Source organism: Aegilops tauschii, chromosome 7 (genome assembly GCF_002575655.3).
Source record: "Aegilops tauschii subsp. strangulata cultivar AL8/78 chromosome 7, Aet v6.0, whole genome shotgun sequence".
In the NCBI taxonomy this organism is placed as follows: Eukaryota; Viridiplantae; Streptophyta; class Magnoliopsida; order Poales; family Poaceae; genus Aegilops; species Aegilops tauschii.
In genome coordinates, this window is record NC_053041.3 from 597,894,616 (window position 1) to 597,966,704 (window position 72,089).

Genomic DNA, 72,089 nt, shown 5'->3' on the forward strand with positions numbered 1-72,089 from the left:
CGTTCTTTTTAAGTAAGTAGAGAAGTAGAGATATATAATCAGTTTTGGTAGAGCACATCTAGATGTGCCATAAGTATTGCACATGTAAGTCAATGTCATTGATTTTACATAAAGATTCGTGCAAACATTTTCATGCCCACAGATTTGCCTGGCGGCAAGTTGAGTGCCAGGCCTGTTTCTTCCTGGTCATGCGACGGCGGCAGGCAGGCGTGATGTGAAATTTGGCACCTTGGGTGGTGCCAATCAGATTATCAACAACAACAATCCACCCACCCACAGTAACAGCAGCACTACTATCAATCAATCAATCATCCCGTGGCTGGCAGAGCCGGTTAATACATGTGGCTGCGAAAAGAGGAGAAGAGTCAGCCAGGCACTAGTAGTAGTGCTAAAAGCGTGTCGGCCTGGGCAAAAACAAGGTTATCTATCATCAGTCTACCACATGGGCGTGCGTGGCGACGGGGACGCCGGGGCGGGCGAGTGGCCACGGGCGCGCGCGGACCGCGGCCGTCCGAGTCAGCTCGCGGCCCCGCCATGGGAGGGAGGGAGGGAAGCAGATCTTTTCCGGGGCGCCCAGCGGTGCCCGGCCGGCGACAGATCGGTTGGTGAGTGGGCCGTGACGCGGCGCCGGTTGACTCGGATTTTGTTATCCGATCGGCGCGTGTGTCGCTCGCGGGGCGCGCGTGGTGACGGGGCGGGCGGGAGGTGTCGCTGCCTCGGCTCGCGGCCGGTGCGTGGAGCTGCGTCGGACGGGACAGCGGCCGGCCGGAAGGCTTGCTTCTCCCAGCTCAGCTAATTAGCAGCAGGCCGTTCAAAAAGACTACGCCTTGGACACGACCACATTGGAGGAGATGCCTTGGACATCGTCGTTTGTCTCTTGTCCCTGAACATTGGCGAGAGGGAAGAACTGACGACTGAGCCAAGGAACTGCACGAGGAACGGGAACTGAGACGTGCAAGTTTGTCTCTCTTCACTGTTCTTTAGGCCTCTCCTCTCATTGCATAGATCTCGTGGAACTCAACATGTGTTGCTCAGATCGACTTCTATGACCGAGATATCCATGCACAATGCTTTTTAAAACAAAACTTATACGTCCTTCGATCAAAATTAATCGACGCAGCTTTACATCATGTTGGTGCATGTATGTGCCCATAGTCCCACTTGTCAGCTCCCTCGCTCGCTCTGTCCCACTGTGGCGTGTGGACGCCACTAGTTTAGGGTGCTATCTCTGAATTTGATGAATATGACTCTACTTATGTTTTCCAAACTTCTTCCAAAAAAAAAACTACTGCGAACTAAGCATATCTTAGATTGTTAGGTTACTTGCGTTGGAATCTGTCCATATTTGACCATGGAACATGATTAAAAAATAACTGTGCCAGTTGTTAATTTGGAAGTTAGGAATTTCTCTATATGTTCACTAGAAACCTCTATCATGATATTTATTAGAATGCATGCTTTAGCAATCTCTATCAAAATGTTCAAGAATATTAAAATATACATGATCGCATATACACACACTATACATATACACTATGTAATCCACAAAATTATCAAAAGGCAATTTACTAAGACGTATCATTTTGTCATTGTCATTCCTTTTCGCATTCAAGGGATTTTTGCAGCAATATTTTGTTAAGATGCAACGTTTAAAATGATAAATAACATAATTGTTCTAATAAAATATAGTTCAAATTTAGCACAAAAATAGTGCATTTTAAAAAATATGCTGGAATTTTATAACAAACAACAATATAATTAATGTTTAGCATTATTTTTGTTTGGTTAAATATGCTGGACCCCCCCGGGAAGCTATTGGGCCTTATGGGCCTTAGTGGAGAAGAGAGAGGGCAGCTAGGAGGTGGCGCGCGGCCCCCCTTGCCCCAGTCCGAATTGGACAAGGAGAAGGGGCGGCGGCCCCTCTCTCCTTCCTTCTCTCCACCTCCTCCTTCCCCCTTCTCCTTCTTGGAATAGGGAAGGGGGGGGGGGGGCAAACCTACTTGGAGTAGGATTGCCCCACCTTGGGCGCGCCTCTCCCCTGGCCGGCCCTCTCCTCCTCCCCCCCTTTATATACGGAGGAGGGGGACACCCCATAGACACACAAGTTGATCAGTTGATCTTTTAGCCGTGTGCGGTGCCCCCCTCCACCATAATCCACCTCGGTCATATCGTAGCAGTGCTTAGGCGAAGCCCTGCGTCGGTAGCATCATCATCACCGTCATCACGCCGTCGTGCTGACGGAACTCTCCCACGAAGCTCTGCTGGATCGGAGTTCGTGGGACGTCACCGAGCTGAACGTGTGCTGAACTCGGAGGTGTCGTACGTTCGGTACTTGGATCGGTCGGATCGTGAAGACGTACGACTACATCAACCACGTTCTCATAACGCTTCCGCTTACGGTCTACGAGGGTACGTGGACGACACTCTGCCCTCTCGTTGCTATGCATCACCATGATCTTGCGTGTGCATAGGAATTTTTTTTAAATTACTACGTTCCCCAACAAAAAGTCTAGTATAAATAAACTTGTGCATGTGCAGCCCAACCTAACGACTTGGCCCAAAAAAACCTGGCATGTTCAGATCGGGCTTGCCTCCTGAGTCGGGCTCGGACCTGGTTTAACTACCAAACTAGGAATATATTGTGTGGTGTGGGTGTTGATGCTGAAAACTAGGAATATATTGTGTGGGTGGATAGTTCATATGTGGATGATGAGGCTGGAAACTAGGATTAGATTGTAGACTAATTTGGTTTTGTGGATTTTGTTGGTTGTTTGGGCTCTGTGCATCTGAAGGTGATAATGAGGAGTCCATCGAGAGTGGCGATTTGGTGTCCGGGCTCAAATGAGCCCGGACATGAAAAATACCGTGATTTAAAATAGAAAAAAGTTCAAAAAAAAAACTCATCTGAGCCCGGGCTCTAAGTTGAATTATCGAAGTTCACCATGCTTGTGAAGTTTTGAGAATATGAAAGCTCCATGTTTTGTGGGAGAACATTATAGGATCTGTTGAGTTCCATGAACTTGGTTTGTACATTATATAGAGATTTTCTTCTCCAAATGGGCAAATTTTGTTGGTGCAATGCAACGGTCATATGATGTGAATTAAATGTTGTTTGCTGTGAATTGAATGCTGTTTTTCAGTAGTAGTTGAGATAGGAAAGCTCCAGTAGAGATGGTAGTTACAGTTTAATATATTTTATTACAATCCTGGAAGTGGCACCGGAGCAGCTATTTGCTCCGGTTCCCTGAATTCTTTTATGACACCGCATGGGCAATGGAGGGCACCACTGCCAAATGATGAAAAAGTGGATTTGGCACCTGTCTTGGCCTACATAGTGGAAGGCCTAATATAGACTCGGACAATCCTGAAATCCTTGCAGTCACTTGAGCATGGTTGTCAACGAAATGTGGCTGCACATTCATAGAGATCACTTCATTATATAAGAGAACTCACAAAAAAGAAAACGGAGAAACTAAATAAGACTAGAATATGTTAGCAAACCTTGGCAACTAGTGAGTCCAATTTAGATGCATCAACCGGTAGTCACTGTAAAATCTAAAAAAAAATGCAAAAAAGAACTGAAAACAGAAAAACAATCAAATAAAAGAACAACACAAGTCAAAAGCTTGTGGATACGCCATTCATAATATGACACAAAGACCAGATGATGACAAATCTAGAAGGAAAACACACACACTGCCAGCAGCATTCAAAATCGCGTACACAAAGACATGAGAAAATATGGGTAATATTTTGTGAATGTCAGCTAGAGAAGTGGAGAAACAGATCTCAAGTCCAACTATAATTTCTCAAAACATGTTTCAGAGTTCCAGATTCCGATTCAGAATGACAGACGTTCAATCAATATGAATCCAATTTGGCATATTTTTTACTAGAATTTCTTTTTTTCTTTCAGCCACTCATTTCCTACTTTAATCAATCCAACCAAATCTTGTCCAATAAACCATTGGACAACGAGATGAGAAGTACTCCTTCCGGAGCAAGTATCTGCCAGGTTTCAGTGCCACACCACCGGCAGGGCCGTTCTTCACGGCCAGCTCCGCCGCCGCTGACCCCTCGTACCGTGGCTGCTGGATCAGGGCCTGCCGCCACTCGGCAACCACAGACTCGACAACGAAGAGGTTGGTGATGTCCCTGAGCGGCACCCGCCACTGCGCCCTCCCGAGCCGCTTCAGCTTGCAGCTCCTGAGAACTACGCCATGTGTATGGGCGATGGCGGCGGTCGAAGGCAGCAGATTCTCCTTGTCGGCGTGGTTAACTACCATCTTGGAGAAGAGAAGAGCCGTTGCTCTCGGAATCCTGGCACAGCGATGAGCTATGCCTAGGCGGCGAGGTGTCTGGTTTGGAGCTTGATGGGACTGGGAAGATCTTCCATGGGTATTTGTACCGGAGGTGGGGGGAAGGAGAGGGAGGGGATGAAAAGATTTGAGTTTTGGCTGGAGAGGAGTGGAGGGAGCGGAGGATCTGTGTTTCCTGCCTTTTTTGGTCGGAAGGCTCGAAGAGCCAGCGAATCTTGAAAAATTTCGCTAAATGTTTGGAGGAAATTCGGATTCAAGGCAGGGAGGGGAACGGGAGGAGCGCGAGCTAACCATTGTGCTCGTGTCGGACATATTGATGAAATCTATGGCGCGTCATACTTGAGGGGACACGGTCCGGTTTTTCACTGTTTTTTTTGTTTTTTGTTTTTTTCATTTTTTTTCACTGTTTTCAAATACAAGTTTTACTGGTTTTTGAAAAATGGGTTTTCTTATACACATTTTTAAATGATTGATTAATATTTTTCAAATAAAAAGATCAATATTTCTTGAATAAATGGTCACCATTTTTTATACACATTTAACATTTTCCATACTCTTGATTAAAAAAATTCAAACACCTGCTCAACATTTTTCCATATGCTTGTTTAACATTTTTATATACATGATCAATTTCTTTTATCATTTTTAATACATGGTCAACATTTTTCTATGCACATTTAACATTTCTGAAATGATTGATTAACATTTTTCATATACTTGTTTAACATTTTTTAATTGTTTGTTAACATTTTATATACTTGATAAAAAATTCATCATTTTTTATACATGATCAACAAATTTTCTATTCATGTTCAACATTGTCCGAATGCTTGTTCAACATTTTTCAAATAAATATTCTATATTTTTCAAATAATCCCTCAACATTTTTCAAATACTCGTTCAACAGTTTTCAAATACTCGCTCAACATTTTTTGAATACTTGTTCAACATTTTTCAAATGTTTTTTGGTGAGTATTTTAAAGTATAAACAAAAGTAAAAAATAAAGCAAAAACAGAAAACAGAAAACGCAAAGCAAAGAAAAAGAGGCTGTGCCCTCCCGCGCGCGTGGGCCAGCCCATCTCACTCGCCCTTCATCGAGCCGGAAGCTGGATTCGCTGAAGGCAAGATAGGGCGCCCGGGCACATAGGCATGGCTTCGCTGAAGCGAGCCTACAGTTGGGCCGGCCCATGTATGTAATTCGCGTGATGTTTGTTAGCCGCTGTTTCTTGCGGTTTTTTTTCTTCTGTGGTTTTTTGCTTCCGGGTTTTCACTGTTTTGTCCGATTTTCAGTGGTTTTGTTTTTCTTTTCTTTTTTTCTTCTGTTTTCCCTTTTTATCTATCTATATCTATATCTATATCTTTACCTATTAATAAAAGGAGGAATATTTACTTCTCCTTTCCTCACCCTTTCGTATTCGTTGATTTTGTGTTAACCATAAAAATTGAAGGCTGAGATTTTTGGTTCTCTTTCGTTGTTGTGTATTTTTTTAATAACTCCGCATGTAGCCGTCTGTTACCTGCACGCACTAATAAAAGTCCCGACCGAACACACCTTACATTATATAATCGTAATGATTGGATTAGGAAGGAGAACCAACCTTATGTTATATAATCGTTCCTTCTACTTGCAGCCCCCCCCCCCCCCCCCCCCCGCGATTTTCTCATGGTATCAATCCAATCTCTTGCGGCCTGTGGCCTCGATCCGCTCAACGGAGCATGTACTTTCGTCTCGCGACCAACGAACGAGAAGACGCAGAGGGATCATACCCGAGAGGACGAGAGGAACAATTCCATCAGGCTAAATAGTGAGCAACAGCCATGCCTCGACACAGATGATAGCATGCCCGCCGAGAGGTTGTCTGGCCTCAACTCATATGCAGAAGTACTCACGTACTCTCCTCTTTCCAATCAAGCACGTGAGCACTCAGATCAGACCTTGCTGATTGATGGCATTAGCGGCTGCTTCCAACAATGGTATAAAGGACCATGGATGATCACATCGTATACATGTATTAGTATCGAGGACTTGGTCATCCGGTTGTTGATTCTAGCACTTGATGTGCTTCATGTAGGCCACACACAAAAGTAATCTTGGCATAGGCACCTCGCCGAAAGTTTGTTGGCACCGACTCCTCATACCAGGATGCCCCCATCTGACGGGCGTTGATGCCAGATCGCTAAATGCCGCTGTCGTAGGCAATAATCCCAATGTCGTTGTATCGTTTGTGGGTATATATAGGCATTGCCATCTCGTGACTGGATATGACTGTGGCTCCTATACAACGCCGGCTTGCGACTGGACGAACGAATCAGGGAGCACCGCGTCCGATCATTTGATCATTCAGGTACATCTTCACAGTCGTCTATTTTTCTGTCAAGTCATGTGATCACGGGATTCTCATCTTTTTTTGTTTGTTCATCCGTTTAGCACAAAACCCATCAGCAAAACTTTACTTAGGTGGCAGTACACTATGGTATGAATGCATGATTGGCAAAGATGCATGTTGCATCTGTTGTTCTTGTGCTAATTCAGGAATGTAATCAAGGCAAGTGCTCCAATAAGGTGAGAGGTATATGATGGATTGCCCAATTGAAAAACTCCAAAATCAATCTTGCAGCTAAGTACTCTTGGCGTAGCTTATTCCTAGTTTTTCATTCAAGTATCAATCTCATATGTTTCTTGTCACATAATACTAAAATGGGAGAAAATTGCCCCGTTGTTAAATTTTGACATGTTTTCTTTCTTCACAACATATTAGTTCATATGGAACTACTATCATATTTAGCCCATATGTAATTAATTAAGATGCAGATTCATGGTGACTGATGAAGAGGTCGTTTCAGGCCTATGACTATGAATAATGAACGCATACTACAAAAAAGAATCAAATGCTCTCACTAGGAACACATTCCTCGCCTTTTCACTTGCAAGCCTTCCTCGCCTTTTTTCTGTAGCAACACACTCATTTTAGGTGCGAAGGTTGAACTGAACTTAATAGTCCCGTGATTCAGTTACTCGACCCGATCATTCGTGATTCATGGCAACTGGCATTTGCTCCATAGTGAAGCACATGCGTTGTATTTGGCACTATTGATCTTATGCTATAATGTATTTATGCCTCGTTGCAACACACGTGCTACCTAAACAGTTGGTCCCCACTACTCAATTATCTTAACATGCAACCATGCCAACTAATCATACGAACATGATGCCTCACTAAATTTAATTCTTTCAACATGCAACTATGCCAACTCACCATGCCACCATGCATGAAAAAAATCCCACCTTAACATGCACCATTTGTGCTACTCATATTCAATAATATTTTAAAACTATATAATAATCAGATATAAGAAATTATATGTACTTTAGTTTCGATTCTCATATTGCTAATCCAAAATGCTAAAGTTTCATACTGCCAGTTCTCATAGAAATAACCGCATCCATTTCCCACAGCGCGCAGGGTGTCATGTCTAGTTTATATGAATCAACTACATTTTGCTTCTGATAATTCTAACGGATATGATTCAAACAAGGAAGAATATCATGCCTGATGTGCTCTCGATTATGTACGTTCCCATGACATGTCACTATCTGAATAGCTGTAAAAGATCAATTCTTCTTTTCCTTTTTTGTATATGCATCCAAGATTAATACTAGGTTTTACATTGTGCAAGATTTGCTTGACGTCGCTCATATGTTTGATTGTCGGATTCTCCATAGTGCAATATCTGCAATATGTTGTTTCTTTTTTTATAGTGTACAATAGGTTATTCGTTAGTGTTATATTTAGCAATTAATAGTTTCACATACTTAATATTCCGTGATGATTGAATTTACTAGAAAAAGGAGTTTCATTTTATCATCTCTCTTCCAACTTAGTAAGACGCGACATCACTGAGAGAAAGTTATCTAGAATCATTGTTTGGCTAAAGCAAAACACCTCGTGTACATGCTCTTACTAGCTTCCCTCTAGTTTGTTTCTTTTATTTGTTTAATGATACGCGGGATTTCTCAAACACCCACTTGCCCGATCCATTTTCATGATAAATTCAGAAAAACAAATTTGTCTAGAAACTACCAGCACTAGCAAACTGTCACCACGTGTGACAAAAATACTTGTGTTAGATTTGGTCAAAGTTTGAAAACTTCTCCACTTAAAAAAAAGAGTAAAAAACTGTGAAGCTAGTTTGGGCCAGGTCGACACCAAACTGCTCGTCAGGCCTGTCATATTCCTACTCTACCCTAAAAAATATATATTCCTACGCAGGGCTCTTTTTTTTTTATAAACGCAATGCTCCCTCGGCAATGGGGCCCCGAAACCCGCATCCCCGCGGGTTTTTACCCTATTAGGGGAGGGGATGACGTCTTTCTATCCACGCGGGCTGTTGGTGGGTAAATTATAAAATCCGACATGTTTCGCGGGTTTAAACCAGTTTCAGTATTACCCAGACCAGAAACCCGACAATACCCGTCAAACTACAGTTTAACGCGAAACCCAACAATAATCTTGACTCAAGCGGCTCGAAGCCACATCGGCTGAGTGATCAAGCCCCCTAGTGTCGAGCCCCTTGAGTACAAACCAACCCCCAGATACTATTTATCTTATATTGCTGCAGCTGAAATATACTAGGTTTTTGCTGCTGTAATATGCTCCTGCTTTTCATTCAAATGCTGTTATTTTCATTGTCTGCTCGTGAGGATGGGTTTCCCGTGGGTTCAGAAAACCAGATGGATTTAGGGGACGGGCAAAAAATTAGCCCCGCGCACGATGACAAGGACGGGGACATGTTTGCGATTTTTCGTGAGGATAAGTTTGGTCGAGCAAAACCGATGGATTTCGGCCCCATTGCCATCTTGACTCACACTCCTTTATTGTGACAACAACGACGTTTGCAATTTCGCATGCCACCCCTGCAACAATTTATCAATATCATACGAAGGAAAATTAACACAAATGAAAACGGCCTTATTCTGACACGAACAGTCCCCCCCTACGACTGACTGACGACGACGAAATCCCACAATCAACCCCTCCATTTTCCTCAACAAACTCTAACGATTCATACACGCACGCACCCAAGCCGTCACAAGTTTACATACCCCTGGCATGGATGCACGCACGGAGCAGCCAGCCATCCACCCAATGCAAGAATTTCATATGTTGCTATAGGTTACGTCGAGAGGGAGTGCGGGTGGTCGCTCGCGGCGCCGGCGCCGGCGCCGTCGCTGAGGTAGGACGAGGCGGTGCTGCTGTCGTCGGCGGGGTCGCGCTCGCGGACCTCCTCGATGCCCGCCAGCGCCTCCTTGATGTCCCAGCGCGCGGCGATGTCGGTGTCGCAGCAGCCGAGGCCGACCTTGAGCAGCTTCACCATCTCGCCCTCGGCGCTGCGGGTGTCGCGCATGTCCTTGTCGAACACCTCGCCCGTCCACTCCTCCCGCACCACCGAGTGCACCCAGCCGGCCAGGCCCGTCGTGCCCTCCCGCCCCTTCTGGAGGTAGTTGGTCGGGAACCGGCCCGTCAGCAGCTCCAGCACCAGGATGCCCAGCGTCCACACGTCGCTCTTCCTGCTCGCCCGCCCCGCCGCCGCGCACTCCGGCGCCTTGTAAGCCACCATCACCTGCGACGCGTGGCTCGGCGTCACCACGGGCACCAGCGCGTAGTCGCTCAGGATGGGCTCCAGCTCGGCGTTCAGGAGCACGTTGGAGGACTTGAGGTGCCCGTGCGGCACGGTGAGCATCGGCAGCTCCTCGTACAGGTACGCCAGCCCGCGCGCCACCCCCTTGATGATCTTCAGCCGCGCCGGCCAGTCCAGCCGCGGCAGGCTCGACGTCGCTCCTGCATTGCATTGCATGCACTCATCAGACGTCCATCACGTCTCACATCGATCGGCACTCCAGGACGCACATGAAATATGTATGATCAGTTATCATTACCGCCATGGAGGATTTGAGCCAGGCCGCCGTTGACCATGTGCTCCGTGACGAACAGCTTCTCGTCCTTCTTGTAGTTCTTGTAGAGGTAGGCGACGACGGGGAGGAGGTTGGGGTGGACGAGACGGCCGAGGCGTCGCATGTGCTCGTTGAAGTCCGCCCGCCCGGCGCCGTTCATCTCCTTGAACCGCTTCACCACCATGGGCTTCCCGTCCACCAGGGTCGCCTTGTACGACGAGCCGAAGTTGCCGCTGCCGAGCACCTCCGCCGACGCCCGGAGCAGGTCCTCCAGCTCGAACCGCTCCCGGCCCTCCTGGAGGAACACCAGCCCGTCGCGCCGCCCGCCGCGCTTGGACGGCACCGGCGCCACCACGCCGTGCTGCTCCGAGTCAGCCTGCACACGCGCGCACGATCATGTCAGTTTCAGTGCTGATTCAGTTCAAGGGTTTTATGTTCTAACCCGGCCACGAAATGCCTGCCGGTCACCTGTACGATCTTGATGGACTTGTCGGCGGTGGACTGCATCTTGGCCGCGGCAATGCCGCCTCCACCGCCGGGTGTCTCGGTGGCGTCCGCCGGCTCGTCCTTGTCCTTGTTGCGGGAGAGGAGCGCGGTGATTATGCCGATGATGGCGAGGAGGCCGCCGAACGCCACCACCGCGATGGCGATGATCATGAGGACCCTCAGGCTGCCTGATGAGTCGGAATCTGGTGAGGCGCCGAGAAGCGCCGATGGAGGGCACGCAACGTCGAGCGGCGCGCCGCAGAGATCGGTGTTGCCTGAGGATTCCACGGGCAAATTAGGATGAGACTTGAGAGGATGCATACATCGTGGCAAGATCAAATCTACACATAAGCAATTTGGTGTGTTTCTTAGGTTTGTCCTAATGCCAATGTTGCACTAATGTCCCACACGTATAGAGTAGTTTGGTCACATGGCCAAACACTGTCCATGGTGCCGAGAGGCCACAACTCTATAATTTGTGACATTGTAACAATTTGTCTTTAACAGCGTGCATTTGCAGTAACAATCCATGTTTTATCCATGCAATTCATCCACATTAAGAAGGCATGCATGTTTGCCCATCATCAACATGTCATCATCTCATCATAGTTAATCCTCACGCTTTATCTATATCATCCGCCTACAAATCTTAGCATGCATTTCCGCTGCAATCGTATGGGCTATCTTCTAGTTTTTGGAGTATTTGAAGAGTATTGTGGGTTTTTATAACTTCGATGTGTTTGGCATCGACAAATATCATAGTTTTATAAACCATATATAGTATCCCAATACCATGTTGCTTTTTGTAGTATTTGAGAAAGATGTCTTGACCTCTTTTTCCTAAACCCAACCGAGAAAATCTGTTGTTACTAGAAACTGAAGTATTCATTGGCGAGTCGTCGGAATACTAAAGTTACTATAACTACGTATTTTGAAGAATCATCGTTGCCAAACTAGTACGTCTCTTGAAAACTCATGGCCAACTAGGATTTTTTTTCATGGCCCGCTGACCACCACGGGCACAAGAACGACAACGTGGAGCACATGGATATATCTAAAATGTTAAAATCTTACCTGGCTCATGATCTAAACCAAGTGGATAGTTGACCACCAGTGATGAGATGCTCAAATTATGTCTTTTGCGGGGTTTGCCCACCTTACTCAGAAACCATAGATCACCTTATGCTCGGATGCCTAACTAGAAAAATGTGGAGGTCTGTCCTGATGTGGCCACCTTAAATTTTACACACCTTGTCGTGCCAATAAGTAAACGGAGCCACAAACTTGGATCACCAGTGGAAGGCGCCCCCCTCTCATGCCAGGTTATGTGGAGTTTTGGCATGGGCGAAATCCTGGACTCTTCCTTAACATCTCACCTACGCCTTCTTTCATTCTGATTATAGTAAAAGGTAAGGTTGAGGGTTGGGAAATTGCAGGGGACGGACACTTGGCAGAATAATTGTGGGAGAGTTGTCTTTATTTTGTGTGGCACCCTGGGAGGTGCTTTTATTCATGTAACTGTTTTACTTTCACTTATTAAAAGAAACGAGAGAAATATTTGGACTCAGAAGAAGGTGATTAAGTGTTGCAAAAGTATGTGGATTTGCTATGGTTTAATTATGCTTATACATAGGATTGTAAAAGAAGAAAATATAAAAACCACTTTCTTTGTTGAATTAAAACATTTTCTATATCGTAGCGAATAGTTGATTATATATTCATACTCATTTCTCGATTATCCGGATAACCTTATCCTCAGTGTTTCTCTACTCTTATCTAGTTCGGCTACCTATATTGTTGTTCTCTTATATTTCCTCAGCAACTTATCATCCACCATCTCTTCTATATATGACACCATTAGCACCACTACACCATCGTCATCCAAAGCAAAAAAAGTTGTTTCTCATATCAAAATCAGCTAACGAAATCATGTTGCTAAATATGTATGTGATGTAGTTAATATATATTGTTAAATCGTGATCTTCAGTTGTGCGGACACCTTAACTCTAACATTAAATACATCTAATATAAGTATGTTTATCACTATTTTTTATAAACTGCATTTTTTTAATAATCTTCTTTTTCAACAAAAGAGAATTATGGTTTAAAATTTTTTTTTTCAAAATTTCATATTGTTTTCAGTTGGATTTTTTGTTTGTTTGGGATCGAGTTCTATCCAAGCAAAGTTTCCATTACATGACGACAAAAATAAGTATAATTTATACTAAACTTTTACACTTTATAAACTTGTTTTACTATATTATAATTTAATGTGTATGTGTTCTACTATTTAATTGGCATACTTAATCACATAACAATGTTGATAGTATTAAATACAATGTTATTTTTATATAGTTGTAACACATATTATAAAATAATTATCAGTTTTGTGCTCAATTTACGCACTATTCTCTAACAGCAATTACGCCATTTTTTCATTTGGACATGCTGCCCCTTAAGAAAACCATGACAAAAAAGTCGCTAAAATGCTAAAAGGATTTTTTTTAAATCACACATCTCATTGAATTGATATTTGTCAATTTTGCGAATTATAGTGTATATGTATAGTTTCATGTGTTCTCATGTATATTTTAATATTCTTACATATCGTTGTAGAGATTGCTAAAGCGTGTGTCTTAATAAAGGGTTACGGTGGTTGATGCCAAGTAAGCAAATTTATAGAAATTTCTAGAGTATAAATTAAACAAGTGTCATGTTTTTTATATCTATTTTTCATGGTCAAATACAACTTACCAGGAATAGTAGATTCAAGAATAAGTTAACATTACCACTGGTATTAAAATATCATTTCTTATCGTAACCACCAAGAAACACAAAAATGATGTTAATGTAAACTATTTGAATATTTGATGTGTTCACCATAATGCGCTTGGTACCATCTTGTGTACCCCAAGTGTTCCTACTTGTTTCTGTCAAATAATAGGTCTTGCAAGAAAACATTAACATCTAGTTAACATATATTTCAGTATAATTTGTATGATGTCCATCGGAGAAGACTACCAGCCTAGCTAAACTCGTCAAAGCTAATTAGATTGATTTGTTCATATGTGATGCACATTGTAGTTTGTGGTGTGGCATCATCCCAATAAAAATAACAAAAAGTTTTATGGTGTTAGCAATGCATGTTCCAAGAAAGAATCTGTCGAGGAGAATAATCAAAACAAGATAAGAAAACATAAGTAGAATACCTAGTACCTATCGTTACTTCAAACATCTTGGATATGATATTGAAGGAGTGGCCAACCAATGTTTCCAAATGGATAGGATATGGTATTTATATGTGTGAGATATATATCCTAGTACGTATGGATTCAAAAGCTTAAGAAAAGCACCACCCTATGATTGTCAAAGAACAATAGTCGATTCTATTCGTAGCTGCCTAATTCCTATTACTTTAGCGGGATTGCTCATGACTATGTAATTGCAATAGGCGTAGGCATGAGTTGGATCATTGATTGAGTATTAACTTTTTGTTTCACCTCCTCCAGATCACAAATGATATCAAATTAGATTCACAATTCATTTTTTATGTTGGCCAATAAATAATGAGCTACAAAAATATTCATTCTTTTTTTGTGTCACGACATATTACTCCCCTTCCCCCTCCCTTTTAAGAGTGCCATTGTATGTCCAATATATTGATCAAAAGATGAAGGCTAGGATGAAAATAATAATATTAACACTAAAAATGGAGAACAACGACTTGTAGGGACATTTATTGCAATTTATCTTTCATAGGGTGTGGGCCTTCTATTCCACACAAAAAAGCACAATTTCATTCTTTCATATACTAGGTAGTATTTACTTGGAAAAGACAATGTTCCATACTAAATAATACGGGTCCATAACCACAATTTCCAATGCCTTAGACCTTGTAGCACTTACCAACGAGGCCCTATCGATTAGTATTCCACAAAAGAAATCCATTTTCTTTTAGTATTATGAAATTCCACTGCTCAGATTAAGGAAAATATAATATAATAGGATAAAACAAAACGGGTGACCAAAACAAAGATAATCAACCAAAAGGGATATACGCTATTAGTTATATACATCGTAGGGACAATTCAATGTTAATCATCTCCTTGCCAAGAAGAAGATACGGGTTCCGTTCCCATCGCTTGCCTGTTTAATTTAGTAAATTATCATGACTTCCCTCTAGACTTAGCTACCATTTAAGTCTCACCTATTAATGATATGTTTTTTCTACTACATATAAGGAACTGTTAAGAAAGAAATGCTAAAAATACCACATATCTTGTTCTAGCAGGATATTGGGTAATTCTTGGTTTTTATTCTGAATCTTTCTATTTTGAACTCGGTTAATGGCGAAATTTACTATATATGATACACTTCATAGAGCATACCTAGTGGAATATATATCTTACATATTTCCTCTCCCTTTATCCACATCCCTTTAGTTTCACTTCACATCCTAAAATATCATTGTTTCATAGCTATCTACCACAACAAACAATACCCACCATAAGAAGTTTTGAGGGCAGTACAACTAATTTAGTAGATGCATTCGTCTTCTTAGAGCATCTACAACCGGACTAGGCAAATCCGTACTCTCAAACACCCGCGGACGCGCCCGGCTGAATTCGCAGGCAGTGACCGGTCAGTCCTCAAATTTACTCATCTGTATCCGGATACCTCAAACAAGAAATGAAGAAATCATAAATTCATACAAAAGCATGCAAAGAAAAAAAATCGGCGTACTACATAGATCAACTACCCTAGTCCTCGTCGGATATGTCCATTATCTTTGTATCCGGCTAAGGGTACATGGCCGGCAGCCGTAGCTCCGGCTCCTCCGCATCGGCCTCCGCATCCATATCCGCTTCGACCTCGTCGAAGTGCGCGTAGGTCGCCGCCCGTTGCAGCCGGATGAATTGTTGGTTGGCCTTCACATAGGCCTCATCCTAGATGGACTCTAGGATGGCCTACTGCTCCGCCATCTCGTCCACTTGGGTGACGATGGAGTCCGCCTCCGCGTCCTCCATGTTGAAGCCTGGAGCTAGTGCCAGCTCCTGCTCCGCGTCGTCCTCCTCCGGATCCGCCACCTTCATCGGAGCCGGCTGATGCTCCTCTCCCTCTTCCGGCTCCGGCTAGTCCGGAGGCAGCCCGGCAGGGATGCGGGTGGCGCGCCTCACCCGGATCTCCTGCTCGGTCTAGTATCGGCGCTGCGGTGTGAGCATAGTGTACGTGGTTATCTTCTGCCGGACCATGGAGAAGCAAGAGGAAGAGCGGTGGATCTGGAGAGAGGAGGTGGTTGGGCTCGGGTTTGCGGCGCCGGAGAGGGAGGGGGTGGATGGGCTAGGGTTGGGCGACGTTGGCCAGCTTAAATAGGGCGGCGAGCCAGAGCAGCGCCACGCGGTGTTCACCCCCCCCCCCCCCCCCCCTCCCCGGGCGATTCCACGGGAGACCCCATCGTCAGTCCAACATGGTGGACACGCCCAAGCGCCCAGATCCACCCCCTATTTGGACTGGATATGATGGGTGCCGGTCAGCCCGGACGTTTGAGGCCCTTTTGGGGCGCCCAGTTGAATCAGTTTCGTGATCGGTTAATAATCGGGCTGTTCGTCGAATGTTTGAAGCCGGTTTGGGATGCCCGACTGAGGATGCTCTTACTTCTTGTTCTTGGTTTAGGAAAGGTTAGCGTTCCAGAGCTACAATATGAGCCCCGTGATTTCTTCTCCGTAAGGCACATCCTAGACACATCAGTGTTGAAGTATGTGACCACTGATGGTGCTCCTGCCAATTCAGCTTTAGAGCATTGTTAATAGTATAGCCGGCTGCTGGTTATATATTATTGCCAAGTCATCTATAGTCAATCTTATAATTGACATGTATAATCGTTAGTTATGAATATATACTACTATGATCCACCTTACACTCTCGTAGAGTTTTTAGGAGCATGTGTTGCAACTCGTTGTTCATCTATAACCTGCCTCTTTTTTCTTTCATATTCCCTCTCATCCACCTCAGCAAAATATATAATTTAAATTATAGCCCAGTTACATCACCCTATTATATTTGCTCTTATATTTTCTTAACATATTTACTAATAAAATTTTATACATTAGTAGTATATTGAATCTATTCACAAAAATAGTATATTGATTTTTTTTAGTAGAGTACTTGTGTCCCTTCTCCCAGGCGCTGTTTGCTTGGCCGGCTAAGCAAGGCATATCCACGTTAATTTTATACTAATTTCGAGGGGTATCACTTTGTTTTTTTTCTTCACCTGATCTTGTAGCGAAAGCTACTATCGGCTCTCTACTTCATCAATCTTTAGTTCCCTGGAATTAATAATAACTTGCTGAACTGTGCGCGACAAATGCGAGAATGAAAATTAAGTTTGGCTCCGTTACACCCAAACCATCCTATTACTAACTGATTTTAACGCTACCTCTAGCTACAATTAACTGCACTCGAATGAAGTGTACATTACGTTCACAAACAGTGAGATTTGCTCAGAAAAAAAGAATAAAGATTCACACAAAACAATTCCATGCCAGCAACAAGAGAGACAGAGAGGATTGATATAGTCATATTAACACCAGCACGATCGAACGAAAGCCACATGCAGCAAGCTAAGTATATAACAAATTAATGAGACTATAGTAGAAAACGTAAACGTACGTGGATGCACGTCGTCGTGCAATGAACGAAGGAACGAATTACTCACCTTCGAACGAGGCGGCCTTGAACCGGCGGAGGCCTTGCGGGATGGGGCCGGAGAGTCGGTTGTGGGAGACGTCGAAGAGCTGGAGGTCCTTCTGGTCGAAGTCCGGGATGTTGCCCTGGAAGCGGTTCCTGGCGAGCTGCACCACGAGCAGCTTGGGCGAGGTGATGGAGCCCGGGATTTCGCCCGTGAAGGCGTTGTCGGCGAGGAAGAGCTTCCTGAGCCCCATCATCTCCCCGAAGGTGTCTCTGGGGATTTCTCCGCTGAGGCGGTTCCGGGAGAGGTAGAGCATCTTGAGCGCCGGGAGCTCGGTGAGCCCGGGCGGGAACGGGCCGGTGAGGTTGTTGTTGGCGAAGCTGAGCACACGGAGGGACGTGAGCGCCGCGAGCGGGGCCATGTCGGGGGCGTTGCCCTGGAGGCCGAGGTACTCGAGGCGGAGGCCGAGCACCTTGTTGGAGGAGCACCGCACCGCATACCAGACCGGGTCCTGGCACGGGCCGGTGCTGGCGGAGGAGACCCACTGGTCGAGCGGCGCCGGGGGGCGGTCGCCGGATGGCCCGCGCAGGGTCGCCCGGAGCGCCAGCAGCACGTCGCCCTCGGACGCCGCCGCCGCCGCCGCGACGAGGGCGGCCAGGGCCAGGAGGAGCAGCCCGGCCGCGCCGGCGCCGTCGCCGGCCATGGCGAGCGCGGCGCGCGCGGGTGTCGGAGGAATAATTAATGGGAGGCGTGCGCGCGCGCCGGCGGCTAAAGAAAGGCGGGAGGAAGGAGGTGGTGGGGAAGAGGAGGAGGGACGACGCGACGACGGAGGTGGCGGGGAGAGCTAAGAATAGGCGTGCCGCGCGGCCGGGCGGTGCGTGCCGGGCGCATGCGGAGTGGCCGCGGCTTAGGTTCCGAGGCCGGGGCACAGCCTGGCCTGGCGCGCGCGTGTGAACTCTCTGACATAGGCCCCAACGTCTCCCTTGTTCGTCGTCTTCGTTGGTTCGTCTCGTCATTTTTCTGTAAACTACTCCTACATTCCGGCGAGACGGGTGAGCATGCACGCACGTAACGCACGTACGGGATGACATGGTACTGTAATTTCGTAACAAGATGAACATGGGACGCGGCGACAACGAGACCTGATGATTCGATGCAGCCAGCTGCTACTAGCAAGTCCAAGTAGTAGTAGCCGTGTCGCGCCCACGATATTGGCGATGTGAGTATGTTGACCCGTGAGTATATGTATTCTAACAAAGTGTAGCACGACAGGAACGAGGCAGATCTGCAGATGTCGCTGTGGGGATATTCCTCGTGCTGAATTAATTAACCCAAGTGATGTGATCCCTAAAAGGCGTCCTTGGCACCTTGCTGTGCTATTCCAAAATACGGAAGTTTTACTAGCACAAATGTCCATGCGTTGCAACGGGGGAAACAAACTCACACACAAACCTAACGAGTCATCTTCGTTGCCATTTCTCCCATGCCATCATGATGGTGGTCACTTGCCCACCTATTACAACAAACGTCATCAATCCCAAGGCGGTGAGCTTGGTCATCACACTCTACCGTGCCGATTTCACAAACCTCTCCCTACACCGACTTGTAGTTCCTTGCGCGTCACATACATCTTCACACGCTTCAACACAAATGTCTTAACAAATCAGCCGATGCATTTCATTCTTAGCGCACACAATAATAATTATTAATGCAAATTAAGTTAAGTCAGGAGGACATCAATTACTTGAGTCAACACAAACTGCATACACTTCACTGTCAACAACGTCCTCCTTCTTCATCTCTAGCATGAACTTGGGTATGTTTCCGGCAGCGAACTATGGCGTGCTCTTCCGCCATGGCCATCTAATCATAGTTTAAAAAGCAAACGAGCGACTCACCGGTTGTATCGCCGGCTCATCGGTTCATTCGTGACAAAAAAAGAATATTTAAGTTATTCAAAATTAACCTTAGATCAAATGAGTACGCATAATATTGGATGTAATCCATTAAAAAATCACAAAATGATTATGGCCTAGTTGGTTATTGGTCCTTTAGAGTCGATGGGCTCAAGGACAACGGTTTGATCACAATTTGACGCACCATTTAACAAATATTTTCTTGAATTTTAATGAAGTCTTAAAAAACATGCAAAACGTTGGTTCCCATTGGCTACAAATCAATAATTGTTAACTTGATATTCACACTGTCCGAAATAATTCGTACTTCATATTTCTTCTTTTAAATTCCTTCCTTTTCTTCCTAATAACAGGGGTCGGCTTGCAGCAATCCTTTCTTAATTGTGCAACTGTTAACCGTTAATTATGGATGCATTAGCAGCCCACAAATCCCGCATCCTTTAAAGGACACACAAATCCAGCCCCATCATGATCCCTCCCTTTAATCAAGGGGACTCCTCGCCGGTAATTAATGCCCCCGAATATTTCTCTTTTTTGCATGGCAGCCACACAATCTCAGGGTCAATTCCTTTTAGTCTCTTGCAAGCAATTAGGGAACGTATATTCGGGCGATTCAATATAAATCCTTGAAGTGGGATTAATCACAAATAGAAGTCAGCTGAGTTGGTTACCGCGGGTTCTTTTGATATGAGAGGTGTTGGTTACTCGCAGCCCATAAATTGATGTACGCCCGTATTTGTTTTTTGCATGGATGGGCTTCAATCGCATACACTGACCCAGCCAAGCGATCGTTCAACCCAGAAACAAAAACGCGAGCGAGCTTGGCAGCTTGCGCAGCCTCAAATAATAGTACCACCTCAGATAATAAAAATCTTCAAGGCGGGACGAAACAAAAAAAAATCACCTAAACGGGACGAAACAAAGCGAAACCAAACCAAGAATACCTACTCCCTTTAATAGTAAGTATAGATGTAAACTATATTTTACTTGATATTACGAAGCCCACTCAATTTTTTTACTTAATTTTCTGGAGCCCACTCGCAGCCCATAAATTGATGTACGCCCGTATTTGTTTTTTGCCTGGATGGGCTTCGATCGCATACACTGGCCCAGCCAAGCGATCGTTCAACCCAGAAACAAAAACGCGAGCGAGCTTGGCAGCTTGCGCAGCCTCAAAAAATAGTACCACCTCGGATAATAAAAATCTTCAAGGCGGGATGAAACAAAAAAAGATCACCTAAACGGGACGAAACAAAGCGAAACCAAACCAAGAATACCTACTCCCTTTAATAGTAGGTATAGATATAGATGTTTGTTTAAGTTTCCCTCGCAAAAAAGAAAAAAAACTTTTTAAAGTTTGACCACATATAGAGAAAAACTTACGCCATGTTCGGATCCCCTCCACTTCCCAACTGCAACTCCCGGAGCGGAGGGAGTGCCAGCACAATCGTGCGGAGCCGCTTGAACCCAGCTCCTCGCCCGGAGCGGAGTTGAGAGTTGGGAGAGCTTCCGAACAGGCTCTTGCTAACATCTACACAATTAAATTTATATAACATGAAAAATATGTTTTACGATGAATCTAGTGAAACCAATTTGGTGTTGTAGATATTGATATATTGTTCAATAAATTTGACCGAACTTAAAGACGTTTGAGTTAGGACAAACTTATCATTTCAAGTATTTCAGAAAGGGGGGATATACACTAAAGAAATAGAGTAACACTATAATGTTTATGTGTAATACAATGATTGTTTTTCCAACTAATCGATAAATCTTCAATAAGAATGACACAATTCATTTGGACTTCATGAAAGTTGGCCCCAAGATTTTAATGATGGGTACTAAAAATTATGTTAATAAAGGAAAAATATAAGAAAACTATATACAAAAGTTAACTACTATTCCTCTGATCCATATAAATTGTCTCAGCAGGGATTAGTAGCTATATAAAAAAAGGAACAACATTAAGAAAATAGATTTACTATTTCACATCTAGATATAAAATAGTTACCACACATCTAACTCTATCACCATAGGATGAAAGGCCTTTAAGATTCATTCTTTTTTCTCAGAACAGTGCGTTGTTTTCTTTCTCTCTTTTTTAGGGGTGTTCTTCCGCAGACTGCGCTTGCACTAGTTTGTTTCACGTATCGATCCATAGGGTTTTATTGAGCCTTTTTTTGCACATCGTTTTGGGGGTTGTGGTCGATTTTGCACGTATGTGTAGCTGCATTCATGGGTTGTAGCTCGTGCAAACACACCCTGCATCACATTATTAGTTGCATTTTTTCCTTATTTGTTATCTTACTGCAAGAGGTGAAGAATGAAAAAATGGACAAGTCACACGTATTTTTTGTTTGTTTTTGTTTTCACTTTTATTTCAAATATCGTTAATTTCTTTTTTTTCTTTTGGATCAAACATGTATGTATCGTGCAAAATTGTTTTGTTCACATGCATGTACCTTGGGTCGTGCTGGTGTTTGCGTTGTCGAGCCGGTTTTTCGTGTCGCATTGGTGGCCGTTTTTCTCATTATCTTCCATGTTTGCGTACGTGTGAGTATATGATCCTGTGTTTCACATAGGTTGTGCCATAGGTTGTGCCACATCGGGACGAGATTTAGCAACGTCTTATCTAAATTTTCAAATGTACAATCTTTTGTTGCTGAAATTTTCGGGCAGCGTTTTGATCCGCGTCACATTGTCGACCCATTTCGCGATTTCCGTCTGTTGTTGGCCGGCTATGTGACGTCGCACACACTAGGGGCGTTTTGCGGCTCGCATTTGTTGTCGGGGTTGTGTCAATTTTCACTTTGTGCGGGCAGCAGCTTTTTCTCACTCTATGTTGTGGGTGCGGGTTCAATTTTGGTATAGAGTAACATGACACTTTGCTCTCACTCTCTTTCTTCCGTTGAGCTACTATCAGTTTTTTATTTTTGCTTTTTAATTTTTTATTTCTTCTTTTCTTTTTAGTTTTGTGTAGTTGTCCGAGTTACAATCCACCCTTGACTCGCATTTAGGCCCATAAATTGTTTCATTCGAGTTGCAAACCCATCCTTGAATTGCAACTAGGCATGCAATTTGTGTTTCCCGGTAAAAAGTCCACACTCAACTCGTAATTGGGCTCGTAGTTTGTAGTTGTCCCAGGTGCAAGTACCTTGGGTCGTGTTGGTGTTTGCGTTGTAGAGCCAGTTTTTTTTGTCGCACCGGTGGCCGTTTTTCTCATTGTCTTTCATGTTTGCGTAAGTGTGAGTATATGTTCCTCTGTTTCACATAGATTGTGACACATCGGGACGAGATTTAGCAATGACTTATCTAAATTTTCAAATGTACAATCTTTTGTTGCTGAAATTTTTATGCAGCATTTTGATCCGCGTCATGTTGTCGACCCGTTTCACGATTTCCTTCCATTGTTGGCCGGCTATGTAATGTAGCGCGCTGGGGGCGTTTCGCGTCTCACATTTGTTGTCAGAATTGTGTCAATTTTCACTTTGTGTGGGCAGCAACTTTTCTCACTTTATGTTGTTGGTGTGGGTTCAATTTTTGTATAGAGTAACATGACTCATTGCTCTTACTCTCTTTCTTCCGCTTAGCTACTGTTTAGTTTTTTATTTTGTTATTTATTTTTCTATTTCCTCTTAGTTTTGTGTAGTTGTTCGAGTTACAAATTCACCCTTGACTCGCATTTAGGCCCGTGATTATTTTCATTCTAGTTGCAAACTCATTCTTGACTCGCAAATAGGCATGCAATTTGCTTTTCATCCAGATCACAAGTCCATGCTCAACTCGCAGCTGGGCTCGTAGTTTGTAGTTGTCCCAGTTCAAGTACACCCTCGAATCGCAACTGGGCCTGTAGTTTGTTTTATCCCAGTTGCAAACCCACCCTTGACTCGCAACTCGGCATGTGTTTTGCTTTTATTCCAGTTGCAGATCCACCCTTGACTCGCAACTAATCCCGTAGTTTGTTTTATCCTAGTTGCAAGTCGACTCTTGACTCGTAACTGGGCTGATAGTCCGCAGTTACCCTTGTTGCAAGTCCATCATCCATTCCTAATTGGGCTCGTAGTTGTCCGAGTTGCAAGTCCATCCTCGGCTCACAACTGGAGATTGTGTTTTAATTGCTTTTCATCCTAGTTCCAAGTCCACCCTTATAGTTTGTTTCATCCCAGTTGCAAGTCAATACTTGACTCGCAACTAGACTCGTAGTTTCATAGTTGTCTCGGTTGCAAGTCCACCCTCATGACTCACAACTCGTATCATAGTTTTTTGTAGTTTTCCCAGTTGCAAGTCCGCCCTCGACTCGCAACTCGTATCATACTTTTGTGTAGTTGTCCTAGTTGCAAGTACACTCTCGACCTGCAACAAGGCCCATAGTTTGTTTCATCCCACTTTCAACTTCACCCTTGACTCGCAACCCGGCCAATGTTTAGTTTTTCATCCTGGTTGTCGGTCCACCCATGACTTGCAACTGGGCTCATAGTTTGTTTCATCCCAGTTGCCAGTCGACCCTTTACTCACAACTAGGCTCATTGTTTCATAGTTGTCTTAATTGCAAGTCCATCCTCAACTGGCTACTGGAATCATAGTTAGTTGTTTTCCTAGTTGCAAGTCCACCGTCGAATTGCAACTAGGCCCATAGTTTGTTGTTGTCCCAGTTGCAAGTCCACACTCGACTCGCAACTGGGATGTGTTTTGTTTTTCATCTCAGTTGCAAGTCCATCCTCAACTCACAACTCATGTCATTGTTTCATATAGTTGTCTCAGTTACAAGTCGTCCCCTGACTCGCAACCAGGCCGGTAGTTTGTTTTATCCCAGTTGCGAGCCCACCGTTGACTCGCAACTGGGCTTGTGTTTTGTCTTTCATCCCAGTTACAAGTCCACCATTGACTCGCAACTAGAACTGTAGTTTGTTTCATCCTAGTTGCAAGTCAACCCTTGACTCGGAACTGGGCACATAGTTTCGTAGTTGTCTCGGTTGCAAGTCCACCTTCGACTCACAATTGGGCTAATAGTTCTCCCAGTTGCAAGCCCACCCTCAACTCGCAATTAGGCATGTGTTTTTGTTTTTCATCCTAGTTGCAAGTATACCCTTGACTCGCAACTGGGACCGTAGTTTGTTTCATCCCAGTTGCAAAGTGGACCCTTGACATGTCAATCCTTGACTCGCAACTGGCCTCATAGTTTGTAGTTGTCCCAGTTGTAAGTTCATCCTCAACTCGCAACTCACCTCGTAGTTCTCCCAGTTGCAAACCCACCCTTTGACTCACAACTAGGCTTGTGCTTTGTTTTTCAACACGCAATTTGCCCCGACCCCTAGTTCCATGTCCAACCCCAACATGTAAACTCACCTGACCCAGTTGCATGTCCAAGCTAAACATGCAACTCATGCTCGACATAGTTGCATGTCCACTCTCGGCACGCAACTCGTCCCCAACCTAGTAGCCCTATATAGTTGTATTTATTTTTTTGCAAATACATGTCCATTTTTGTAATACACACTCTATGTTTTTCTGTATACACGGGGAACATTTTTTAACACACATTGAACATTTCAAAAAATACATGATGAATATTTTTTTTCAAATACAGGCCCACGCATTTTTTAGAATACATGGTAAACATTTTTCAGACACCTACTGTTCACTTTTCTGAATGGTATGAAACGTTTAAAAAAAATATGCGAACATTTTATTTACAATGCAAAAAAAAATTCTAGAAAATGTCATATTTTCTCAAATGCGTGAAGTTTCTTTTAAGAAGCTGTCACGAACATTTCCCTGAATATTATGATTTTTTCCCATTCTATAATACATTTTTAAAACATCACAAATCATTCTTTTGAAATGCATAAACATTTTTTAAATGGTCCAAACAAATTTTTTATTGAAATAAAAATAGTATAAATTTATTCTTTTTTTCAAGTTTGGAATTTTTAAAAGTGCCCACACTCTAAAACCAGTTCGGGGATTTTCAAAAATTGTCCATGTTTTCAAATTTTGTTCAAGAAGAAATTGTTTGGAATACCAAATTTTGTTCAAAAATCGGAATTATATAGTTTATTCACATTTTAAAAATAGTTTTTGAAATTTTAAAATCATTTGTGTTTTTAAAAATACTCAACATTTCAAAAAAAGTTACATTCCTTAAAAAAGGTTTCCAAAAAAAATCAAACATGTCTACTAGTCTGGACGCTGTGCTCTGTATGTTAGCAGCATGTATTAGTTGGAGTGATAGGAGCTCTCGTTCCTTTGTATGAGGTCCCGAGTTCAATTCATACCTAGTGCACTAGGGTCACTTTCAAAGAAAGATTGTCGCGCTTTAGTCATGGAAAAAGACAAAGAAGATGGGACATGGATTTGGTGAACATGGTTCCACGCACACCCTTTATGAATAGTAAATTAAAAAAATACTAGAAAAAATAAAAAAGATTGGGACATTTTTTGTAACATACTTAGTCAACCGATATCCCTGCATATGAAGTTTCACAAAGAATTTACATCTTTATTATTCTGGGCAAAAATGACAAAAATCAAAGCTATATTAAGAAACACAATTTAATGAATAGTAAGGTCCCAATTGTATTTTCTTCACTAAGAATACCACGGGTGTCAATACTTAGTGAAACTTTACACGTGAGTAGAATGGTCGGCCAAGTTTGTTGCCGCAAACTTTTAGTTTTTTTTTCGATTTTCTTAGTATATTTTTTAAATTTACTATTCACGTGGGTGCGCGTAGAACCATGTACAACTTTGTAATTTTGAATATGCCATAACTTAGATGTGAGATAATATCTCACATCTAGATGTTGTACAGTCAGACCCTTAAGAAAAGTAACAAAAATAGCACAGAAAACTTGCATAGTTTAAAAAAACTTAGTGGGGGAGGGAGACACTGACACCCCATCCCCCAGTAGCCCTAGGCGTTTCGTTAATTTGGTTAACTAGATGATTCCCCGCGCGTTGCGGCAGGACCTGCTAACAAATTTATGTGAAAACTGTATTTGTTGTACCATGGAAACATGAACCCATGGATCGGCAATTAATTTATTTGAGGACTCTTTTATGCAGAGCTTAGAGTTAACTATCTGACTACAAATGGACTCGACTAAACATGGTAGAAATAGAGTTGTAGTATTCTTCAAGAAGATGCAATCATGGGTGCTAGAAAAGCAAAAATGATGTGAAAAAAGTTGTTCATCATCAGTTTTTTGTTTGGATAATGGAATAGATGGCACTCAGTCATCCTTTATAGACCATGATTTTAGCTCATCAATTTTACTTCAAGATGACTCATCATTGTAATTAAGGACGAACAACTGAGTCACATGAAGCAAGTGGGTAGAATTTAAAAACCAATTGAATCTGATCCACCATTGCCTGTTTAGACATAATTCTCCGTTGCTTCTCATTGTTAGGTGTCACAGGAAGTTGAAAATCACTGTTAGGTCTCATAGGGTCTTGGATACTGGAGATTTGACAGTAGTTTATTGCATAACATCGTAGGAAATATATACTAATCTACACTGAACAAAGAGTTGATGTCAGGGTATACAATGTTCCTGTTATAAAGTAGCGCCAATTAAATCTTCAGAACAAAACTACAGTAGAGTAGAAACTGAAAAAATGAAGATTTTCTGACCATCAACAACAATTGAGCCAAACAAAGTTAGTACAAAGAGGGCATTCAAATAATCATAGCAGTATCTAGTGCCTAGTGGTATCAAGAGGTATAAAAAGCAGATGGGTCACTATTATAAAAAGTTAGTTCTTCAATCACTGTTCGCTCCTGCCATTTTCTTTCAATGTGGGGAGGGCATTTGGAAGACCTGGGCTCCTCTCAAATATAAAATCTCCCTATGGCTGTTAGTTCGCAGGTGAATTCGGACGACTGATCATCTTGCAAGGAGAGGCTACGTCACAATGATAGTTGTGCATTTTGTAGCGGGCATGACGAAGACGCTGACCATTCATTCTTCGGCTATGCGGCTGTCAGTATGGTTTGGCATGCCGCGCTTAGCTGGGCCGGCCTACAACCCCTCCATCAGTAGATGAACACCACTTTCACGTACTATTAGTGAACTGCTGCTGCTTCAACTCTTCGGAGAACAGCAAGGAAAAAAGGGTTTAACTCTCTGTAGTCACCTTGGTCGACGTTTGGTCCATCTAGAATGAGCGAATAGTACAATTAAATGCAAAATGCATGTGTAATGCAAATATAATCATAACTTTGGTAAGGCATGGGGCTCGTAGATACCAAACCTGCCAGATGGTTATATATGAATTTGGGAAGTAGGTTAGGTTGCACATCAAGAAGCACTAATTCACTGTCAGACCCTTACATATTTGAAGAACAATATCCTCTCAAAGAAACAACACACGGAAACATGAGCATCTGGGACTGGGCAATGACTGTCGAACAAAATTTAGTTTAGATATTAATCAAGCACACAAATATGCAGAAAGTAGCAATGTATAGGAACAGTGTGTGTGCCTGTAGCATGTAAGGATGCACAGGAAAAAATCTACTTGAGAACAACAGGGGTACATGACCTTCAAGTGCAGAAGAATCCTTGCCGTAGTCCGTAGGTCGCCGTCCTCGCCCAGTTGAAGCTAGCAACCACCTCGGACCTATCTTCAAGTGCCTAGAAACATACGAATACCACATCACAACACCAAATCAAGCCAATCACGAAGCAAGCACACCAGAACAGAGCAGAGGCCCAAGCTCACCATTGATATCGATCTTCATCAGACCTGTGCTAACCACAGAAATCCAACAAAAATGAAAGAAGATTAATCAACCAAAGCACCACAAGAAGTCCAAAACTACAACAGCTAATAAGTGAATGAAGATACGGGCCAATCATGAGGAAGACATGATCACGCTCTTCTTCAGGTTGTGCTTGCGGGCGTTGATAGCGACGGCTAGGAGGCAGGGCGTAGCGAGCTTCTCCTTCCAGAACTCATCCCGCAGGGACCGGGCCGCGTCTGCTGCATCTGAGGCCATCAGCGTTAGTAGATCCCGGAGCAGAGTAACTCGTGTGCACTGGCTCAGTGGGCTGCGCGGGGATGGCTGGTGCATCCGAGGCCGCCGTCATGAGGAGGCATGTAGTAGAGCGTCCCGCTAGAAGTGGGGCCGCAGTGGCCATGGCCGCATCTGGTGCGTCCGATGACGCCAGAGCGAGGAAGGTTCAGAGCATCGCGTCTGAGGTCAGAGGTCAGAGCGCCGCGTCTGAGGTCGCCGACGCGAGGAGGGCCCGGAGCAGACGAATGGCCTGCACACATGCTGATTCTGCTGTGTGGAGATTGCCGCTTGATCACTCCTTTGACGGAGAGGATGATGCCTACAATCAGATCAGGAGACAGCGGCGTTGAGTTGCAGGAATCATGGAACAGGAGGTGCAGTGCCTTGGTGCGGTAGGATGCGGGGATTGCAGAAATAGGAGGGGAGGTGAAGTGGAAGGGACGGTTCACGGTTGATGAGGGAAGAATGCGAAGCATATGCGGCGTCCAAGGAGGGGAAGGGGAGACGGGCGCAGGCCAAGTTCGGGCTTCCAAATTAATTAGGGGGTGTTTGGTTCAAGGACTTTTTAGTCCCAGAGACTAGAAAAAGTCCCTAAAAAGTCCCTAGGAACCAAACGGGAGAGACTTTTTCTAAGGGACTAGAAAAAGACTCTACTAGAGACTTTTGATTAGTCCCTCGGACTAGAAAAAGTCCTAAGACTTCTGAACCAAACACCCCCTTATTGTGATGCTCGGGAAACCGAAAGAAGAACCTGAGCGTGCCGGTTAATTGCATCGAGGTAAAAGAACACAGAGAGGTCACCATCAATCCAATGACCACCAGTAAGGCTGGCCATAGTGGGGATAACATAAGTAGTATCATGCACTTGGGACTCGCAAACTTGCTTATGTGGCAGGCAATTAAAGAAGAGAGAGATGGTTATAGTAACATAGGTAGATACCGTAACATAATTAATGTTATGCTACTATGTGTCATGCATGGCAATAAATGAGACCACCTATGATACTAATCTATGATACTATGTACTATAGAGGTAGTAACATAGACTAGTAACATATGCATGTTACTAGTCTAAGTTACTCCCCACTATGACCAGCCTAATGAATGTCTAGACCGATAGATTGTACAGCTTGGAAACTGAATGCTGATGTGGCATGATGATGACGTGGATAGTGTGCATGTGAAGAGAATTGGTAGTAGTGGGGATCAACTTCTTAAGAATGTAAGATACGGCTCGGTTAAAATGGTTATTTGGTAAAAAAATTGGGTCAGTATTCACTCTACTAAACCTTTTCCCGATATTCCTGATTGTTCCCCTCTTCATCCCCGTTCAAGGTGGCAACGGGGACGGGGATAACCGGGGATGACTCCACCATCCCCGCCCCGATCCCCGCCAATCCCCATCCCCGCGATCCCCGTGAAGCTTCGTGGGGGACAAAACGCCCCCCATCACTGTTAATATCGGGTACCCGGTACCCGTCGGGTATCCATGGGGATTTCAAAGCTGACTGTGATAGGTGAGATTGGAGAAGACATGGTTGTTGGGAGAGGTGGAGAAAAATAATTGTGTGAAATATCTAGGTATTAATCTATATATTCTGCATTTGTAGTACGAATGGCATAGTTTTCGGGTATCCATGAAGTCCCCAACGGGGAAATTTTATAACCATCCCCGCCCCGCGAGACTAACGGGTACCCACCAGACAATACCCATGGGGCTAATTTGTCCTCCATCCCTGCTCCATGATGGGTAAATCCCCGCGGGTACCCATCCCCACGAGGAATATTGCCATCTTGAATCCCCGTCTTTGTTTTAATGGCGCTTGATAGCCATGTATTTTGGGGTGCTACAGTTCTCTTGCTTGTGATTAATCACTCTAGTTACATCAGTAAGCTCCACAACGTCACGAGGCTACCCCTTAAGATGAGGTACACCCTGCTTCATTTTCGTTCTAATGGATGTAAATATTCTCCAATAAAAAACTTATTGCAATCCCCATTTTACAGGTATATTAGTGTTCTACATCCCGTGCAGTTTTTTGTACATCCAATGGTCATGTAGAAGTAGTTCAACATTGTTTCCATCTTTTTTATTTGTTCGTTTGCAATGGGGTTTTATCCACTGATATGTTAGTATTGTTACATTATGAACAAAAACCACTTTGTTGGACGGGTGCATTGGAGCCTATTTCAATAGTTCCAAAATGATATTTTGAAGTTTGAAAAAGTTCCAAAATTAATTCCACATGTTCGTATGGATGTATGTTACATATGCACAAATTCTGGTAATGAAATAAGTAACCATGGGAGTTACACACAAACGACAAAATCTTGATTTTGGAAAGATGAACAATGCATGTATTATTCACTATTTAGAAATCGCCATTTTTTCATTTTTGTATAGCTCACATGTTTACTTGTTTCATCACCAAACTTTACACATGTGTAATGTCCATCCATATGATCATGTAGAATTCTTTTCAGGACTTTTCAAAATTTTGAATGTGATGTTTGAACTATTTAAAATAAAGTCCTCCAATGCACCGATGTTTTGAAAATCTACTCTCCATTATGAATAGTTTTTATACATCCAAAAGGCGGTGTTGAAAGCCTACCAATTGTAATTCCCCTTGTATGAGTGTTCTTACATCGTGTCTAGGTTTCATAGATCTAATAATTGTGAAGAGAATAGTTCTATCCCTGTTCCCCTCTTGTTTTGTTCGCCGCACGGTGGAGTTTTATCCGTAGCTATTTTACTATTGTTATACATCATGAGTAGTTTACAACCATTCAAAACTAAAATGGTCTAACACTTAACAAATGTTTTGCACATTTAAAAACTATTAATTGAATTGATGAAAATGTTCAACGCGTGTTAAAAAAAGTTCATCATGTATTAAAAATTGTTTAACATGTGTTGGAAAAATATTGAACGTGTACCTGAAAAAGTTTAACACATACTAATAAAATGGTCAACACGTACTAAGTTATGTTCAATGTGTATCTGAAAAATACTGAACGTGTATTTGAATAAAATTCAATTTTGTATTTGAAAAATAAGAAAAGGCAAAAAATATAAAAACTATAAATAAAGCTTTAAAAACCAATAATAAGCACACATAAAAAATAAAAATAAAAAGCAAAAAGACACACAAAAGTTTCTAAAGCTAATCAGAATCGATCTGAAGAATCTTCCAAAACATTCATAGTTGGCCAGCCAGCTAACTAGAGCGCAAAGCCATGTGCTTCAGACAATGAAGTTAATTTATTTTCTCGCACGGGTCAGGGGATAGTGCCAAACATGACACCCTTCCCACGGAAATTGGCCAGCCTGTTAATCTGTGTCTGCAAAAAAAATTGTTTACTTCTTTCTATTTTTTTTCATTTCAGGTTTTCCATTTTATTTTTTTGGATTCAAATCCTTTTTAGAAATTTGACATACTTTTTAAAATCATGAATATATCTTACAATCGCAAACAATTTTTAAATTTCCAAATATTCATATTTTAGTGATTTCTTTTAAATTCATGATCAAGTTTTGACATGCTTAAATGTTATTTGAGATTATTTTAACTAATGAACATTTTTTAAAATTGGTGCAATTCTTTCGCTTTCATGAACATTTATTTAACCATTGTACATTTCAAACTTGTGAACATTTTTTGAACCCACAAACATTTATACGAAATTCATGTAAATTATTTGAATTCGTGAAATTGTTCTGAACTCAAAAACATTTATTAAATTCGTGAACATAACTTGAATTTGCAAACGTTTTCTGAAACACATGATTTTCTAAATTCTATATAAAACAAGTCATGAACTTTTTGGGAATTCACGAGACTTTTTTGAATTCATGAACACTTCGATGTCGCAAATTTTTATTTTACAAACATTTTGTTTTTCCAAAAGGAAAGAGAACCCGGATTTGCAAACATTGAAATTCATGAATGTTTTTAAATTTAGAACTTTATGAAAGCAAAATGTTTTCCTAAAAGAAGATAAAAACCAAAAAAAATGCATTGAAATAAAACAGGGGCACTAGTGATGGGCCGGCTCAAAGTGTGGAGGAGGGTGCGCGTTTACTCATTTCCACCTGCACGGGTCAAGAAGAGTGCTCCTAATCAGGAGAGAAACTAGTCAAGGGGGACTTCTTCCGGAGTCGCCGCAAGGGTCATTTTTGGTAGGCTGAAAGCACGCCGCGCTCTCAGCCGTCGCCATGAGTCGCGCTCTGGGCGCTCCCGCTGTATTTTTGTAGTTTTTTCTGTATGTGCTTTCTTCATTTAGATGATTTGTTTTTGTTTTTTCAGCTTTTCGGTTTTCCCTAGGATTTGGACAAAAAAGATTTAAAAAATTATGAGGAAAAACACTTTTTCTTTTTTTCTTCTGCGATAGACACAAATTTACTTCTCGTGGAGGTACAGATTTGCTTCTGCGAGAGGCACAATCATGCCTCTTGAAAAGAGAAAAAAAATATGTTATTTTCCTTCGGCAAGAGGCACAAAATCATTTTTCATGGAGGCATGGATTTGCTTCCGTGAGAGGCATAGTCTTGCCTTTCGTTAAGAAAACCAACACATTTTTTCCTTCTATTAGAGGCATAGATTTACTTCTCGTGGAGGCACGCATTTGGTTCCGTGAGAGGCATAGTCAGGCCTCTTGGAAAGGAAAAGTGCATTTTTTCTTCCCGCAAGAGGCACAAATTTGCTTCTCGTGGAGGTACGGATTTGCTTCTGCGAGCGGCATGGTTGTATCTCTCGGAAACAGAAAAAAATGTTTTTTTTTCTTTTGAGAGATGCACAAATTTACTTCTCTGGGAGTCATAGATTTGCTTCCGGGTGAGGCACTGTCATGCCTCCCCGAAAGGAAAAAGGCGCGCTTTTCTTACGCGGCACGTATTTGCTTTTCGTGGAGGCACACATGTTTTTTCCGCGAGAGGCATAGTCGTGTCTCTTCGGAAAGGGAAAAAAGTGCTCCCTTTTCGACTTTTTTCGTCTGTTTTTTTTTGTAAAAAGGAAGTTCGTCGAAACCTATCAACATGAGGTCTAGTTTTGAAAATCTCGACGCGAGGAACCAAACGGTTAAAATGATGCGAGAATTGGGCGCATGATTTAAGATATAAAATGTTTTGAATAAACGAATTTACAAAAAAAGAGAAAACTCCCAGGTCGCGTGCAGTGCGTTACTTGTCGAAACCTGTGGATGTGGGAGTGATTTTTAAAAGGAGTACTCCTTAGTTAGGGATTTGGCCTAGTCGGCGCGTTCTGCTTTGGTTAGGAGAACTGGCGCTCACGCACCTCCCATCTCGAACGGCGCAAATAAACGTGTGAGAGCTAGTTTGGTTCCCTTGATCGCTCGTTACAGAAGAAAGTCTCGGTTCGCGTGGCTTTTTATTTCCCCGGTTCACTCGTTTTAATCAGTTCCCCGTTGACTGGTCATTGTTGACCGATGATCAGGGCCCACGTCGACTATTGACTATTTAGAAAAATTTCACAAAAAGTCTGGAAATAAAAAATGTTCACGGATTTGTAAAAATATACAAAAAACAAGGAATTCGAAAACAAATCATCAAAATTTCCCAAGGATGTTCATGAATTTGAAAAAAAAAGTTCATCATTTTTTCTTCAAAAAACATCAATTTTAAGCAAATCGCATATTTTAAAAAATTCTCCGATTTTGAAAAAATGTTTATCTAATTTTAGAAAGTTCAGCAATTTTGAAAACAAGTTCACAAATTTGAAAAAAGTTGCCAAATTATCGCCATCCGGCGAGGTACAAGGAGCGCCGCCAGGAGCAGATCATGGAGGATCTGTCGCAAGACGGGTGTACTATCTTCAAACTTCTCAAGGCCGACATCACGGGAGATCTTGACAAGCGCCACCATGAGCAGCAGGAAGGCAAGATCTGTGCGGTTCGCAAGCTCCTCTACGAAAACTCTACAAGGCTAGAAAGCGTCATCACCAAGCGGATCGATGTCGCGTGCGAGGAGCTCGGTCTCTACACCAACGAGATCCGTCAGGAATTCAACAAGGAAGATCGGCCAAGTACTGGTGTGCAATTTTCTGAACCATGGACACCTACTGTTGACCAATCTAGTGGATCTGCGCTGTTCTCTACTAAATTTTGTAAGGAAAAGGAACACAGAGGAAAGAGGTGCAGATATATATGTGCCATCACCTGCAAGAGGCGTTGGTGGGCATAAATTTATGAAAGTTCAGTTCCTAAGGAAAATTTTGTTTCAGATGCTCATGGCCGATTTGTTCCTGGTCCATGGATTGAATTGTCTCATTTGACGGTAGTAATCCCAGGTTGTGGCAGAACTGTTGGGAAGATTACTTCATGCGTTGGGGGTACTCCTCTGGATTCGCGGATATCTCTCGAGTCAGCATATTCTGAAGGAGCTGCAGCGATGGCTGGAGTCTGTCCAACGCAGAGTACCAAATGCGAGTTGGGAGCAGTTCTGTCATTTATTGCATAATAGGTTTGGTAGGAACCATCACCAACAGTTCATTAGGAAGCTCTTCCATATTGCTAAACATCAACAGTAGAGGACTATGTAGACCGATTTGCAGATCTATATGACCAGCTAATTGCTTATGAAACAGTCCCTTATCCACTACACTGCACAACCAGGTTCTTAGATGGATTAAAACGAGTTATTAGAGTTCAGTTGGCCTTGCAGAAACCAAAGGATTTGGATGCAACTTATGAATTGGCACTCTTACATGAAGAGTTGGGCACTGGAGTAACTCCCTTCACTCTAGTTATTACTAGTAAGCGTGCACGTGCAACGCACGTATCCTAATAAACTACAATAAAAACATGAACTTTGTCTTGTGTTTTTCCAGAACATTTAGATGTGTGTCACGCCCAATGATTTCAATGCAATAATTTATTTTAGATCAGGTCATAGGTCTTGTTTGACCTGTGAAAGACTTCCATTGTTGAAATGTTGTGATCCCAAAATTCCAAAAACAAAAATGAAAAAACTCGCGCATGTAACACACGACCAATACACATGTCTTCACATAAAATTAACGATCACATAAATGTATTGTAATTGTTACTTATTACAAAAAATACTTAAAATAACAACTAAGGAACATTATCTAGTAATCATTATTTTTGATGATGATCCTCTCTAGAAGGTCCATCTTTTGATCCGATCTATGATGCTTCGTTCTACGACTGGGATATTGTTTAGAGCTTCATTCTCTTCATATTTCAAAATATAAACCAAAAATCTGTCATGTGAACCTAAAGTGAAGTAGTAATAAGACTTAGTTTTTAAATAATGATACAACACGAAATAATTAGTATCATGATACGATGCAAAATATACCTGTTCGGGAGTGTCGGACAAACTATCTCCTGTGAAGTACTCCATGTAATTTAACATCCAGAGACCACAAGATGACCTTGATGATAAAGAAATTTTGTTATGATTAATAACAAAAGTATTAATAAAAAATAGTATCATAGAATGATGATGACTGAACCACACTGTCATTCCGGACACGCTCGATAAAAAAAGAATTGAACAACGTTTGCCAATAATATAATATAAATCAAATGACCAAAAGGGCTATGATTAAGAGAAATGAATTTCTGAACGCATATTTTTTATATAAATCAAATGAACAAAGGGTTATCAATAAAAAAATGAATTTGTCAATGCATAATTATTTTGAGAGGAACCCATATAATTATTACTTCACCGAATGGGTTGTCGATCATAGATATAAAAAACAAAACAAAAGAGACACGATACATTTGGTCGGTGATCCGTTTAATATGGGTGGCGTAATTAGGCCAAGCAACCAGAGTGCAAAAGAAAAAAAAGCAACCAAAGGAACACTAATAAGGAGCAGTTAAAATAAAAGAAAGAGCAACAGGATGTAACCCGTCGCACTTGGCTTTCTCAGTCTCTCCAGTGATATGGTGTCTCACGGTCTCACTCTCACCGCACACATCACCACTTTCTCGGTCTCTCCAGTGAGAGTAGGTGCGGCTGACTCTCTCCACTCCTCACTTTCTTCCTCCTCCAGCCGCCTCCTCTGTAACTCGGCGCCTCCTCTGCAGCAGGCCGCATCCTCTGCCGCCACGACGTCGCCCGGCGCCCCCACCCACCCACACCACCACCACCACCACCACCACCACGGCCTTGCCCCGTCTCCTCCTATCCCCACCAGGGCCTCGCCCCGCCGCCCTTATCCCCAGCACGGCCTCGCCCCGCTCCCTTCTCTCACCACCGCGGCCTTGCCACGCCGCCAACCCCGCGGATCTTCCCTAGATCGACTCTGCCGCCTCCATCCTACTGCCCCAGAGGAGGTCGAGATGCGGAGCAGGCATATCGAATTGGATTGAGATCGAGTGCGTCGACGTGCCCATCGTAATCATCGCCCCCCGTGCTTGGCTCAAACAGTCGCTCTGGGAAGGAGTTCGCAGCTCGCGTACGTGCTCTACAGGATCAGCCTGATCTCTATGTCGCCGCTGTTGCCAGAATCTATCCTCAAGTAGGCTTTGACTCCATTCCTCTGTTTATCATGTAGATTCAGTTTGTACACTTAGTAGAACACACTTCCTGACCAAATGATGGACAATAACTCTTCCAGGTCTCACAAAGCGGTTGCTTCATAGTTCCCACTATTTATATCACAGCCATAGGTAGTGCTAATAGCAATTTCAGTGTGTGTTCTTGATCTCTTTAAGTGTGTAGAATGATATTTTTACATTGCTTCTTCCAATTGCAGAATGGTACAAATGGAGAAGTAAGAAAATAAGGCTTGGAGTTATACCCAAATAACATTTATGTAGGTGTGGAGAGAAACACTTGCTCTATGCTCATTGCCTAATAGTATAACAGAACACACTCTGATTCTCCTGTAATATTGCTAGCATAGCTGATACTACAAGTTAATGCGTGACTGCTTACTCTAAGTAGGCATATGACTGCATAAAAAAAAAGATTGAAAACCGTAAAGCATTTTTTATATGCAGCCCAATGAATTGTATCGCCTTGAGCTCCATTATTTAGGCCAGATCTCATGAGAGGTGTTGTTTCAATTGCATTGGCATACAATAAGGTAAAGAATTGCATTGGGATACCAAATCTCTTGATCAAATGTGCTTCAGGAATGCTATGCAGTGATAAAATAAACATAATAGCATACCAAATGTGCCCTGTTAAGCATAAATGCTCTGAGTTATATTAAGAGGCGTACCCATCCATCTGAAGACTGCTCTTAATATATTCTTCTCTTTTCCATGTTGTAACATCTAGATCAGTCCACTTATCGGATTTTAATTCCATGTGCTTGGATGCATATTTGAATAAATCCTCCAGCCCTTCTAGCTATTGTACCAACAAATGGATAAAGTATAAGCATCACAAGCGAGAAATAAGAAAAAAAACTTCTTCGAAAAGATGGGGCAGTAGGCCTAAGTACTAACTGTATCAGTGAGGTCCTTGCGGCTCATGTATGGGCCTAGCGAGTCGAGCACTTGAACACATGTTTTCTGGCATTTATAACACATAGGTACCAGTGAACGCCGTCCATGTTTATTGGAATGTATATCTGAAGAAAATGATTATTTCAGTTGTACTCGTATGTGGACGAATCGGTCGTTCTCGCTGTAATTCATAGAAATATGTAGGAAAGTAAGACTAACCATATCATTTTCCAGATATGCTTTGGCTCTGTTTAATACCCATGCTGGTGCAGCATCCATGTCATCTGAGGGCAGATAGCTACCGATCTTCATCATCTTAGAGATGCATGCATTCTCTAAGAACACACTTCCACCTGACCTTACTTGTAGATGCTCCGTAGCAAACATGCAATTTATGTACATATTTATGACCTACAATTAAAAGTATACATAGTATATTAGATGACACATACTCCTATTCAAATAGCATCTTCCTGTCCTAATATACTTACTTCGTCGCCAACCCATTCTCCGGGAGATAGAAGAGACAGTAAATGTCTTCTTTTCAGAAATGCGTTGCCGATGCTCACTAAATTTCTTTCTTTGCTTGGTTCAGATCTGATTTTTTCTTTAACGGACCAATCATCGCCAGTGCAGGCATAATCTGTCACGATGGCTATGATAACATTTAATGATAATGAACACAAAAACAATAATGTAGCATTACAAGGACACTGAAGGTTTTGTTCTGTGCCTTGTGGAGAAACAACATAGTCTTGTGCCTTCTTAGGTTTCCCTCTGCCGCTTAAGTGCTTGTTTTGCTTCTGTACAATAAGTGTTAATTTGGTACAAGACAACATGAGCAACAATTGTTTTTACTCTGTATGGTAGTTAATATGAGCGGCAATTGATTACCATATGAACTGCTGCCTCTGTAGGATTGAAGTGGCGGTGGTAACACAGTCAGTTGGGAGGACCCAATGGCAGAGTCGATATTATTGACATTTTCCTTGTTAGAAATGGCGGCATCTGGTGTTCTTAATGAATTTGGACCATGAGGTGGAGTCTGATCACTCATTATCACATCAACAGGTATGCCTGCATCATAATTGTATGTACAATGTCAGTTGTTGACACACAAACGCCGATATTATGGTTGGATGTAGGAGAACACATGACCTTCCGCAGCTTGTGTGTGTCGTTGTTGGGTGACAGCAGACTGCGCACTAGGCCTCTCCAAAGTGTCAAAACCTGTCCAAAAGAACAGTTAATTAACATGAATTTACTTGTGATTCATGAAATGTATGGTTAAAAACAGAGAAAATGGAGTAACCAATCGACATGGCCCCATGTGGCTTAGATGGAGTGTTGATTCCATTTAGAATAGCAGCCGTAGCTTTCTTACGATCCCTTGCCTCCTGTCTTTTCTTTAATATTGCATCCCTGTTTAGTGCATACCTCTCCCTTTCCCTCTGTCTCTTCAGCTCTTTTGGATCTGGTTTTTGACCTATGAGACAATGGCATATTTTGGATTTACAAGATCAAAGTAGGTAAGAGTAGGTGATATATGTATTTACCTGAATTGTTGTTGTTTGTCAGGTCCTGAAAGGGAGTACTTATCCCACTACGCTGAGAGGATGCCATATTGTATTCTCAATGGTTCTTTTTGTGAAAACACTTATTTAACCCTTCGTCAACTCAGTTTGTTCATGATATACTATAAGTATCAATTTTCACAGTACAAATTACTGACTGCCAGATTGAAAGAGCAATTTCCTTTGTCTTTTGTCGGATCATAAGACATGCAAATTAAATTGATCTAACCTGTGGCACTGGCATGTCAAGATGCTGCTGCCCACATGGGGTGATGACACCGCAGAGAGGGCAGCGCGTCGGGTTGAGGACGTCCACCGGGTCGAGGACGTCGCGGACAGGGCGAGGGCGGCGTGGCGAGGACGGCGGGGCGAGGGGAGGTAGGGAAGCAAGGCGGGTCGAGGACGTCGCGGAGACCAGGGGCGGGGGCGGCGGGGCGGCTGGCCGAGGTGAGGTTCGTGGCGTGATGGCGGCGTTGATCGTGGAGGATCGTGGCGTGGTGGGGCTGTGTAGCATCCTGAACGGGGGAGTCTGCTGGCAGAACATTCGTTTTGAACCGTAGATCTGTTTGATGTAACGTGGACTGTTGGATGCATCTAAGTGGGTTTGATCGGACGTGGGCGGTTATCTCGTGTGCACTTTGTGGGGCATGTTTGGTCTTTTAATAGTAGTATAGATAGGAAAACAACAACTATACCAAGTGCATCAAGATAGTGTTCAATCTTGGGGAAGTAAAGCTTCCTCAGTACACTGTGGACCTAATGGTTGAAGATAACTGGAAAGCTCTTAGAAATTTTAGGCAGTCTAAGGCCTCTGTTTTACTTGTGGTGAGAAAGGTTCAAGGATCATGCGTGCAAGCTAGGAGTTCAACTTCATGGCTCAACTCCATGGTGTGGAAGAAATGATTGAATCGGTGCAATGTTCTTCACCTGTCCTTTCTGAATGTCCTCACAATCAACATGTTTCTTTCCAGGTAATGTCCATTTCTGTAGCTTCTTTAGGCAAAGATTGTTCAACCCCAAGATTACAACTGGTTTGGAAATTCAAGGGCACTCTTTTATATTCTTGGTGGAAACTAGGAGTACCATTCATTTATTGACAACAACTTTCGTGTGTCTTGCAAAATGTTCAGGATATTCAACCAACGAAGGTAACTGCAGGTGGTTCTCATTTAATGTGCACTGCTAGCATTTAGAAGTGTCAATGGACTTGTTCTGGACACTCTTGTGACACTGACTTTTGTTTATTACAGTTGGGATCTTATGATGGCATTCTAGGATTGGATTGGCCGGCCAACCACAACCCTATGAAATTTGATTGGGAGGAAAAGTGGATTGCTCTAAGTTGCAAAGGAAAAAGGTCACACTACAAGAATTGTTGCCTAAGGAATGTGCTCCCACTTGTATTTCCTTAGCAACCCTGTCTGAATGTGAACATGCATCTACCTGTTGCAAAGCCACTACAACAAATTTTAGACAAATACCAAGAAGTGTTTAAACCACCTGAAGGGTTGCCACCAAAAAGACAATATGATCATGTCATTCCCTTAGTCACCAGGGCCAGGCCAATATCTATCAGGCCCTATATGGTTGCTCCACAACTTAAAGATAAACTGGAGGAACATGTAGCTGAATTGCTTAAAACTAGAATGATTAGACACAACAATAGTCTCTTTTCTCCTCCTGTTATACTGGTCAAGAAAAAGAAGGGGTTGGAGGATGGTACTAGATTATAGACATCTAAATGCCATATCTGTCAAGGGTAAGTGCCCCATTCCTATCGTTGATGAATTATTGGACGAATTACAGCTGTTGCATGGTTTTCTAAGCTGGACTTAAAGGCATGATATCACCAAATAAGATTGGCACCTAGTGAGGAATACAAAACAACCTTCCAGACACATAATGGGCACTTTGAGGCTTCTGTCTTAGCATTTGGCCTTTCTGGAGCACCAGGCACCTTCCAGGGTGCCATGAATTACTCATTGTCTTCTTGTCTAAGAGTATGTGATGTGGTGCTTTTTGATGATATCCTCATATTCAGTAAAAACTTTGAGGAACATTTGTCTCATGTGGAGAAGGTTTTGAGAATTCTTCAGAAAGACTCTCGGAAATTCAAAATGTCCAAAAATGTGCATTTGCTTAGTAACAAATAGCTTATTTGAGTCACATTGTCAGTGCAGAAAGGGTTTGTATTGATCCTGGTAAGGTGGTTACTATTTAGAATTTGCCTCATCCTACTAATGTTAAAGAAGTGGGAGGATTCCTTGGTTTGAGTGGATATTACAGAAAATGCATTAAGCAATATGGTCTGATTTGTAAACCTCTGACTGAGTTGTTAAAAAAGGGAACGATTTTTGTGCGGAGTTCCATCACTTAAGAAGCATTAAACTTCATCAAACAAGTTTTGGTCTCTACCCCTGTTTTAGCTTTGCCCGGCTTTGATCTTCCTTTCACTATTGAAACATATGCATGTGACACATGAATTGGAGTTGTCCTTATGCAACAAGGTCAACCACTTGCTTATGTTAGTAAAGCTTCGGGCCCTAGGAGTAGGGCTTTGCCAGTATATGAAAAGGAGTATATGGCTATTTTACTCGTAATGGAGCAGTGGAGAGCTTACTTACATGTTCATAAGTTTGTCATCAAAACTGACCAGAAGAGTTTGGCTCATTTTCAAGATCAAATGCTCCACACTCCTTGGAAATAGAAAGCACTCACTAAATAGTTGGGTTTTAATTATGAGATTGTCTATTAGAAGGGATCTGATAATACAACTGATGATACCTTGCCTAGAAGACCTCATGATCATTCTAAAGTGTTGTCCATCTCACATCCCACCTGGCTTGTTGAAATTGCTGACAACTATAAGTTGGATGACAAGTCCACTGAGTTGTTGCAACAGTTCACAGTGGACCCAAATTCTAAAGTAATTTTTCAGTTAAGAAATGGGCTAATCTGATATAAAAATGCTATTTGGATTGCCGATAATATTGAGTTACAAGCCAAAAAATTACAGCTTTCCATAGTAGCCCTGTTGGAGGACACTCTAGGTTTCCTGCCACTTATAAAAGAATTCAATCTCTTTTTTGGTGGGCTGGCATGAAGCAATTTATGATGGAACTGGTGCAGTCTTGTGTTGTGTGTCAGAGAGCTAAAACTGAGGGAATTCCTTATCCAACTTTGTTATCTCCCCTACCTGCTGTTGGTGTCAAAACTGGCGGATCTCGGGTAGGGGGTCCCGAACTGTGCGTCTAAGGTCGATGGTAACAGGAGACGGGGGACACGATGTTTACCCAGGTTCGGGCCCTCTTGATGGAGGTAATACCCTACTTCCTACTTAATTGATCTTGATGAATATGAGGATTACATGAGTTGATCTACCATGAAATCGTAATAGCTAAACCCTGGATGTCTAGCCTGTATGATTGTGATTGCCTCTACGGACTAAACCCTCCGGTTTATATAGATACCGGAGGGGCCTAGGGTTATACAAAGTCGGTTTACAGAGGAAGGAATCTTCATATCGAAATGCCAAGCTTGCCATCCACGCAAAGGAGAGTCCCATCCGGACACGGGAGGAAGTCTCCTGTCTTGTATCTTCCTGGCCCATCAGTCCGGCCCACGTCACATAGGCCGGACGTCTGAGGACCCCTTAATCCAGGACTCCCTCAGTAGCCCCTAAACCAGGCTTTAATGGCGATGTGTCCGGCGCGCAGATCGTCTTCGGCATTGCAAGGCGGGTTCCTCTTCCGAATACTCCAAAGTAGTCTTCGAATACAGAGAACGTGTCTGGCTCTGCAAAACAAGCTCCGCAAAGATTGTTATATTTAACAAGTCCCATCTACTGACATCTTCTGTAGTGAGACACCACGTCTCTGTCCGGTCATTATTTTGAACCCTTTTTTTAGCCTCCCGCTCCATGTTTCGAGATGTGGTTTTCATTAGCACGTCTTGTCAAAGCAGAGATCGTGTCCCCTTATTGCGGGATTCTCATCCATACGGGCGTGGGTAATCCAACCGCGCCGCCTGCACGGTCCTTGGGGAATAGGAGAGTTTTAAGGCGAATGGGGAGGCGCTTGATATTCCCTGCCTTTATAAAGAGATAAGGATTCACTCTTTCACCCACGCCTTCTTTCTCTTTGCCCACTCATTCTCGAGCTCCGGCGTCCAAGCTTCCATTCTTTCCGCCTCAAAAAAGCACTCTGACCATGTGCGGATCCGGAGCGCAGGGCAAGTGGATGGTCTCCTCCGTCATGGAGAAGGACATCACGAAGCTCCGGGAGGCGGGGTACTTGGCCCAGGAAATCACCCATCGGCTTCTGGTCAAGGGGCAGATCATCCCCACCCCGAAGCCCCACGAAAGGGTGGTGTTCATTCCCCACTTTGTCCGCGGGTTAGGGTTTCCTCTCCACCCCTTCGTCCGCGGACTCATGTTCTACTACGGGCTAGATTTCCATGATCTGGCCCCAAACTCCTTCCTCAACATCTCGGCATTCATTGTCGTGTGCGGGGCCTTCCTCCGCATCCCACCCCACTTCGGATTGTGGATAAAGACCTTCAATGTGAAGCCAAAGGTGGTGGGTGGGCAACACGCGGAGTGCGAAGGAGCTATGGTGAGCAAGATGTCCAACGGCACGTGGCCCAAAGGAACCTTTGTGGAGACTGTCAAAGGGTGGCAGCAGCAGTGGTTCTATGTCACGGAGCCCCGCGACACCACCTAGGCCGCGGCTCCCGAATTCAAATCCGGGGCCCCGATGCGGCTCACCTCCTGGCTAGAGAAGGGCCTGGACTGGGCGTCGTCGGACGAGGTGCCGTGCTGCAGACGCGCATCGGGAGCATGGTGGACAAGAAAATCAAGCTTGTTATGTGATCCAGGTGATGCTTTTTTGCCGGATCCTTCCTTGCCAAAGCCGGACTTGCCATTTGTGGGAGTTCGATCCGGCCGAGCACCAGACCCTGCAGCAGTTCTTCGGCGTTACACACGAAGGCATCTGGAAGGTGCTTTGTAAGGCCAATGAGACGTGGCCGAAGACGACCGAGGACCGTGGGTACAACCTGGCCCACCCAGCCAGCCAGGTAAGTTTTTCATATTTCAAGGTGTATCCTTTACCTGTACATTCAAGGAAGATGTCTGAGCTTCCCTATCTGTCTTTTCAGGGCTGGACAAAGAAAGCGGAGCAGATTCAGTGTCCGGCTCCGCTGCCCGAAAACCCAGCAATCCCTCTTCTGACGAAGATGCTGGTTCCGGCGCCCTACCAGGTGCCGGAGAAGAAGGCCAAGGACACCAGAAGTGGCCTCCGCCGTAAAGGCACTTCAGACGTGGCGTCCGAAGATGCCAAAACCCACTCCTCCCCCACCGAGGACGATGAGGAGGAGGATGAAAGCAACTCTCCCCCTGAGGGGGGAAGGAAGAAAAGGGAGGCCTCCACGCATCTAGAGGCAGAGGCATCCAAGAAGGGGAGAGCCTCCCTCGCGGATAACTCCGTGTTGGACACTGACAGCAGCTCAGAGTGGCGCCCCAGAGATAAGCCCCTGGCCGAATCGGAAGTACTCAAAGGCACTGGCGCACAAATATATCCAGCTCTTTTACTTCATGGTTTTAACATGTTGAATCATGCAGTGCAGTCCGGCTTGTTCCCACCTCCAGCGATCCTCATCTTCGGGGAATTCGCTAGATCCCAAGGTGATGGACAGCGGGTCGCCCCCGCCAGCCTTCTCCCCCAAGACTACGGACGAATGTGAAGTGTTGTCCCGAAGGACCCTCCCAGCTCGGGGGAAGGCACAGGAGGCCGTCCCGGTGGCGCCAGAGGATATACCTGGGCCGTCAGACACATGGGGAGAAAATCCCCCTGGAGACTGGCGATGGGGGCCATATCCTATTCGGCACCCAGCCGAATACTATTCCGGAGGCCCATACGGCTCCGGAATCAGGCAAGCAGCCTCCTTCAAAAGAAGGAGGTGCACCTATTCCGCCGGTGACTTCTATCCACCGAGAGGCACCGGATACTCTTCTGGAAGCGCTGCAAAGTGCTTCCATTGTTGAGGAACACCGTATCCTCATGGGTACGGTGGTTGAAAGGGTTCAGTCCGTTAAGAGCGGACTGACCGAAGCCTGCACCAGCCTTCTAACGGGCTTTGAGGTATGCGGCATAATTATGCAAAAAGAATGTCATAGTACAGACAGTAGCCCTGAGACTTTGTCCGGTGCTCGAAAAGAAAAGCCGGACAGAGGATCAAATAATTTTCGCAGGAGACTAACCATACATGTCAATGTGAATAAGCACGCGTCGATGCTTGCTGCGACCTCCCATTCTGCCAAAGTCTCCAAACTAAAGCAGAGTCTGGAGCGGGTCAAGGAAGAGCTCGGCCATTTGAAAAAGCAGCTAGAGGACAATCAAGGTATGCAATGGTCTATTCAGATCTAGAAAGATATGAATTGTTTGTGTTGATCATGTTAGCATGATACTTTGTAGGAGCGGCGTCCGAGGTGGAGACCCTCAAGAACGCGCTGGCTGAGGCCCAGAAGAGGGCGGCAAAGGAACAAGCCGCTCATGAAAATCACGAGGCAAGGGTCGGGGAGGTCCAACAGGAGCTCCAGGACGCTCTAAAGAAATGCGAGTCCTTGGAGCGCAAGTTTGCGGACCAAGAGTCCAAACTTGCGAAGGCCTGCCAAAGCGCAGAAGACGCCCGGATTGAAGCCCTGGGCGCCCTCCAGGAAATCCAGGAGGCCAAGAAAATCACGGCGGGTAAGGCCTTTATTATGCAGAGCAAGTATGTGAAGAAAAGGTACCTCTTACTAACCCGGATTTGGAGTTCTCCAGGAGCGTTTGCGGATCTGCCGCGCAGTGTTGCTAATGCTGCGCAGTTCTTCTGAGCCAAAGAGGGGAGCTCCACGGAGAAGTTGTTCTGGTCGCAATACCTTGTGCCAGAGCATCCGGTGCCCTATAGCGGTCAGCTGAAACAGCTGACCGAACTGCATAGGGTGGCCGAATTGGCCATGAAGGATTTGATAATCCGTCTCTGGCCTGCCGAAGCCATACCCAGCAGCTACTTCGGGCTCGTGAAGCGGCTGATCGATGCCTGCCCTCGGCTTGATGCCATCAAGAGGTCGCTCTCCATCGAAGGTGCGCAGATGGCCTTGGCCCGTGTTAAGGTGCAGTGGGCGAAGATGGACGCCGTCAAGCTCGCGACCGAGGGACCGCCCGCGGGCAAGGAACACCGCACGCCCGAGCGGTATTTTGATGATGTCCTGAAGGGATCCCACATTGTGAGGGCCAGTGTGCAGAAGACATTATCTTTGAATGAAAACATTCATGTTATGCCGTCCTGTATTATGAAACAAAGCTGATATGTAATATAATGCTTGTTGTTTGTTTAAAATTTTGCCTCCTGTGCGGCCGTTTTAGTAAATCTGAGATTAGGTCAATCGTCGTCTTCAGCCCCCATGTAGGTAGTACGGGGGTGTTTGGGTTGAGCCTAAACACTCTTGATCCAAGATTTTGGTCCTCGAAGGAGGTCTTTAGCGCAACGAACTATGCAATCGGACTATGTGGCTTTATCACCCTCACTTAGCCATAGGAGTTTGACAAGAGAAATGTAGGCGCAGCCCCTAGTTAGTATTTGTTAATCCAGACTAGGATGCTGTAGACACCTGATCGGGTAGATGCCGATCCGTCGCGTAATGCGGAAAAAATCGCAAGAGATTTTAACCTCCGAATAGCTGACTAGCTCTCGCCACATCATGATAGTCAGTTTTCGGCTTTCTCTACTGAGGTGTTTACTCGGATAAACCAGAAACACAATCGCAGTAGTTCTCCCTTTACTACCCTAGCCGATAGGACGGAACATAAGGTAGTAAGCAAAGGAGCCGGGCAACCCACCAACTATTGACCAAAGATATGATTCGGAGCCGGTGCATATAATGCTCAATTCGGGGTGCCGAGCTATACTGTAAAAGTGTTCGGACTTTGTTGCCGTAGTATGGAGCGCAATGAAGCCCCTGGCGAATTAAAGCGTACCAAAGTGTACGGGTGCAATCGATAAGAATAACGAAGTACAATGAAGTAGTAAGCCAGTGCCACATAAGTTGGGCCGCGAACTGTTTCCATTATAATTTGATTAATACGTCAAAGCGTATTTGTACAAATAGTGCGATAAGCAACATGGCTATTTAACATGCCGAGATCAAGGGGGAGCTGCGTGCGGGTCCTGAAAATAGGTAGAGTGATCGTTAAGAAGACCACCTAGAGATTCCCCAACATGTCTATGCTACTTGCCGCCTTGGTATATCCATCCTTCGAAAGGATCAATGATCAGGCCGTCGTGAGGGGCCTGTGGAAAAGAAACCTGAAAAAGGATAAAAAAGAAAAGGGAAAGTATGTGTGTCCAGGGAAGATCAAGCCGTATGATGGACCACAATAAAGTTACGCCTCCGTCTATGCCCATGGTATTTTGAGTGCGTAGTTATGTACGCGCAGTACGTATGCTGCCATTTGGTCTGGACTGAGACAGAGGCCGAATTGCTAGTCGAACTCCTGACGAGATGGACTGTCAAGCTGCAGAGTAGTCCGGACTCGTTTGACAGTGTCCAGGAGCTTGGCCGATGAATTAAAGTTCTGCTTGATAAGGCCGCTCTGTACTTCTGCAGCCAGGGCCGCGGTGTGCTCCTCGGTACGAAAGGAGAGTTCCGTGTTTCCATTGACTGTTATGACACCGCGTGGTCCGGGCATCTTGAGTTTGAGATAAGCATAGTGTGGCACCGCATTGAATCGAGCAAATGCAGTTCGTCCGAGCAGTGCATGATAGCCACTTCGGAAGGGGACGATATCGAAGATCAAGTCTTCGCTTCGGAAGTTGTCCGGGGATCCGAAGACGACTTCCAATGTGAATGAGCCCGTGCAGCGGGCCTCTACACCTGGTATTACTCCTTTAAAGGTAGTTTTTGTGGGCTTGGTCCTTGATGGATCGATGACCATCTTGCGGACAGTATCCTGATAGAGCAGGTTTAGGCTGCTGCCGCCGTCCATGAGGACTCGCGTGAGGTGGAATCCATCAATGATTGGATCAAGGACCAGTGCGGCTGAACCGCCATGACGGATACTGGTCAGATGGTCCCTGCGATCGAAAGTGATCGGGCAGGACGACCATGGGTTGAATTTTGGGGCGACTGGCTCTATCGCGTAGACGTCCTGAGCGCGCGTTTGCGCTCCCTCTTGGGGATATGGGTAACGTATATCATGTTCATCGTTTTAACCCGGGGGGGGACTTCTTCTGTCCTCCTGTGTTCGGCAGACGGGGCTCTTCGTCGTCGTCCTCACTTTGCGACCCCTTCTCCTTGTTCTCGGTATTTAAATTACCGGCTTGTTTAAAGACCCAACAACTTCTGTTGGTATGATTAGCTGGTTTATCGGGGGTGCCGTGGATCTGACATGGACGATCGAGTATGCGGTCCAAGCTGGATGATCCCGGATTGTTTCTTTTAAATGGCTTCTTCCGCTGGCCGGACTTGGAGCCACTGAATCCGGCGTTGACCGTCGTGTCATCGGTATTGTCACCGTTGCTTCGACGCTTGTGCCTGTTGCATCGGGGCTTGCTGTTGCTATTTCTGGCTTCAGAGGTGCCAGGTTCGCTTGCATTATTATTGCTATGGGCTAGCCAACTATCTTCGCCCGTGCAAAAGCGGGTCATAAGTGCCGTGAGGGCTGCCATGGACTTTGGCTTTTCTTGGCTGAGGTGTCGGGCGAGCCATTCGTCGCAGATGCTATGCTTAAAGGCCGCTAGGGCTTCGGCATCTGGACAGTCGACGATCTGGTTCTTTTTAGTTAGGAACCTAGTCCAGAATTTCCTGGCTGACTCTCCGGGCTGTTGAACTATGTGGCTTAAGTCATCGGCGTCCGGAGGTCGGACGTATGTACCTTCGAAGTTATCACGGAAGGCGTCTTCCAAGTCCTCCCAGCTGCCAATGGAGTTTTCAGGCAGGCTGTTTAACCAGTGCTGAGCCGGTCCTTTGAGCTTTAGCGGGAGGTATTTGATGGCACGAAGATCATCATCGCGGGCCATATGAATATGGATAAGAAAGTCCTCAATCCATACCGCGGGATTTGTTGTTCCATCATATGATTCGATATTCACGGGTTTAAACTCTTCTGGGAATTCGTGCTCCATTACTTCATCAGTGAAGCAGAGGGGGTGTGCGGCGCCTCTATATCGGGCCAAGTCGCGACGTAGATCGGATGGAGTCCGTCTGCGGTTTTCGGCCCGGACGTGGTTGTGCTTGTCATGTCCGGCTAGATAGCCCCCGTGATCCGTAGATCGATCTGGTCCGGCCTGCTCTATTTTGCAGGTCCTGCCGCAGGTCATATGTATATCCCCGGGCTGTTGTGTCTCTACCTTTACGGCGAGGTGGTATGGGCTGGTGTTCGGCTTGAGTTGCCGTTTTGTCCCTGCCACGTGGTGGTCGATCAGCGGCGTTACGTGATACGTCTCCAACGTATCTATAATTTTTGATTGTTCCATGCTATTATATTATCCATCTAGGATGTTTTATATGTATTTATATGCTATTTTATATGATCTTTGGGACTAACCTATTAACCCAGAGCCTAGTGCCAGTTTCTGTTTTTTCCTTGTTTATTAGTATCGCAGAAAAGGAAAACCAAACGGAGTCCAATTGACCTGAAATTTCACGGAGATTGTTTTTGGACCAAAAGAAGGCCACGGAGTATCGGAGATGGGCCAGAAGAGTCTCGAGGCACCCACGAGGGTGGGTGTGATGCCCCTGATTTGACCGTACACTAATCATGCACGCAAATGTGTACGATCACGATCAGGGACTCACGGGAAGATATCTCAACACAACTCTACAACATAAATAAGTCATACAAGCATTATAATACAAGCCAGGGGCCTCGAGGGCTCGAATACAAGTGCTCGATCATAGACGAGTCAGCGGAAGCAACAATATCTGAGTACAGACATAAGTTAAACAAGTTTTGCCTTAAGAAGGCTAGCACAAAAGTAGCAACGATCGAAGAGGCAAGGCCTCCTGCCTGGGACCTCCTAACTACTCCTGGTCGTCGTCAGCGGCCTGCACGTAGTAGTAGGCACCTCCAGTGCCGTGGGAGTCGTCGTCGACGGTGGCGTCTGGCTCCTGGACTCCAACATCTGGTTGCGACAACCAGATAGAAAGGAAAGGGGGAAAAAGAGGGAGAGAAGCAACCGTGAGTACTCATCCAAAGTACTCGCAAGCAAGGAGCTACACTACATATGCATGGGTATATGTGTAAAGGGGCATATTAGTGGACTGAACTGCAGAATGCCAGAATTAAAAGGGGGATAGCTAGTCCTGTCGAAGACTACGCTTCTGGTCATCTCCATCTTGCAGCATATAGAAGAGAATAGAGTGAAGTCCTCCAAGTAGCATCGCATAGCATAATCCTACCCGGCAATCCCCTCCTCGTCGCCCTGTTAGAGAGCGATCACCGGGTTGTATCTGGCACTTGGAAGGGTGTATTTTATTCAGTATCCAGTTCTAGTTGTCATAAGCTCAAGGTACAACTCCGGGTCGTCCTTTTACCGAGGGACACGGCTATTCGAATAGATAAACTTCCCTGCAGGGGTGCACCACATAACCCAACACGCTCGATCCCAATTGGCCGGACACACTTTTCTGGGTCATGCCCGGCCTCGTAAGATCAACGCGTCGCAGCCCCACCTAAGCACAACAGAGCGGTCAGCACGCCGGTCTAATCCTAAGCGCGCAGGGGTCTGGGCCCATCGCCCTATGCACACCTGCACGTTGCGAACGCGGCCGCGAGCAGACCTAGCAACCCACACGATCACGGCGGTTACGTCAAAGCGGTCCAACACGGCGCGCGCCACTCAGTCGCTGACGTCACGAAGGCTTCGGCTGATACCACGACGCCGGGATACCCATAACTACTCCCGCGTAGATGGCTAGTGCGTATAGACCAAATGGCCAGACTCAGATCAAATACCAAGATCTCGTTAAGCGTGTTAAGTATCCGCGAACGCCGACCAGGGCCAGGCCCACCTCTTACCTAGGCGGTCTCAACCTGCCCTGTCGCTCCGCCACAAAGATCCACTTGCGGGTACTCCTACGAGCCGACCCGACTTTTAGTCATCACATGTGTCATGTATATAATATATAAGTATATGCCCGTGTCCACCGCCCAGGTGATCACGGCCCGATAGTATAGCACAGCAGACGGACAAGAATGTAGGGCCACTGATGGAAAACTAGCATCCTATACTAAGCAGTAGGGTAGCAGGTAAGGGAAACAACTGTAGCAACAATGACAGGCTATGCAACAGAATAGGATTAACCGAAAGCAGTAACATGCTACACTACTCTAATGCAAGCAGTATAGAGGAGAGTAGGCGATATCTGGTGATCAAGGGGGGGGGGCTTGCCTGGTTGCTCTGGCAAGTAGGAGGGGTCGTCGACTCCGTAGTCGAACTGGGCAGCAGCAGTGTCGGTCTCGTAGTCTACCGGAGAGAAGAGGGGGAAGAAACAGTAAATACAATGCAAACATAAGCATGACGATGCGTGACATGACAGTGAGCGGTGCTAGGGGTGTCCTAACGCGACAGTAGGTGGTACCGGTGAAGGGGGGGAACATCCGGGAGGTATTCCCGATGTTTCACGTTTTCGGACAGACGGACCGGAGGGGGAAATTTGCTAGTTCGATAGGTTAGGGAGGTGTGGTGGACGAACGGACTGCGTATTCGGATTCGTCTCGTCGTGCTGAGCAACTTTCATATAGAAAACATTTTCATCGGAGTTACGGTTTAAAAGATATGAATTTTCAAAGTTTATTTGAATTTCTGGAATTATTTAATTAACAGAAAAAGGGATATGACGTCAGCATGACGTATGAGTGACGTCACGGTCAACAGTCTGGGTTGACTGGTCAAACTGACACGGGGGACCCACCTGTCATAGACAGTGGGTTAACAGAGGATTAAACTAATTAACTTTTAGTTAATTAACTAATGGGCCCACCTGTCAGTGAGAGATTATTTAAACTAATTATTTTTATTTATAAAACATTTTCTTTTTCTTTTCTTTTTTTTTAAATTTTGCGGCGGGGCCCGCATGTCAGTAACTGGGCCTGCCCAGTCAGCAGTTGACTGGGTCAACCCAGTCAACTGGGGCCCGTGGGGGCCACTGGCAGTGACCCAGGGGGTGGCCCCAGGTGTGCCACGTCGGCGGCCGGCGCCGGAGCAACGCCGGCGACCAGACGCACGGCGGCGCGGCTCGGGAGGGGTACGGGTTTCACGTACAGGGGGTCTCCGGGGGCGTGGCTGGGCGCGTTCGACGCGGCTCGACGTCGCGCGTCCAACGGCGGTGGTCGGAGGGGCTGGAACGGCCGGAGACGAGCGCTACGAACTCGCCGGCGGCGAGGAGCTACGGGTGCCCGACGAAAACATATCTACGGCGAGCTAACGAGAAAGCGGAGGGGCTGGGGGGCATCTACAAACGGCGGGGAGTGCAACGGGCTTGACCCCGTGACCATTTGGTCACCGGAGACCCGCCGGCGGCGAGCTCCGCGGCGCGGCGTTCGGGCGCGCGTGGGGGAAAGCTAGGGAGCGTGGGCGAGCTAGCGGAGTGGGGGAGGAGGTAGAGGAGCTCACCGCGTGGCGCAAGAAAGGCCCGTGGGTGCTTAGAAGCAGCAGGTCGGCGCCGGGGAAGAAGGGGGTCGTCGGCGTCCGAAGATGAAGGCGAGCTCGGGGAGGCCGATGCAGTGGCTCCGAGCTTCGGCGGAGAGGCGGAGGGGGTGCAGTCGAGGGCGGCGACGTCGTACGACACGGCGAGGTGGCGAGTGGGGCACGGTGGCCGCGTGAACGACGGGAACGGCGGCGAGCGCGTCGGGCGTGGGGCAGAGGAGAGCGGCGCGGATCCGGGGGAGGGAAGAGGGAGGCGCGGGGGCCGAGAGGGAGAGCGGGGTGAGTGGGAGGGAGGCCCGAGAAGGCGGGGGAGCTGGCGACCTTATCCCCTCCGGCGTCGGTGCCGGCGAGGGGGTCGGGCGGCAGCGCGCCCCTGTTCCGACCCGGTCGGGGGAACAGGGAAGGGGCGAGGGAGGAGGTGGGCTGGGCCGGGGGCGCGGCTGCGGCCCAGTTTGGGCCGGGGGGGGGGGCAGTGGGGGGGGGGGGAAGCGGGCCCTTTTTCCTTTTTTTTCTTTTTTTTCTCTGCCTGTTTCTGTTTGCTGTTTTCTTTTTATTTGTTTATCTCCTTTTCTGTTTTATTTCATTTAAAAGTATTTAGGTATTTAATAAAAATGTGTTTTCTCCACCATAGTTACCAGTGTATTATTTAGCACACACTGAACATTTTTGTTTGAATTTTTGAAAACTTTTATTTTTCACTTTAATTATATTTGAAGTTTGAGCTAGGAGTTTGAAAGGAAGGTGATTCAAATGTGATCAAGCCCTGTTTAGCAACATGATTAGCTTAATCACAGGGGGTTACTGTAGCATGATTCCCAGGGTGTTACAAATCTCCTCCACTACAAGAAATCTCGTCCCGAGATTTAGGAGGTAGAAGGAAACAGTGCGGGGTATTCTTCGCGCAGACGATCCTCTCGTTCCCAAGTGGCCTCATCTTCAGAATGGTGCGACCACTGGACTTTGAGAAACTTGATCGCCTTCTGACGTGTGTGGCGTTCAGCTTGGTCGAGAATGCGGACCGGTTGCTCCTTATAGGAGAGGTCTTGCTGCAATTCGAGCACTTCGTGATCCACAGCTCGGATTGGATCCTTGAAGCAACGGCGGAGCTGTGACACATGGAACACATCGTGAACCTGAGAAAGGTTCGGCGGTAGTTCCAGTTGGTATGCCACTTTTCCACGCCTTTCGAGAATAGTGAATGGGCCAATATAGCGAGGAGCTAGTTTTCCCTTGATCCCGAAGCGGTGAGCACCCTTCATAGGTGTGACTCAAAGATAAGCCTTTTCGCCAGGTTGATAGACCATGTCTTTATGATGACGGTCATACTGACTCTTCTGACGTGACTGAGCAGTCTTGAGATTCTCGCGAATAATGCGGACTTGTTCTTCGGCATCTTGGATAATATCCGGACCGAAGAGTGGACGTTCCCCAGTTTCTGACCAGTTCAGAGGGGTTCGGCACTTTCGTCCATATAACACTTCGAAGGGGGCCATCTTCAGACTAGCTTGATAGCTATTATTATAAGAGAACTCAGCATACGGGAGAGATTCCTCCCATTTCTTGCCGAAGGAAATAACGCAAGCTCGAAGCATGTCTTCGAGAACTTGGTTGACGCGTTCAACTTGTCCTTGCGATTGAGGATGAAACGCAGTACTGAATGACAGATGAGTTCCCATAGCTTCTTGGAAACTTGCCCAGAATCTTGAAGTGAATAAGCTACCACGGTCTGAACTGATAACCAATGGAATACCGTGGAGTGAAACAATCCTGGACATATAGAGCGTTGCCAACTAGCTAGCAGTGATCGTTTCTTTGACTGCCAGAAAATGTGCAACTTTGGAAAGTCGGTCAATGACGACAAGAATAGCATCATTACCTTTCTGTGATTTGGGAAATCCAGTGACAAAGTCCATTTCAACATGGTCCCATTTCCATTCAGGAATAGAGATAGGTTGCAGAGTTCCAGCAGGCCTTTGATGTTCTGCTTTGATTCGACGGCAAACGTCACACTCAGCAACATAACGAGCAATGTCTTGCTTCATATTAGTCCACCAGAATCTCTGACGGATGTCTTGGTACATCTTTGTACTACCAGGATGGATACATAGAGGCGTATCATGAGCTTCTTTCATAACTTCCTGTGTCATATCCAGGTTTTTCTCTGCACATGGCACCACTAGGCGGCCCTTGAAGTATAGGGTGCCATCTTCAGAAATGGTGAAGAATGAGGGCTTTCCTTCTGCGAGGTAGCGCTTAATCTTGTCGGCTTCAGAGTCATACTTCTGTAGCCTTTTGATGCTGTCCTCGAGATCTGGTTTAGCAACTAGGGTATTGAGGGAACCCTGGGTAACAACGTGGAGGTTCACCTTGCCAAATTCCTTAGGAGGGGGAGCGAGTGCACCCGGAGGAACAATATGGAGGTTCAGCTTCCTGAATTCTTCAACAAGTGAGGGCTGAACTTTATGAACCTGGAGGTGGTTGCAGTAAGACTTGCGGCTCAAGGCATCAGCCATTACATTAGCCTTGCCTGGCGTATAGGAAATACCCAAGTCAAAGTCTGCAACGAGCTCCATCCATCTCTGCTGACGGAGGTTCAGATCTGGTTGAGTAAACAGATACTTCAGACTTTGGTGGTCAGTGAAGATCTCGCATCGATTACCGAGAAGGTAATGTCGCCACTGCTTCAGCGCATGAATGACAGCAGCAAGTTCGAGGTCGTGAACTGGGTAGTTCTCTTCGTGAGGGCGCAATTGTCGAGAGGCATAAGCAATCACTTTGCGGTCTTGCATTAGGACACAGCCTAATCCTTGACGGGAAGCGTCGCAGTAGATGACGAAGTCCTTCTTAGTATCAGGTGGAGCTAGAACTGGGGCAGAAGTCAACTTGTCTTTGAGTGCCTGGAAACTTTCCTGACATTTGTCTGTCCATTGGAACTTGACACCCTTATGCAACAGGTTAGTCAGAGGCCTGGCGATCTTAGAGAAGTTCTCGACGAATCGACGGCAATAGCTGGCGAGACCGAGAAAACTTCTGACTTGCTTAACGTTCTTGGGAGGAGTCCAATCAAGAATAGCCTGAACTCGCTCGGGGTTGACGGCAATACCATCCTTAGAGATGACATGCCCCAGATAGGTTACTTCCGGTAGCCAGAATTCACATTTAGAGAACTTGGCATATAGTTGATGTTCTCGTAGTTTTTCCAGCACAAGACGAAGATGTTCAACATGTTCTTCTTCGTTCTTGGAGAATACCAGGATATCATCCAGATAAACCACGACGAACTTGTCGAGGTAATCCATGAATATATAGTTCATCAGACGAGAGAAGGTGGCTGGAGCATTGGTTAAACCGAAAGACATGACGGTGTACTCGTATGAACCATAGCGAGTCACGAAGGCGGTTTTTGGGATATCCTCTTCGCGAACACGGATCTGGTGGTAGCCCAACCTCAAGTCGATCTTAGAGAACACTGACGAACCCGCCAGTTGATCATATAGATCATTGATCCGAGGAAGAGGGTATTTATTCTGAATGGTAGCTTGGTTTATAGGACGGTAGTCTTGAACTAACCGGTTTGTCCCATCCTTCTTCTTGACAAAGAGAGAAGGTGCTCCCCAAGGAGAGCAACTTGGGCGAATGAATCCTTTGCGAAGAGACTTGTCGATTTCCTCCTTAAGCTCAAGGAGTTCATGCGGCGGCATTTTGTAGGGTCGCTTTGCTATAGGAGTGGTGCCTGGTTTCAAGTCGATGATGAATTCGACAGCTCTAGCAGGGGGAATCCCTGGAAGTTCTTCAGGGAAGACGTCGAGGAATTCACGCACGACGGGAATGTTTTCAATGCCCTCGAGTGGTGCAGCGTTCAATGCATTCAATGCATAGAGCCTTGCCTCGGCATTTTGCACCAGATGGGCTTGGTAAGTAACTATCTCATCTGAAGGGTGTAGCAGATGGACGGTCTTAGTGGTGCAAACGATTGAAGCAGTATGCGCTTTTAACCAATTCATTCCCAGAATGAGATCAATGCTACAGGACTTCAGTACGATGGGAGAGACAAGAAATTCCAGTCCTTCAATTTCAACAGTAACATCGTGACTAACCATAGTGGTTTGACATTGGCCCGCAGGGGTGTGTACCACTAGCGGAGTGTTTATCTCTTCGTAATTAATGCCATGCAGGAATGCAAATTCTGCAGATATGAATGAATGGGATGCTCCTGTATCAAATAAAACGGATGCTGGTACTGAATTTACGAGGAGTGTACCCATCACAGTAGCAGGCTGGTCTTGAGCTTCGCTGAGATCAACGTGGTTGGCATGAGCACGACCATAAGACTTAGCGTTGTTGTTGCGGGGCTGGTTGTTACCACGGCCAGCTGCTGGAAGGGCCAGTTGATTCTGGTTCTGATAGCAGTTCCTGGCAAAGTGACCCGGTTGACCACACTTGAAGCACAGACCATTATCGGGAGTGGGAACAGGAGCCCCAGGTGGGGGAGCTGGTAGCTTTGACTGCCTAGATGGTGGAGGAGGCAGACGCGGTGCAGCATAAGATTTCCTGGGAGCAGGTGCATTTGGACGTTACATGCTGTTCGGGATCCATATCTTACGCTTCTGTGAGGGTGAGCCCGAAGATGAGCCTGTGTCACGGTTGCGCCTCTGAGAGCTCTGGTATTCCTGCAGACCAGTCTCGACATTGATGGCCTTATTCACCAAGGTGGAGAAATCGGCGAAGTCATGCACTAGAAGTGCGAGCTTGATGTCAGCTTGAAGGCCATCACGGAACTTCTCCTGTCTGCGTGCATCAGTTGCAATGTCTTCTTCAGCATAGCGGGACAAGTCCAGAAACTCCCGCTGATAAGCTTCGACAGTTTTGTTGCCTTGGGTGAGGTTGCGGAACTCACGCTTCTTCCGGTCCATGACTCCCTGAGGAATGAAGCGGGCACGGAAAGCAGCTTGGAAGTCTGGCCAGGTGATGATTGTTCCAGCTGGCAGAGTACGCCTGTGGCTGTCCCACCATTGAGCTGCGGGTCCCTTCAAGAAGAAGGAAGAAAAATTGACATAGCTGGCAGGGGCTACATCAGCAGACTCCATCTCATAGGTGATGTCACGGAGCCAGTCATCAGCATCCAAAGGCTGAGTTGAGCTGCGGTAGATGGTTGGGTTGAGGCGTATGAAATCTTGAAGAGTCACTTGGGCTCGCTGCTGGTTCATATTGGGGCGAGGAAACTGAGCGATCATATTTTCCATGAATTGGCGGTTCAGTTCGAACTGTTGGATCATACCAGCCATGTACTCAGGTGGTGGTGGGGCATCGCCACCACGACCACGACCACCTGGTCTAACCATCCTGCTAATATATAACAGGGGTAGTTCAGCATTGAGAAAATTTGCAATGACAAGAATCATTCATGATGAAACATGCATAATTGAAAGGAGCACGATAGCTACTACATAGTAGTCGGCATAGTTTACAAAAGGGGTCATGCATAGAGTTCAGTACACAGAGTTCAGTACATAGACTAAAACATCATAGGCGGCACACAGGCTCGCGGCGACTGCAACTAATACTACAATCAAGCCTACATCAGTCCCAAGAGGTACTGTGGAGGTAATCGTAGCCCGACAGCTGGTAGTGAGGCAACGGATAGCCCTCGACGTCAGCAGACTGGGGCCGCGGATACTCAAGTGTAGAGCCCGACGCTCAGGTGGCAGAAGAGGACCAAGTGCGGGAGAGTAGCCTCCCACCTCTGGCCAACCAACACCGTGGGGCATCACGGTCCTGGCTGGGTAGATCGCAGTACGCGGTACCTGTCCAGACCGGACAAAGGGGTGCAGTAGCGTCAGAGCACGGTAAAGGTGCTGACGGGTGGTGTACATCTCGTGGCGAAGAGCTCGGTTAGCTCGATCCAGCCCATCAGCATGCAGAACCAGGTGCTGATGGTAGAAGGGCTCTCGGGTGACAGTGGAGTAGGCAGCAGTATAGTATCCCTCTGCACCAACATCAGAGGCGATAGCAATGTGCCTGAAAGGGGAGGTGTCCAACTCCCGATACTCTCCACGAAGACGTGTCAGAGCAGCATAGGCTGCATCGTGGACAGCCATATCGATGGTCACACCAACACCATGTGCGGTGTGCAGCACAGTAGTGGAGTCGTACTCCCGAGAGTAGAGGTGGACGATGGCACGGTACTGCTCCTGGTTAAAGTCCTGGTACTCCTCGTAGACGGTGTACTCAGGGTGCCAGCGATAACCTAGATAGGTCATCATCTCAGCTAGCACCGCAGGTGATCCCGAGGCACCAATGGCCGTCGTGTGGCGCACGACCTGCCTCGAGGGTTCCATCTGAAAGCAAAGACGTTTCAAAGGAGTCAATTGACAGTGTGTGAATTGTTCAAAATACTATTCTAAGAAACAACTATGGCTTATCCATCTTTGGGGTGAACGCGGTCACGGGATCCTAGTGTTAGAGTTAGTAAATTCGTTTAACCCGAGTAGAAGAGAGTTCAGAGTCCCAGAGTAAAGGTCGAGGAGTAAAAGATCCTAGTACCACCCAATGGCGACGTGGGCCCATAACCCACAGGTCCCAGGATCGAAACCTGGCTCTGATACCAACTTGTGACGCCCCCGATTTGACCGTACACTAATCATGCACACAAATGTGTACGATCACGATCAGGGACTCACGGGAAGATATCTCAACACAACTCTACAACATAAATAAGTCATACAAGCATTATAATACAAGCCAGGGGCCTCGAGGGCTCGAATACAAGTGCTCGATCATAGACGAGTCAGCGGAAGCAACAATATCTGAGTACAGACATAAGTTAAACAAGTTTTGCCTTAAGAAGGCTAGCACAAAAGTAGCAACGATCGAAGAGGCAAGGCCTCCTGCCTGGGACCTCCTAACTACTCCTGGTCGTCGTCAGCGGCCTGCACGTAGTAGTAGGCACCTCCAGTGCCGTGGGAGTCGTCGTCGACGGTGGCGTCTGGCTCCTGGACTCCAACATCTGGTTGCGACAACCAGATAGAAAGGAAAGGGGGAAAAAGAGGGAGAGAAGCAACCGTGAGTACTCATCCAAAGTACTCGCAAGCAAGGAGCTACACTACATATGCATGGGTATATGTGTAAAGGGGCATATTAGTGGACTGAACTGCAGAATGCCAGAATTAAAAGGGGGATAGCTAGTCCTGTCGAAGACTACGCTTCTGGTCATCTCCATCTTGCAGCATATAGAAGAGAACAGAGTGAAGTCCTCCAAGTAGCATCGCATAGCATAATCCTACCCGGCAATCCCCTCCTCGTCCCCCTGTTAGAGAGCGATCACCGGGTTGTATCTGGCACTTGGAAGGGTGTATTTTATTCAGTATCCAGTTCTAGTTGTCATAAGCTCAAGGTACAACTCCGGGTCGTCCTTTTACCGAGGGACACGGCTATTCGAATAGATAAACTTCCCTGCAGGGGTGCACCACATAACCCAACACGCTCGATCCCAATTGGCCGGACACACTTTTCTGGGTCATGCCCGGCCTCGTAAGATCAACGCGTCGCAGCCCCACCTAAGCACAACAGAGCGGTCAGCACGCCGGTCTAATCCTAAGCGCGCAGGGGTCTGGGCCCATCGCCCTATGCACACCTGCACGTTGCGAACGCGGCCGCGAGCAGACCTAGCAACCCACACGATCACGGCGGTTACGTCAAAGCGGTCCAACACGGCGCGCGCCACTCAGTCGCTGACGTCACGAAGGCTTCGGCTGATACCACGACGCCGGGATACCCATAACTACTCCCGCGTAGATGGCTAGTGCGTATAGACCAAATGGCCAGACTCAGATCAAATACCAAGATCTCGTTAAGCGTGTTAAGTATCCGCGAACGCCGACCAGGGCTAGGCCCACCTCTTACCTAGGCGGTCTCAACCTGCCCTGTTGCTCCGCCACAAAGATCCACTTGCGGGTACTCCTACGAGCCGACCCGACTTTTAGTCATCACATGTGTCATGTATATAATATATAAGTATATGCCCGTGTCCACCGCCCAGGTGATCACGGCCCGATAGTATAGCACAGCAGATGGACAAGAATGTAGGGCCACTGATGGAAAACTAGCATCCTATACTAAGCAGTAGGGTAGCAGGTAAGGGAAACAACTGTAGCAACAATGACAGGCTATGCAACAGAATAGGATTAACCGAAAGCAGTAACATGCTACACTACTCTAATGCAAGCAGTATAGAGGAGAGTAGGCGATATCTGGTGATCAAGGGGGGGGGGGGCTTGCCTGGTTGCTCTGGCAAGTAGGAGGGGTCGTCGACTCCGTAGTCGAACTGGGCAGCAGCAGTGTCGGTCTCGTAGTCTACCGGAGAGAAGAGGGGGAAGAAACAGTAAATACAATGCAAACATAAGCATGACGATGCGTGACATGACAGTGAGCGGTGCTAGGGGTGTCCTAACGCGACAGTAGGTGGTACCGGTGAAGGGGGGAACATCCGGGAGGTATTCCCGATGTTTCACGTTTTCGGACAGACGGACCGAAGGGGGAAAGTTGCTAGTTCGATAGGTTAGGGAGGTGTGGTGGACGAACGGACTGCGTATTCGAATTCGTCTCGTCGTGCTGAGCAACTTTCATATAGAAAACATTTTCATCCGAGTTACGGTTTAAAAGATATGAATTTTCAAAGTTTATTTGAATTTCTGGAATTATTTAATTAACAGAAAAAGGGATATGACGTCAGCATGACGTATGAGTGACGTCAGCGGTCAACAGTCCGGGTTGACTGGTCAAACTGACACGGGGGACCCACCTGTCATAGACAGTGGGTTAACAGAGGATTAAACTAATTAACTTTTAGTTAATTAACTAATGGGCCCACCTGTCAGTGAGAGATTATTTAAACTAATTATTTTTATTTATAAAACATTTTCTTTTTTTTAAATTTTGCGGCGGGGCCCGCATGTCAGTGACTAGGCCTGCCCAGTCAGCAGTTGACTGGGTCAACCCAGTTGACTGGGTCAACCCAGTCAACTGGGCCCGTGGGGGCCACTGGCAGTGACCCAGGGGGTGGCCCCAGGTGTGCCACGTCGGCGGCCGGCGCCAGAGCAACGCTGGCGACCAGACGCACGGCGGCGCGGCTCGGGAGGGGTACGGGTTTCACGTACAGGGGGTCTCCGGGGGCGTGGCTGGGCGCGTTCGACGCGGCTCGACGTCGCGCGTCCAACGACGGTGGTCGGAGGGGCTGGAACGGCCGGAGACGAGCGCTACGAACTCGCCGGCGGCGAGGAGCTACGGGTGCCCGACGGAAACATATCTACGGCGAGCTAACGAGAAAGCGGAGGGGCTGGGGGGCATCTACAAACGGCGGGGAGTGCAACGGGCTTGACCCCGTGACCATTTGGTCACCGGAGACCCGCCGGCGGCGAGCTCCGCGGCGCGGCGTTCGGGCGCGCGTGGGGGGAAAGCTAGGGAGCGTGGGCGAGCTAGCGGAGTGGGGGAGGAGGTAGAGGAGCTCACCGCGTGGCGCAAGAAAGGCCCGTGGGTGCTTAGAAGCAGCAGGTTGGCGCCGGGGAAGAAGGGGGTCGTCGGCGTCTGAAGATGAAGGCGAGCTCGGGGAGGCCGATGCAGTGGCTCCGAGCTTCGGCGGAGAGGCGGAGGGGGTGCAGTCGAGGGCGGCGACGTCGTACGACACGGCGAGGTGGCGAGTGGGGCACGGTGGCCGCGTGAACGACGGGAACGGCGGCGAGCGCGTCGGGCGTGGGGCAGAGGAGAGCGGCGCGGATCTGGGGGAGGGAAGAGGGAGGCGCGGGGGCCGAGAGGGAGAGCGGGGTGAGTGGGAGGGAGGCCCGAGGAGGCGGGGGAGCTGGCGACCTTATCCCCTCCGGCGTCGGTGCCGGCGAGGGGGTCGGGCGGCAGCGCGCCCCTGTTCCGACCCGGTCGGGGGAACAGGGAAGGGGCGAGGGAGGAGGTGGGCTGGGCCGGGGGCGCGGCTGCGGCCCAGTTTGGGCCGGGGGGGCAGTGGGGGGGGGGGAAGCGGGCCCTTTTTCCTTTTTTTCTTTTTTTTCTCTGCCTGTTTCTGTTTGCTGTTTTCTTTTTATTTGTTTATCTCCTTTTCTGTTTTATTTCATTTAAAAGTATTTATGTATTTAATAAAAATGTGTTTTCTCCACCATAGTTACCAGTGTATTATTTAGCACCCACTGAACATTTTTGTTTGAATTTTTGAAAACTTTTATTTTTCACTTTAATTATATTTGAAGTTTGAGCTAGGAGTTTGAAAGGAAGGTGATTCAAATGTGATCAAGCCCTGTTTAGCAACATGATTAGCTTAATCACAGGGGGTTACTGTAGCATGATTCCCAGGGTGTTACAGTGGGGGGCGCGCCCCCTACCTCGTGGCCACCTTGGAGATCCCCCTAACTTGTTCCCGATGCCAAAACCTCTTATATATACAGAAACCGCCAGAGCATAACCTAGATCGGGAGTTCCGCCGCCGCAGGCCTCTATAGCCACCAAAAACCAATCGAGACCCTGTTCCGGCACCCTGTCGGAGGGGGGGATCCCTCACCGGTGGCCATCTTCATCATCCCGGTGCTCTCCATGACGAGGAGGGAGTAGTTCACCCTCGGGGCTGAGGGTATGTACCAGTAGCTATGTGTTTGATCTCTCTCTCTCTCTCGTGTTCTTGATTCGGCACGATCTTGATGTATCGCGAGCATTGCTATTATAGTTGGATCTTATGATGTTTCTCCCCCTCTACTCTCTTGTAATGGATTTAGTTTTCCCTTTGAAGTTATCTTATCAGATTGAGTCTTTAAGGATTTGAGAACACTTGATGTATGTCTTGCATGTGCTTATCTGTGGTGACAATGGGATATTCATGTGATCTACTTGATGTATGTTTTGGTGATCAACTTGCGGGTTCAGTGACCTTGTGAACTTATGCATAGGGGTTGGCACACGTTTTCGTCTTGACTCTCCGGTAGAAACTTTGGGGCACTCTTTGAAGTTCTTTGTGTTGGTTGAATAGATGAATCTAAGATTGTGTGATGCATATCGTATAATCATACCCACGGATACTTGAGGTGAGATTGGAGTATCTAGGTGACATTAGGGTTTTGGTTGATTTGTGTCTTAAGGTGTTATTCTAGTACGAACTCTATGATAGATCGAACGGAAAGAATAGCTTCGTGTTATTTTACTACAGACTCTTGAATAGATCGATCAGAAAGGATAACTTTGAGGTGGTTTCGTACCCTACAATAATCTCTTCGTTTGTTCCCCACTATTAGTGACTTTGGAGTGACTATTTGTTGCATGTTGAGGGATAGTTATATGATCCAATTATGTTATTATTGATGAGAGAACTTGCACTAGTGAAAGTATGAACCCTAGGCCTTGTTTGAACGCATTGCAATACTGTTTGTGCTCACTTTTATCAATAGTTACCTTGCTGTTTTTATATTTTCAGATTACAAAAACCTATATCTACCTTCCATATTGCACTTGTATCACCATCTCTTCGCCGAACTAGTGCACCTATACAATTTACCATTGTATTGGGTGTGTTGGGGACACAAGAGACTCTTTGTTATTTGGATGCAGGGTTGTTTGAGAGAGACCATCTTCATCCTGCGCCTCCCACGGATTGATAAACCTTAGGTCATCCACTTGAGGGAAATTTGCTACTGTCCTACAAACCTCTGCACTTAGAAGAAGGTTGTGTAGTAGACATCAAGCAGTTTTTGGCGCTGTTGCTGGGGAGGTGAGTGCTTGAAGGTATATCTTTAGATCTTGCAATCAAATCTTTTTGTTTCTTGTTTTATCACTAGTTTAGTCTATAAAAGAAAACTACAAAAAAATGGAATTAAGGGTTCCTCATATGCTTCATCTTTTTAATGTCGTTCATGAAAATAATGTGAAGGAAAATTGTGCTCAAGTGTTAGAAGAAGAATTACATAGAATGCTTGGCATAAAATATGTGAATGATGAGCTTGATTGCAATGTTGTTAGTATGAATTCTTTGAATACCCATGATGCTAATGATATGCAAAGCCGCAAGCTTGGGGATGCTATGTTTCATGAAGATGATATGTTTAGTCCCCCAAGTTTTGATGAGCAAATTTATTATGATGAAAGCATGCCTCCTATTTATGACGATTATTGTGATGACACGTATGCTATAAAGAATAAAGATAACCATGAAACTTGTCATCATGATTTTAATTTTCAATTGGATTATGCCTCACATGATAGTTATTTTGTTGAGTTTGCTCCCACTACTATTCATGAGAAGAAGTTTGCTTATGTGGAGAGTAATAAAAATTATATGCTTGTGCATCATGAAAATAGTGCTTTATGTTATGGTTATATTGTTGAATTCATTCATGATGCTATTGAAAATTATTATGAGGCATGAATACATGCTTGGAGGAATTGCAATAATATCAAGTTTCCTCTCTATGTGCTTAAAGTTTTGAAGTTATGCTTGTTTTGCCTTCCTATGCTAGTTGATTATTATTCCCATAAGTTGATTGCTCACAAAATCTCTATGCATAGGAAGTGGGTTAGACTTAAATGTGCTAGTCATATTCTTCATGATGCTCTCTTTATGTTTCAATTCTTATCTTTTATGTGAGCATCATTGAAATCATCATGCCTAGCTAGGGGCGTTAAACGTTAGCGCTTGTTGGGAGGCAACCCAATTTTATTTTCGTTCTTTGCTTTTTGCTCCTGTTTAGTAATAAATAATTCATCTGGCCTCTGTTTAGATGTGGTTGTATTTTTCTAATTAGTTTTTGTGCCAAGTAGAACCTTTGGGAAGACTTGGGTGAAGTCTATGTGATCTTGCTGTAAAAAACAGAAACTTTTGCGCTCACGAGATTAGCCGCCATTTTTTACTGGAGAGTGATTTTAGGTTGATTCTTTTTGCAGAGGATTAATAGACAAATTCCTCAGGTCCACCAAGTTATTTCAGAATTTTTGAAGTTACATAAGTATTCTAATGATACAGATTACTACAGACTGTTCTGTTTTTGACAGATTCTGTTTTCTATGTGTTGTTTGCTTATTTTGATGAATCTATGAGTAGTATCCGAGGGTATGAACCATAGAGAAGTTGGAATACAGTAGATATTACACCAATATGAATTTATAATGAGTTGAAAACAGTACCTAAGTGGTGATTTATTTTCTTATACTAACGGAGCTTACGAGTTTTCTGTTAAATTTTGTGCTGTGAAGTTTTCAAGTTTTGGGTAAAGATTCGATGGACTATGGAATAAGGAGTGGCAAGAGCCTAACCTTGGGGATGCCCAAGGCACCCCAAGGTAATATTAAAGGACAACCAAGAGCCTAAGCTTGGGGATGCCCCGGATGGCATCCCCTCTTTCGTCTTCGTTCATCAGTAACTTTACTTGGAGCTATATTTTTATTCACCACATGATATGTGTTTTGCTTGGAGCGTCATTTTATTTTCTTTTTTTGCTTGCTGTTTGAATAAAATACCAAGATATGAAATTCTTAAATGTTAGAGAGTCGATCTTCACATAGTTACATAATTATTCAACTACTCATTGATCTTCACTTATATTTTTCGGAGTACTTTGTCGTTTGCTCTAGTGCTTCACTTATATCTTTTTAGAGCACAGTGGTGGTTCTATTTTATAGAAATTATTGATCTCTCATGCTTCACTTATATTATTTTGGGAGTCTTTTAGAAGAGCATGGTAATTTGCTTTGGTTATAAAATTAGTCCTAATATGATGGGCATCCAAGATGGATATAATAAAAACTTTCATATAGAGTGCATTAAATAGTAGGATAAATTTGATACTTGATAATTGTTTTGAGATATAAAGGTGGTAATGTTAGAGTCATGCTAGTTGGGTAATTGTGAAATTGAGAAATACTTGTGTTGAGTTTGGCAAGTCCCGTAGCATGCACGTATGGTAAACATTGTGTGACCAATTTGAAGCATGGGGTGTTCTTTGAGTGCTTTCCTTATCTGTGGCGGTCGGGGACGAGCGATGGTCTTTTCCTACGAATCTATCCCTCTAGGGGCATGCGTAGTATTACTTCGCTTCGAGGGCTAATAAAATTTTGCAATAAGTATATGAGTTCTTTATGACTAATGTGAGTCCATGGATCATACGCACTCTTACCTTTCCGCAATTTGCTAGCCTCTACGGTACCGTGCATTGCCCTTTCTCACCTTGAGAGTTGGTGCAAACTTCGCCGGTACATCCAAACCTCGTGATACGATACGCTATATCACACATAAGCCTCCTTATATCTTCCTCAAAACAGCCACCATACCTACCTATTATGGCATTTCCATAGCCGTTCCGAGATATATTGCCATGCAACTTTCCACCGTTCCGTTTATTATGACACGCTCCATCATTGTCATATTGCTTTGCATGATCATGTAGTTGACATCGTATTTGTGGCAAAGCCACCTTTATAATTCTTTCATACATGTCGCTCTTGATTCATTGCATATCCCGGTACACCGCCGGAGGCATTCACATAGAGTCATATTTTGTTGTAAGTATCGTTTTGTAATTCTTGAGTTGTAAGTAAATAGAATTGTGATGATTTTCATTATTAGAGCATTGTCCCATGTCAGGAAAGGATGATGGAGACTATGATTCCCCCACAAGTCAGGATGAGACTCCGGACTAAAAAAAGAGAGGCCAAAGAAGCCCAAATAAAAAAAGAGGCCAAAGAAGCCCAAACAAAAAAATATGAAAATATAAGAAAATGAGAGAAAAAGAGAGAAGGGACAATGTTACTATCCTTTTTCCACATTTGTGCTTCAAAATAGCACCATGATCTTCATGATAGAGAGTTTCTTATTTTGTCACTTTCACATACTAGTGGGAATTTTTCGTTATAGAACTTGGCTTGTATATTCCAATGATGGGCTTCCTCAAAATGGCCGAGGTCTTCGTGAGCAAGCAAGTTGGATGCACACCCACTTAGTTTCTTTTTATGAGCTTTCATACACTTATGGCTCTAGTGCATCTGTTGCATGGCACTCCATACTCCTCGCATTGACATCAATTGATGGGCATCTCCATAGTCCGTTGATTAGCCGAGTCAATGTGAGACTTTCCCCTTTTTTTCTTCTCACATAACCCCTATCATCATACTCTACTCCACCCATAATGCTATATCCATGGCTTGTGCTCATGTATTGCGTGAGGGTTGAAAAGGCTGAAGTGTGTTAAAAAGTATGAACCAATTGCTGGGCTTGTCATTGGGGTTGTGCATGATGGGAGCATTTTGTGTGACAAAAATGAAGCATGGCCAAACTATATGATTTGGTAGGGGTAAGCTTTCTTTGGCTATGTTATTTTGATAAGACATAATTGCTTAGTTAGTATGCTTGAAGTATTACTATTTTTATGTCAATATTAAACTTTTATCTTCAATCTTTTGGATCTGAACATTCATGCCACAATAAAGAGAATTACATTGATAAATATGTTAGGTAGCATTCCACATCAAAAATTCTGTTTTTATCATTTACCTCCTTGAGGACGAGCAGGAATTAAGCTTGGGGATGCTGATACGTCTCCAACGTATCTGTAATTTTTGATTGTTCCATGCTATTATATTATCCATCTAGGATGTTTTATCTACATTTATATGCTATTTTATATGATTTTTGGGACTAACCTATTAACCCAGAGCCCAGTGCCAGTTTTTGTTTTTTCCTTGTTTTTGAGTATCGCAAAAAAGGAAAACCAAACGGAGTCCAATTGACCTGAAATTTCACGGAGATTGTTTTTGGACCAGAAGAAGCCCACGGAGTATCAGAGATGGGGCCAGAAGAGTCCCGAGGTACCCACAAGGGTGGGGGGGCGCGTCCTACCCCCCTGGGCACCCCCTACCTCGTGGCCGCCTCGGAGACCCCCCTGACTTGTTCCCGACGCCAAAACCTCTTATATATACAGAAACCCCCAGAACATAACCTAGATCGGGAGTTCCGCCACCGCAAGGCTCTGTAGCCACCAAAAACCAATCGGAACGCTGTTCCGGCACCCTGTCGGAGGGGGGATCCCTCACCGGTGGCCATCTTCATCATCCCGGTGCTCTCCATGACGAGGAGGGAGTAGTTCACCCTTGGGGCTGAGGGTATGTACCAGTAGCTATGTGTTTGATCTCTCTCTCTCTCTCTCGTGTTTTTGATTCGGCATAATCTTGATGTATCGCGAGCATTGCTATTATAGTTGGATCTTATGATGTTTCTCCCCCTCTACTCTCTTGTAATGGATTGAGTTTTGCCTTTGAAGTTATCGTATCGGATTGAGTCTTTAAGGATTTGAGAACACTTGATGTATGTCTTGCATGTGCTTATTTGTGGTGACAATGGGATATTCATGTGATCTACTTGATGTATGTTTTGGTGATCAACTTGCGGGTTCAGTGACCTTGTGAACTTATGCATAGGGGTTGGCACACGTTTTCATCTTGACTCTCCGGTAGAAACTTTGGGGCACTCTTGGAAGTTCTTTGTGTTGGTTTAATAGATGAATCTAAGATTGTGTGATGCATATCGTATAATCATACCCACGGATACTTGAGGTGCCATTGGAGTATCTAGGTGACATTAGGGTTTTGGTTGATTTGTGTCTTAAGGTGTTATTCTAGTACGAACTCTATGATAGATCGAACAAAAAGAATAGCTTCGTGTTATTTTACTACGGACTCTTGAATAGATCTATCAGAAAGGATAACTTTGAGGTGGTTTCATACCCTACAATAATCTCTTCGTTTGTTCCCCGCTATTAGTGACTTTGGAGTGACTCTTTGTTGCATGTTGAGGGATAGTTATATGATCCAATTATGTTATTATTGTTGAGAGAACTTGCACTAGTGAAAGTATGAACCCTAGGCCTTGTTTCAACGCATTGCAATACCGTTTGTGCTCACTTTTATCAATAGTTACCTTGCTGTTTTTATATTTTCAGATTACAAAAACCTATATCTACCTTCCATATTGCACTTGTATCACCATCTCTTCGCCGAACTATTGCACCTATACAATTTACCATTGTATTGGGTGTGTTGGGGACACAAGAGACTCTTTGTTATTTGGTTGCAGGGTTGTTTGAGAGAGACCGTCTTCATCCTACACCTCCCACGGATTGATAAACCTTAGGTCATCCACTTGTGGGAAATTTGCTACTGTCCTACAAACCTCTGCACTTGGAGGCCCAACAACGTCTACAAGAAGAAGGTTCTGTAGTAGACATCATTACGTGCTGATGGTACCGGGTCCAGTGCCTCGTCATCGAATTGAGGTAGAAGTTTACGCTTCGGGTAACTTTTGGTTGGGCGCTCGAGGTCGTATTCCTCGGCTGCCAAGACATTAGTCCACCTGTCGTTGAGTAGATCTTGATCAGCTTGAAGCTGTTGCTGCTTCTTTTTAGGCTCCTTGCAGTGGCTATTAGCCGGCGCTTAAAGCGCTCCTGCTCGAGAGGTTCCTCAGGCACGATAAAGTCTTTGTTGCCGAGGCTCACCTCATCCTCGGAGAGTGGAAGATAATTGCTGTCCTCCGAGTCTTCGTTTATGACCTGTTCATCAGGGCTAACCTGCCCATCTTCCTGATCGTCCTGTTCGGAGGTTGGCTCGATGGGGTTTTCTGGGTCTTCGGCATCGACCGGAGTATTGTTGTCGCTCGTGCCGGATTTGCTGTCTCTTTCACGGCGTGATTTAGAGCGGCGCCGTCGGCGCTTTGGTTGTATCTCAGGAGGTTTATCCTCTACTAGATTTTTCTCGTTATCGTCATCACCCTCTTTGGGTGTATCCACCATGTACACGTCATACGAAGAGGTGGCCGTCCAGCGTCCGGTAAACGGTGGGTTTTGGGCCTGCTCTTCTCCGGCATCGTCGTCCATACCGTCGATGTCTTCGGAACCGTAATCGAGCATGTCAGTTAAGTCCTGGACAGTGGCTATGAAGTGGGTGGTGTGTGGGACGTAAAATTCCCCGCTCTCAGCCCCTAGTCTGGGCTGGGCGTAGTTCGGACGTTGCTCCTCTGTAATGACAAGGGATCGCATCAAGTCCAGAGCCTCGCTTAAAGGCGAGGTTTGGCCAGAGAGAAGAGATTCCATGGAGTACGGCGGGAAGGAGATTCCTTGGACGAGCACACACGATGCTGACTCCGAGGGTTCGGAGCCAGTGTCCGGAGAAGGGTCCGGCTTCATGATGGTTGCCAGCGACACTACTTCCTCTGGCTCTCCCGTACTGGGCTTAGTGGTCGTAGATAGTCCGGTGGGCTCAGGAATCCCGTCTTCGGACCCGGTGATGCGCTCCGGATCTAAGGCCAGAGCGGAGGTTGGGGTCGTGAACCCTTGGGATATCAAGTCTCCTCGGATATCAGCGACATAGTTCAGATTTCCAAAACTAATCTGGTGACCTGGGGCGTAGCTGTCGATCTGCTCTAAACGGCCAAGCGAGTTGGCCTGCATTGCGAAGCCGCCGAATACGAAGATCTGGCCGGGGAGAAAAACCTCCCCCAGGGCAGAATTGTTGTAGATGACTGATGGATCCATCGAACCTTTTGATGACGACACAGTGGAACTCTCAATGAAAGCACCAATGTCGGTGTCTAAACCGGCGGATCTCGGGTAGGGGGTCCTGAACTGTGCGTCTAAGGTCGATGGTAACAGGAGACGGGGGAAACGATGTTTACCCAGGTTCGGGCCCTCTTGATGGAGGTAATACCCTACTTCCTGCTTGATTGATCTTGATAAATATGAGGATTACATGAGTTGATCTACCACGAGATCATAATGGCTAAACCCTGGATGTCTAGCCTGTATGATTGTGATTGCCTCTACGAACTAAACCCTCCGGTTTATATCGACACCGGAGGGGCCTAGGGTTATACAGAGTCGGTTTACAGAGCAAGGAATCTTCATATCCGAACGCCAAGTTTGCCATCCACGCAAAGGAGAGTCCCATCCGGACACGGTAGGAAGTC

At 45.4% G+C, this 72,089-nt stretch overlaps 1 protein-coding gene and 1 long non-coding RNA gene across 14 annotated transcripts; one reads left to right on the plus strand and one right to left on the minus strand.

Annotated features, from left to right (window-relative positions):
- Nucleotides 1-9,097: 9,097 nt before the first annotated feature.
- On the minus strand, nucleotides 9,098-18,150 carry LOC109753199 (pollen receptor-like kinase 4). Its single transcript, XM_040396223.2, has 4 exons — nucleotides 17,475-18,150; nucleotides 10,742-11,034; nucleotides 10,259-10,649; nucleotides 9,098-10,160 (listed from the first exon to the last, which is right to left on the minus strand). Exons 1-4 carry the CDS (start codon nucleotides 18,148-18,150, stop codon nucleotides 9,496-9,498), a joined length of 2,025 nt encoding a protein of 674 aa, XP_040252157.2. The 3' UTR covers nucleotides 9,098-9,495.
- An 18,202-nt stretch (nucleotides 18,151-36,352) lies between these two features.
- On the plus strand, nucleotides 36,353-41,813 carry LOC109753200 (uncharacterized). Of its 13 annotated transcripts, none has more exons than XR_002230429.4 (6): nucleotides 36,353-36,901; nucleotides 37,001-37,052; nucleotides 37,139-37,202; nucleotides 38,756-38,909; nucleotides 39,417-40,560; nucleotides 40,663-41,813. It is a non-coding gene; the product is annotated as an uncharacterized lncRNA (long non-coding RNA). The 13 variants fall into 13 exon arrangements; XR_005762666.3 differs by having other exon boundaries at nucleotides 36,360-36,901; nucleotides 38,984-40,560; XR_005762664.3 differs by having other exon boundaries at nucleotides 36,360-36,901; nucleotides 37,139-37,198; nucleotides 38,984-40,560.
- The last annotated feature ends 30,276 nt before the right edge of the window (nucleotides 41,814-72,089 follow it).

Coding starts and splice junctions, on each gene's coding strand:
- LOC109753199 (XM_040396223.2), bottom strand. CDS start 18,150: ATGGCCGGCGACGGCGCCGGCGCGGCCGGGCTGCTCCTCCTGGCCCTG. Junction 10,650..10,741: donor AGTCCATCAAGATCGTACAG/GTGACCGGCAGG, acceptor GCGCGTGTGCAG/GCTGACTCGGAGCAGCACGG. Junction 10,161..10,258: donor GGCTCAAATCCTCCATGGCG/GTAATGATAACT, acceptor AATGCAATGCAG/GAGCGACGTCGAGCCTGCCG.